At 37.8% G+C, this 72,089-nt stretch overlaps 1 protein-coding gene across 1 annotated transcript; it reads left to right on the top strand.

Annotated features, from left to right (window-relative positions):
- Positions 1–5,714: 5,714 nt before the first annotated feature.
- LOC139690538 (urea transporter 1-like) lies at positions 5,715–46,009 on the top strand. The gene is made up of 10 exons (XM_071588002.1): positions 5,715–5,894; positions 21,957–22,088; positions 23,349–23,468; positions 26,465–26,622; positions 28,237–28,594; positions 34,419–34,566; positions 37,958–38,169; positions 41,486–41,650; positions 42,253–42,372; positions 43,803–46,009. The coding sequence occupies exons 1-9, from the start codon at positions 5,847–5,849 to the stop codon at positions 42,334–42,336; spliced, it is 1,425 nt and encodes a 474-aa protein (XP_071444103.1). The 5' UTR covers positions 5,715–5,846; the 3' UTR covers positions 42,337–42,372; positions 43,803–46,009.
- Positions 46,010–72,089: the final 26,080 nt, after the last annotated feature.

Below are 72,089 nucleotides of genomic sequence, written 5' to 3' on the forward strand. Positions count from 1 at the left end.
GATGATAAATATTGAAATATTTCGAGATTTGGAAGGTAGAAAGAATAAGATGTAGAGACAATTTATGCTCCTAGTGAGAATCACCTTTGTTTTTCGATTACCCACTATAGTCGCCCACCTGTGAGGTTTTCAATCCGCGAAGCATCATAATATTTTGGGTGAAGTGTTTTGCCAGAATTATAACAGACTCTTGTAGCATTAAGTGTGGTGAATTTCATATGTAACCAATTCACCCAGCTATACTCGTAATGGCTCCAGCACTTTCCAATTGGCACGGAAAAATTAATTGCACCTTTGGCATACTTCTTATGAATTCCAATTTATTTCGATATAAAGCTCATAAAATTGCCCAATCTAATGATATCTTCGCTACGCACGACAACAGAATCAAGCTGGAGGAGGCGTGTCGAATAGAAAATAGCACGTAAATAAAACACGTCACGGCCTAATATACTGTAGAACTCAAGATAGACGATGAAAGAAATACAAAGGGAAATTATTGAACTATAGTATCGGTGTCGATCAAATTCACCGGTATTATCCCGAAGAATAAAAAATGAGGTGACTGATTGGCGAAGAAAAAATTTCTGACAAATGGAATTGCATCGTACACGTCTTTTCTCGATCGGTCGATATTACGGGAATGACCCGCGTTATTGGGCTCTTAGCCATAAGGAGCCGGGTTTTAAATCGCAACAACAAAGTAGCACCGTATAAATAGGTAGAAACAAACTCTTGTGTAGCACTTTGTTGAAATGACCCGTCTTTTATGAAGTATTTTCTCCGTTCAGATGAATTCATGATTCATTCTCACTCCTCTCTGTACGTACCCGCACGCCTCTCATATGGTACGGGTCTTATTCATTATAGTGTCCAAAAAAAAACAAAGAATATTCAGCCCATTCTGGGAAACACACTATGCTGGACTTTGTTTCCTGTTCAAATTAGGAAGCGTGCAATAAATTCTAACTCGCAGCTCTACTTCACTAGGTGATATCTAACGATTCATATAAATCGTGATCTTACGACGACCATGCAAACGGTATAGCCAGGAAAACTACGCTTCGATGAGCAACGCATGGGATATAATTTATCACTGATTATATAGCACTCTTAGCAGAATCCAAAGGAAATCAAAGACCGCTACGCTAACATTGAGCGATGAATAACCGTGAAAAATAAGGGTCGATAGATATATTGTTCTGTTCTAAACACTTTACCGGCGATCGTATTCTTTGCCCTCTGCATTTGCGCTGTCAATTCATAACATCGTCGTCATCCTTTCCAGAGTCATTCAAGAGTTTAGGTAAAAAGGAAAAGATTTATCGAAAAAGAAGTTAAGAGACCATTTCCTCCTAGAGAAGATCATCATCCAATTATTACTGCCATGAATCATATGTGCTTCGATTCCGACTCCTTCCCACAACGTATACCTACACATATGCACACCGCCTGTTAACAAATTTCCTTTTGTGTTCATCTACGTGATACGTTGGACCTATTTGAACTGTCCATAAATGTTGCCTCTTCTCTGCCTGTTTCGATTCTTCCCTTCGTTTAGGCACGCGTCCGACACTTCAATTTTTTTCGGGTGCCACGATTCAACGGAAATAAGATTCGACAGACCATTTTCCTCGTTCATGAGTATCCGGCTCTTCTTCCTTGCGTCATTTCCAATATTTGATAGGGTCTCGTACTGAGAGCATGGCGCACCCACTTAAGTCGACTTGAATACTAAATATATATCGTGTAGTGCCGTTATAATACTTAAGAGATGTTTTTCCTATCGGAATAACGTTATTGCACCGAATAATGAAAGCTCAACCATTGAAAGAGGCCCCTATAACATCCCAAGAATCCACCGCGAAAAAACTGATTTTCAAGGCAAACTACTTCCAGGCCTTACTGCATGTAATGGTAGGTCGAAAAGTCACGATTTCGCTATTTCCAGAGGCAATGCAATTCAAAAAGTTAAAGCCTCCTTGTCTTCCTCAGGGACACCTTTAAGCCTTGACCACTTATTAACTCTTAGGTATAGTAGTTGAAATTAGGGCGACTGTTCTAATTGATCGTGTGTTTTGCATCCAGAGAATGTAAATTAGTCTGTGCTTACATAATTGCCCACATATGCACATCCGTGTAAATTTATCGTATATTAATAGAAAATGAATGCTTACAGCTATGAACGGAGATGCTTGAATTTATTTTATAATATTCGATTGGGTTCATTCATGAAAGCGACTCAAATGACAACGTTGAAATCTTCAATTACCTGGTTCACGATAAAAATGGGAACTCCCATAAGGAATTTGACGCCACTCTTATTTATTCTATTTAAAATTTGGGGGCGCAAAAAGCCAATGGTTTATTTTACGAGGAAGGCGCGGAACATCGAGACTTGATAATGTGATTGTTAAAGCAGAAATTATGCGTCATCTAACGGTCCATTTTACCCAATGGGTATTATAAAAGTATTTGGACCAAGGCGGTTTCCCTTATAGGACGTGTGAATTAGGGTAATAAACCTCGACCGAAGTAGATGTCGTAAAAACACCATTCGTACCTAGTCTCTCGTAAAGCCATGCCCAATAATCGAAAATGTGTATCCTAGTGAGAAAGACTATAGTAACTGATTCGAGGACATTTTTGAAATAAGTAACGTTAAGACATATCTTAATACGAGTCTTAATCTCGTGTGTTTCCATCCGATGAACTGGTTACCATTCATTCATATAAACTGCAATCCCTTCACATTTTCCCGTCTCATTCACAATAACTGGTGTGTTAGATGAATGTAGCGGCGTTTTTACTCTGGCATTTGTAACATCTCTTTATTCTTTGCAAACCGGTCGAAAAATAATGAAAGCGCGACGTCTTTGAAAGCTATACTGAAAGTTATGGAGTACGGGTGGAGCCTCGTCCATTCTATCGTCCATTAGTCTAAGAATTGAATATTTTATGGCGTGTGAAATCATCTGTAGCATAGCGTGAGGGAGGAGATGAGGGAAGAATTAAGTTGCTGAGGAGGCGTCATCCAAACTCGCTCTCTTACTCTTCGCATCGGTACATTTTGTACTAACTGTTACGTAGTTCTTCAACCAAAAGATTAAGGTCGGGGTGACTGGATGTCATTGGACGTCTTGGAAGAACTTGAGAAGGAAAATATTTTTAGGAAAACATCTGCGAAGCATTTAAGTTTCAAAAGGAAATAATGGTTACCAAGGCGGAAAAAATAAATGCTTACTTGTTCCTTTAGAAGGTTCATCACGGCTGACAGCAGCGTGTGAGCACAACTTGGGAAGTTGCTAAATAAAGGGATGGAATTTAAACGGCCGAATATTTATTATATCATATATTATTTACATATCATATCGAATGAAGTTTAGAAATAGCCTCTCGTGTGGCTTCGTTCAATTCAATTCATCTTTTCCCAGTTTTATTCCTCTTACCATTGCTGAGTATCAGAAAGAAGAAAAAACGTGTATTATAAGTAAGTTAGGCGGCAGTTCAATTCAATTTCCCGATTAAATTCAGAAACCAAATTAAAAACCAATAAACCAAAATTGGGAGCGAAGTAATGGCGGTGAACTGGGGCGAAGTTGATTTTCCAGATACCCTTCACAGTGTGAGTGAAGAGAGAAACTTACAGAGTGGAACCACTTGTTACAATCATTCTCTTAGTAGTAGTTGTAGTAGTGGTTTTTATGGAAGGCGACCGACAGCTAAGGTTATTTGCGCCATTAGGGTTGGTTGGGAAGGAAGGGTGGAGAGAAACCCGGCGTCGGCATTAGCCTATCTTAGCCTATTCTTATCGAAAAGCGCAAAGGGGTCCGCAGTTTCACGTCCCATCCGACGGACGTCGTACTCACTCAAAGCGCTCTCCACAAAGCACCTCAAGTAGGGATCGGGATACCACTGAAAAATATTTGTTAACTCCAGGATATGAACCCGGGCCCTCTCGGTGGGAAGCCAGAACGTTAGCCATCGCACCATTCCGGAATGGTGCGATGGCTAAGGTCATTTGTTTGCTTTCTGTTCGCTTACCTTTCGATGGGTATGTAAAAACTTTGGATCGAAGTCATATTCGTATTTCGTACCGTATACCTCAACGTATACCTTCGTTATTTCTAAGCATCTCTAAGCCAGCAATGCTTAGTTTCCATGAAGAGGAAGCTCTACGAAATATGACAAGGGACAAATCGAGGAGTAAGTGGTTGTAGAATCTTCAAAAAATAATTCCTTCGAAACTTGATATTAAACCACAGAAATTTACCGCAGTAAAGGGAAGGTATCTTCGACCCATGCCAGTTTGAACTCTTAATGGGAAGGCCCAAGTCAACTTTAATGCATAAAGGTATTTTGCCACAGGCGTAGTTCAATATTTGGCCTTACGCTAAGATTGTAGCGTAATGCGCAGTTGTTATCTGTTGTCGATGAAAATGCAGAATTTTCCTAATACTTGAAGGTTTAACGTGTTCCATAAATAAGACAGGAAGAAACTAGTTTTGATGGTATGTGTCGAAAAGTGATGGTAGACAATAATACTAGGAATTATGAAGGAATTAAGAGATTTGCGGGAAGAGGATAGCTTCAAGGGCTTTTGCTCAGCAGCCTTGGTATTAATAACTTTAGATAATGATGTTCAGAGTAAACACAAGTTATGAAAACCCTCCGATTTTGTAATTCTGCAAAAAATGTTGTTACCTTGTCTGGGGTTTAGTTTTCGCATGTTTCGAGCTCGCCAAGATTAGGAGATTTCAACGACGGGCGTTCTGGGCGTAAGACTACATTGTTGAGGACTATTATCTCTTCCCTTCTCTTTCGCTTTTATCTAATCTCTCGAAAAATTCCGAATAAAAAACTTGACCCATTTGACAAGTGAGGAATTAAGATTAAATCTTCCTTCGAAAAAGTAATGATCTGTCATTCACGAGGTGGTCGGCCACTGGCTAGATCGATTAAAATATACACATTTTGCAAGAATTCCCTGTGGAAGAATATTCTCTTTGGAGATGATTAAATGCTGATTTTACCACAGTTTGCGAAGACGAAACTGATCGCTTTCGAACATTTGCTTACATTTAGGAATCGATCGAAGATGAGGAGGCGGGAAAAGAGACAAATCTCCAAAAGATGACAAGCTTATGTCGAAGAGCAAATGTTTTAAAGGGGTGCGTAACACGCATAGCGTCTGGGCGAAGGTTCGCTTCAGTGACCGAGGGTGTCCTCGACGAGTCGTTTGTAATACATTTTTTTTCGGGGGGAGATGTTTGCATCTTCCCCGAAGAAGGAAGGCTCCCTTGGGGGAGGAGAAGATGGTTGCTCTCGAGGATCGACTGCCCACATCGCAAAAGGTGGACGAGTGCAGAGAGGAAATAAGCGGCCAAAGGTGGCCATAGTGTTGAGCATGGGGAGGCCTACAGGAATGGAAAGAAAAAAAAAAGAATTCCGCGGGAGGGAGGCAAGGAAGGGAGGGACGAATCGGAAGGAGGGGGAGAGCGTGTTGCGTGGGGATGGGGGGACGGAACGGGTGAGGGAGCGAAGATTGGTGGGAGGAGAGGGAGGGAAGGAAGGCAGTGCTGTTCGCTAGCGCTCGGGCTTGCTTCGCCAGAGCGGTGAACTCGACGGGCACAGTGGGAAATAAGAGCGAGCGAGGGAGGAGGAGAGAGAAGGGAGAGAAAGCTGCTCTATCGAGCCCGACGTCGTCCGTGTACAGTGCGTGTGTTTGAGACGAGAGGGAATCTTCTTTACCAAAGACGATCTAAGTTCGGTGTTTTTAGACGACGGTTTCCACGCACCGTAAGGTCGTCCGCTTCCCCTTACCCCTGCGCCTGTGATTACAAATAATGGCGCTTAAGACAGGTGACGTGGATGCCCGGGAAGACTACAAAAAGGTGAGTTAGACCCAAGTTTCGTGCGTAAAGGGTTCCGGAACGGGAATTCTCTAGTTTTGTTTGGGCGCGCGCAAGCGACGCCACCTGTTGGCGTCCCCGGTGCTCTTCTCTGGCGTCCTATGTGCATCGTTTGGATAGTGATCTCTCCCTCTTCCCTAGAATTTACCTGTATACCTTTTTGGGAATTACATACACAAAGGGAAAGTTTAATGTGATGTATGTTTAACCCAGCAGTGAAACAAACCGAGGTGATTCCTAGTTGACGGCGAATCGAAGATGGCATTGCTCTTTTGGCCGCTTAATCCGCTGTTTATACACCGTGGTAAAGTTATTTTGACCGATTTCGTGGAGTCCTTCACTACTAGACTTCTTAGTCATTCTATTGGCGATTCATCAACTGGGTGAATGGATACATTTTTGTCCATATTCCGTTGCGTAATCTTGAATTAGGGAAAAAAAGAAAATGAGCGAGGGATTGGAACTTTTCAGCACTTTTTTAGAGTCGTTGTGGAATTAAATAATACGCCTTTTTATGTTGCAAGTTGTAATATGGCATATGGAGAACGACGGTCGGTTAGCCTCCAAAACGCTCGGGAATTTTTCAGATCTATAATACCCCACCTTTGCATACTAAGACAATCAATGACAATCCACAAGCATAGTTTAAACAGCTGTCAAATTATAGGAATCCGTTCTGTATTCGACACCTGGCTAGAATATTCAAGGCGACCATCACTTCGCTCGAGTGCCTCATTGGTCACGTATACTTTCGGCGATGATGATTGGACTGATGCATATGTAACTGGCAGAGCTGTCCTTGCCCTCATTTTCCTTAGGAGATCGGCTGCATCCATATCCGTCTTTGTGGCCTTACGTTGCAGACTCTTTTGAGTCTAACAATTCGAGATACGCATAGTTGCACGCACTGTGCGCTTCAGGGGAGGGCAGTTAGTTCATTTCCAGGACAATTTTTCTCACCCACTCCCGCGGTTAACTTCCAGACGAGCGATAGTTAAAAGCCCCGAGAGGGCTCTTCTTACTTTCAGAGACTGTGGAAGAAAATTACTGCTTTAAACGATAGGTTGTGCGTAGAGTTTAGATTAGGTTTTGTTTTATCGATTGCACAGACCCATATACTTTTAATTTCCCTCGGGCAGGTGAGGGGTATTATTTCGGCGAGCGTGGGTCATAACGCGAATAGGCGTTACCTTAACAGTGAAGCATGTGGACCTTCGGGATTTTCGATGACGCTATCTTTCTCCGGGAAAAGTTGCAAAAAATTTTCCCTGGACCACTCCGTGTTTCCGCTCGTGCATTGGTATAATGGTCGACTTGGGTCACGGTCTGCAGACTCACGCAACCTCGCCGCTGAAATGCATTAACAGTAGGCATCTTAGTAACGAATGCAGTCTCGTGTGAATGGGAATGTGACCTCTCGCTCTGTCCTCTGTGGTGACAATAAATACTTAAGTTTCCCTCTGCCTAGATTAACAAGATGCATACGCACAGCTTGAGCAGGACCCTAGAAATAATAATCTTTCCCACCTTAACCTTGTTCAGGTATTATAATCAAGCATTTTCTTTGAAGCCATTCAATCGACTTGGTTATGTTGCCATTGCTTGCTGGGTCTACTTGATTTTGAGCTGATATATTTGAATATTAATATAAATGGTTAATTTGTATCACGAATGAAATATTTTTCATGCATGTCTGAAAACGACTTCATATCGTATATGCATTTAAAACTTGGTTTTACAGTTAAATTAAAGGCTAGCTGGAAAGATAATTCTGTTAAGGTCGCTGCGAATATTGTAGAAATATTTTATTAATTAAAGTTTGACATTTATGCACTAACTTAAAAATCGTACTCCTTAATCAAGGTCATCAATGTTGCATGCTGCATCGAAATTGTTTCAGGGGTGAACTGGTGGAATTATTTTTTTTCTAGTTAAAACGAACTTGGTCATTTTCCTCGCCATTTTTATAAACAGTGCTCAGGTTTACCGATGCGGTTACATCACACACACACTTTGTTTCATTTGTTAGAGCAATCACAAAGTCGTTTTCGTGAAAAAGATAGTCATGCTCTTAATTTTTTTTGCAAGGGAATTATTAAATCCTGCTGCCTTTGCTCATTCCCGGTCACTGCCTTGTCACCTCTTCTCATTCAGAATTGAACAATTTGAACAGGGACAAACAAAAATACACACATATGTATGTGTACATAGATAAAAATCCGTAAACTTTGCGGAAAGCCATGAAAAAACAATGACCGTCTCCTGTCCTCGATAATGTGCGTTTGTGAATTAAATTGAGTGAGTCAACATTTATTATCATTGTACTGGTTTATCTTGAACGGCCACAAGTGTTTCCTTAAGAAAAAAATGAATTCCACGAACTCGCCGTCACTCCGAATATCTTGGGAATGTAGCGATAAAGAGCGAGCGAGCAGTTTATGATGGGCGTGATCTGGTAGTAACGCCGAGGAAATTGACGGGAATTGTTTCGGTCCCGAGGGACAAAAGAGCAGAGCAGTCTCCGTCCATTGCTCGAAAGTTGCTAATGACTCAGTGAGCGCTGGCTCGGCTGTCTCCTCACTCCTTCCATCGCATATTACCGTAAGAGCCTTCGTATACGTACATACCGCAGGTTACATCATTGGACCGAAGCCGCCGCCGCCCACTCGCCTTCGTCGGGCGAACCGCTTTTGTCCCCTGAATGCGACGCGTGCATTGTTTCTTGAGGGAGACGTTTGTTTTGTTGCGGAAGTAAACCACTTGTTGAATCTTCGTAACGTTTCAACAATAAGCCGCTGGCGAAAACCTTCTGACGGAACGGATTATCGAAAGGGCTAACGAATAATCTTAAATCTGTTCCACTCCACCGTTTGGGAAAGAACTCCAGACTACCATGAAATAGTGAATGGTAAAATGAAATAAGATATTCATATTTTTAAGGAAATCCTTGTAGAAGAATAATTAGTCTTCCCCGCGCTGTTCAAATTTTACAATGACTTTTCATAACTTACAAATAATGACATTTCGGACCACTGACCCGCTTTGCTAGTTCATCTCGACCATCGGCTCTGTCCCGAAGAGGAAATTGTTCGTTTAAGTGGTTTCCCTGTACATTATTGACCTGTTTGAAGCGCCATAATATCCGGCATGAAAGTGAATGGAAACTATGAATAGTTAGAATATATTTCGTGGTCATTGTTGCTTGGGTTGTTAAATTTTGTGTAGTTCAACGCAGGAAACTATTGGGTGCGAGAAAGACGGTGAGATGGGGTGGCACGCAAGGCATCCTTCTGGCGTACTTGCGGTGTTTTGCCCTCAACCCACCCTACCCCTCCCTCTTCCTCCTTCCCGAGTTCATGTATGGGAGCTTCTCCTTCCTTCTTCCTGTTCCCTTGCTGGGAGATCCCTGATGTACGGTACTCCTTGCTTGTCCATACTCTTCTCTTGCTTGTCCCTTACTCGACATCCACGTGACATCGTGGTCGCGAAGTTATTAGCGTGGCGGATTAATTCCTGCCTTCATGCGTATATTTTGTTAAAAAAATAAATATTCAATGTGAAATATAGATAGATAGAAATAAAGAGAAACTGAAAGAAGGGGATCGGGATGGTGCGGTGGCTAACGTACAGGCTTCCCACCGAGAGGGCCCGGGTTCAAATTCCGGAGGTGGCCGATATTTTTCAGTGGTATACGGGTCCCTACTTGAGGTGCTTTGTGGAGAGTCCTTTGAGGGAGTACGACGTCCGTCGGATGGGACGTTAAACTGCGGACCCCTTGGGGCCTTTCGACTAGAGTAGGCTAATGCCGACGCCGGGTTTCTCTCCACCCTTCCTTTCCAACCATACCTGATGGCGCAATTAACCTTAGCTGTCGATCGCCTCCCATAAAACTACTACCAATTGAAAGAATATAAATAAATTATAATGGCCGTTATAATTGTCGATTACCTTACATTTTTTTCGATTTCGGATAATTTGATCTAAGCAATTTTTTTCTATGGGATATTATGGTAGTCTTAGAAAAGATAGTCTTCGTACCTATCGTCTTCGTCGTACCCATCGAACGTGTGATTCCCATTGTTAAAAAGGGGGCCGAATTATATTTAAAAAGTTGAAGTTTGCGTGTTTCGGGAATATGATACGGGAATCAGGAATTCCCGGTGAGACCGATACTCCTTTTAGTTGCGAGATTACTGTTTACCTGGTAAAAAGTGAGGCCGACATCGGGTATACCAGTTGCACGTGAAGCAAATACGCCTGTCCTACTTGTGATATTCCAGTGTTTAAAAATTGCCTCATCATCTAAACACTCGGGAAAAAAATCGGGAAGAATGATGGCGTGTATGCGTGCGGAAAATACGGAAAAATTCGGGAACGGGAATAAAATGAAATGAATAGCCGCCCCAAAATCCTAAGATAAGGGCGAAGTGGGCAACCTCCTTCCAACCTCCCTAACTTGGGTGCGGCCGGTATCATCCAGAGATGGCAACTGCTTGGGGCGTGAAGTCAGAAGAAGCGCCAAAATTTTGTCTTGACTAGGGGTTGTGGTAAGTGAAGGGAAGCTTGCCTAGGGCGCGGAAATTTCATTCCCGCTTCGCTGTTGGTGGTGAAGACGCACGAAGGCTCTTCGTCGCCGGATATCCTCGGGCAGGCCACGGATGCTGTGAATTTAGATCAAGCACTCTTCTATCAGCACAAAGAAATCGCACCTGGTCAGAGGTCCCAGTCTTCCACAAGGAGAGCGGTGCGCACCAAGAACAGCCAGTGGAAAAAATAATACGATATATATTCGGGCAGTTACGTAACTTGATGCTTCCCTTCTCATGACCCAAGAGACTCATTAATCCATGCGCGGAATCTGAAAACTGCATTAAATGTTTTTAAAAACTTTAATAGCCTATATAAAAGATAATCAACCATTATAGTGCAATGTAAAAAATAAATAAGGCCCTGGCACGCTTCGACTCGGCTACATCACAACTTCATCACTCGACCATCGCAAAAGGGTTTAAATAACCTGATTGCTAAAATATACTTTACACTTTCAGGCTTCATTTCGTGGAATTGTGTGATGCCCATATTAAAGGAGTTTGTAATTTTCCCCAGACTTAATTCCACAGACTTACTCCACGGTCTGATTGCTAAACGTTATCCGTCAAGGCAGTGTTCCAACGTGCTTGCTTCGTTGATGGCATTATCTATTTTCCACAATAAAAAAACGCCTTGGTTTCTCATACATATCTCGGGTGATAACTTGAATGCCATAGGAAGAAGACCCCGTCAGTCATTTGGGCTGAAAAAAATTTCTAGAACTGTCGAGGAATTTCTGTGCAATGCGGAGGCACCCTCTGGTCCAGACTCACTCTCTTGATTCTCTCGGATGACGTAGGATCCAGGCCGGGCGATAGCCGAAGCATCAAGGAGAGAATAATGACCCTCTCCCCCCATGCAAATCCATTCTTAATATATGTTGGCCCATTGAATGGACCCCCAAATGCCGACCCTTCGCGCGGAGGAGGTTACCGACTGAGGCAATATCGTCGAGATGGGCGCAACACCCGTCCCCCCAAGGATAATCAAATTTGCTTACTAGGCCGGGCAATCACATCTCGGCAATCTGTTGCCTCCGTCGACCCCCCTGACTCTTATACTCCCACACCTTGCCTTGTGCCAGACAAGCTCTCACGAGCCTGGTTATTTAAATGCCTATTACAATCTAAGTAGCTAAACTCAGTACTTCATGAGAGTAATTCTGAAGTTTTGTTTGCCAAATTATCTTGTATAAAAATTACTTAATACACACGTATATTGAATTTATATTTTAGATTTCAGCTGATGGGGTGAGTGCTTATGGATTTCGTAGGCTTTGCGTCGGAGGTTGCTGCGTTGTACCTAATGGAAATCATGTAGCTGCTCGTCCTAACAGTTTACTCAGCTTGTGATTTTTTTCGATTAGATCTTTATATCGATCTCGATAAGTCTTACTGAATTAACTAAGAAATGTATTACCCACCTTAGCTGAATCTCAAATGTGCAAAACATCTCAGTGTAAAAGTCGTCTGAATTAAATTTAATGTAATTATGCAATTTTTTAACGACATTATTGAAACCAATGTACGATTTAAGTTATAAATAAAAAATATTTCGAGCGGCGAGTACCTACGTACTTACTTACTACTTATTTTTTAATAATCAATGAACTTTTTTGAGTGAAATTTATATTTGCGTGTTTTGGTGCTAAAAAAAGGGGGATACCTTTTGGAAAAATTATCACATATGACGTACCTTATCGTCTTCACTCGCATAAATGTAATGGTATGAGAACCTAACATGTACGATGAAAATGAATGCTTAACGGGCCCAGTTGTACATGTCACGTAGAACGAGTCAAGTTTTCAAGTCTTTCGAAAATACAAACCATTAGGAAGTGGGAAAATATAGATGATGTAACATGTAAACGGAAAGATTTTTCTTTCATTCATGTGTGCATTTCACGCTGTACCTAGCGATTAGGATCGAAATTTAGGCCAATGCTAATTGGTTCCCTCGATCCATGGCCACCACGAGGGCGGGTGCTCCTTGCATGATTGTACGCCCTCTTACGGGGCACGGGATGATGATTTTTTTCTAGAGATCCATTCTTCATCTGCCCCACTTCTGTTTCCATATTTAAATTAGACCAAAATCACTTTCATGTATTGAGTTTTTGCGTGAAGGAGGATCGCATAAACATAGATTCTGAAGGTAATAAAACATAGTGCATGCTAGTGGTTGTGTTTTGTAACATTCATATTTATGTTTGTCAATATAATTTATACGAATATATCTCCTCCGAAAGATGGACCTTCATTTGGACATACCGCACTTTTATGCTTTGCGTCAACCTTGTAAATAGAATTTAGGGACGTCTTGCTGCTACAAAGTTAATATAGGATTGCTTAGTTTTAGTAGTAGATTTCTCAAGGCTGATGGATAAAGACGACCGTCGGTCGGGCCGTACTCGCTACTTACTCATATTAATGCTCCTGCTCCCGGATATTCTGGAGAGGCTGATGGGCTCATTTCGCAATTTTGCCAATCTCTGTAATCTCAGTAGTAAAACCACTTAAACTTATGTTCAGTTTCGATTAAAACTTGGCGTTTGATGAAGTGAACTGAATCAAGAAGATTGCGATCGAACTCTGCAGTAATGAAAAGGAAGATAACCACGTATATGATTTAGAAAGATGGTATCGATCGTATCAGTCATAATTTGTCATCGGGGTTCATTTTATTGCGGCATACAAGCCTTTTGAACCCTTTTAAACTTCCCTGAATCGTCTCAGTTCGTCGAGGGAAACCTTTCTGACAATTTCACGAGCAGCGCGAGCGGAGGATCAATGAGTTACGTGAAGAATGAGCAATGCTCTAGTCACGTTGAATGCCAACCTTTCGAGGCAAGAGTTAGAGTAGGAATTGGGAGTGGCTGCTGGTCTATCTCTGTTCGCTGCAGAGGGAGAGGATGCAGCCATGCATTAAGGGAGGACATCGATGTCAATCGATGGATCACGACAAATTACGGGAGCGCTCAATGCATCCCTACTGAAAATGAGGCAGAGCTGAGAGAGGAGTTTTGCCTCGCCGCATGAATCCGCTTACTTTTCCGACTCTCGAAACCGAGGCCGCCGTCGACGGGGAATGAGAATTCGTCCATCGTCACGCGTATCAGCTTTTTTTTAGTGCCGCAGATAATGCTTTACAACCCATAAAACGGCATAAAAGCACGTTTCCCTAGCGTTGGTGATCGTTGGTGGGCGGACCCTTTGGTAATCGCTGAGGTTTTCGCCAAAGACGAATCACCCTCCGTTCTCACAGGCCCTATTCAAAGATGGATGGAGATAGGTAGTAGGAGGTAGATGTCCTTATTTTGCGCTACGGAGGAACCAACGACTGGGTGTCCCTTTCTTCGCGAAGACATTATAGGATGGCGGAGAATTGTTATGTGCTGCACAGGGAAAATCCTCGTGTCCTTGCTAGACTTAGTACGTAGACTAGTACGGTAGAGGATCTCGACTTTACCATGTACCATTTTGAGCCTCGCTGTCCCATTTGAATTGAATATTGAACAAGTTTCGATACGTAGATATTGCAAATTTAGGGTTTTCCGGGTATCATTTTCATGACTGGAGAAGGCCACGAGTATAAAGACCTAAACACGGCGATACATACCGGAAAACCCCGATTTTCTAGACCAACTCTGCGAAAGCCTCCCACAGAAAACTGATATTGCGAAATTCACGAGAGAAATCAGGATATCGCGCAGTGCGCCGCAGGTAGTATCGCATCCCGGTAAGAACCCTGCGGTTTGACGGTATTATGTTATTTTTACAGCTTTTCGATTCGGGCCCCCATTTCAACTTCCAGAACCTCGATATTTTGTGAGCATATCGAGAGTCGATTCCGGCGATGGAATATGGCTGAGCCCACGTTAACATCTTTGCATCGTGTTTCTCTGGTGAATCGCCATCGTTGTGGCTAACTGCATTGACGTATGTTATGTCTATCGCACGGCCGTGTCCTCTCCCTCGTTTCTCCCTCCTAAGCACCTCTGCGCAAATCGCTTTCGTCCTGACGCGCGCGCGCTCAATTCCCACTGGCAACGAGGTTAATAGAATCGCTGGAGGGTGCGGGGGGATGCGAACAGGGACTCCCCGAGCTGGTGGCCTCGTCTCCGGAGATAGCCATCGCACCCAGCGCTGTTGGCCGTACAAGGCGGCGGTCGTTCGGAAGCAGCGGGTCGTCGTCACGGGTGGTGAGACTTAGAAAAGATTCACATTCGTTTGTGCGCCCGTGCAGTTCGAACACGGGGTGGCAAGTTGTCCATGACTGTATGCGATTGTATGTATGTTTTCCCTTTGCCCGCGATGATCGGGGGCGGCTCCGGGAAGTCTTTCGCGATCTTTGATTGGCATTCGATGCGCGAGTTTGAAAAATGACGTGCTTCGAATCCCGGTTCTCTCCTCTTTCCGGTGTGATTTAATGCGCATTCCACATGCCCTAGTTGCGCTCTTATTCTCGTTCAATCGGTTTCACGAGCGAAATACCCCACATTTATCCGAGAAATGAAAGGAAACCGCTGTGCCTCATGACTCAAGTCTCTCAATAATGGATGCCATTGTGTCAGCAGGATGAATCCTAATGAAAAGAGTCTTTCACAAACGGCTCCCGGATTAGTATTTTTCCGAGCTGAATGGGACTACTAATGTATTTTAAGGCGTATCATCGAACTAACATTGCTTCAGCATTCCACTGTTAAATCAGTTTATTTCATAAAAACGTTGGCTCTAAAACTAAACTGCTGGATGAAGAGTGATTGAGTATTGATTCATGGATTGAAAAATGCCCAAGGTGCAGCACATTGGTCAATGTAAATGTGGTGAGTTTTTCATGAAGACTCCCTTACTTTACTCGTTACATAAATTTTTGAATACATTTAATTTTATGAGTTAATGAAGTTCCATTAAATACCCCTGAAACTTTATTTGCCACTGTAGCATTTGCCCACATCCACCTCGTCATTCGAATGAAATCGAGGGTGGTGAAGTCTTTAAAGTTCCTCTTTATAGGATTGATGTATCAATTTATTTAGTGTTTTACAAGTTTTACTGTCAGCGTCCTCACTTGGACTTGTCTCGGTTTGATAATTTGATTGACAAACGCACGGCAAGAACGACATCATAGTATTATCAGCCGCCCATATTTTGCGACCGGCTCAATGGATCGGAGCATAATTTATTCCATAAGTATAGACGTTAGTCAGTAAAACAGTATTTATTTTAAAAGATTGATTTTACCTTTTTTTATTTGCTACTCAACAATTTTTAAGTTTTTTCAACATTCGATCATCATATATATATGGTATTTTACTAAATTTTTACGTGTAAAAACCACGAGTGCTCTGAATGGTAGTTTATATGTAATATAAATGTAAATGCGAAAACATAGAGTTCATTTGATATATGAAAACCCAGCAGAGAAAGCAACCAAATGTACATGTATTTTTGTTTATAAATAAATTCCTAAATATATATATATATATATCCATATAAATGCTTTCGTGACAAATATATAGCATAGGGGAATAATATGTTAAAAATTATATTGCATTATTTTAGAGTAATTTTATGAAATATTGACAAAAATGTTACATATGATACAAATACATATGCGAATAACTCCGACGTAAGAGGAGTCATCAGGATAATAATTTAATCTAAAATGTAGGATTATTGTGAAAGGGTTAAGTGATCGAAAAGTATCTAAAACGGTTTTTCTGTGAACTTACACTTTTTACATATTCAGGAAGGAAAATACGAATTTTAAATGGGATATCGTGGAAAGATTTATTTGACGTGGCAATCCGATTACGTAAAACAATAAATATCAAAATTACGCGGTCCCTGTTACATGAGCTGTGGAAATAAACTTATTGCTGAGGTACTGAGGTGCACGAGTCTATAGTAGTTCTTATATTAACGTGCACACTTGTGGCCCTTCTTTTATCAATTAAAAACAATTTTGATCTGTCACAATAGAGTGTTACGGACTCGCTGAGTGAATTGTTGAAGGCAAAACGGAGTCCAGAATTTTGCAGTCTTTCCAGTTTAAAAAATATCTGCTTATTTATTCCACGAATGGTGTGTGAATTCCACGAAATAATGGTCGAAGCATTGAATAATGAGGATGTTCACGTCGCAAAATAGATGGTATCAACCTTCTAAATAAAGCTGATACAAGGCCAAGTGAAGTTTGTTGCAGATTTAGTGGGCCATTCCAGATCAAAGTTTAATTAATTGTCACTCCCAAGGTAATTACCACTAGAGAATAGACAAATTTCCAAGCCTTAGGCCATAATTGTAGGTAAGTTATTCAATTCGAGATCATGAATATTTTGGGGAATGCCTATAAAAATTGATTTGGTCTGTTTTGCATTAGCAGCGGAAAGAAAGTTGACTTACAGACGACCATGGATTGGGAATTAATTCGATGAAATTAGGCTGCAGCGGAAAATCCTGGCTTCCCAGTGAATGTAATCAACCCATTAAAAAATGCTTTGCGATGTCACGGATTCCTGGAAGCCTCAGTTTTATTACTTCACCCAGGAGGCCTGGGGTAGATTCCAGTGAGTGGAAGGAAATTTCAGCGGCATTCCGGTCCTCAACTCACTCCGTGCCATCCGAAATAAGATTATTTTTTTATTACCGTTTAAGTCACTCCTTCCGGCTTAGCGTCGGACGCTGGACCCGTTTAGTGAGATTTGTTTACTCTTAAATAGTGTTGAAAGTGGGGCAGATGCGTCCTAAGTTTTGGCGAAATCTATGGGGTCAGCGAGAACGAGATTGTTTTCAATAATTTCTTACTTTAGTTTCCTTCCAGTCGTAAGTTGAACCTTTTGTTAACCGATAGGTTTGGCATAGCCTGTAAGGTAACTCAAATTTGATATTTAAGCATAAGATCGCGGGTTCACGATACGCTAGATTAAGGATTCAACTCGAACAGATTCGTTTTCTTACGAACGATAACGGGGAAATGAATATATCAGTAAGGTGGTTTTATGCTCTGACCACCATTGGTAATTTGGTCTGCGCCAATAATATCGCATCTTTGTTATTTCTTAAATAAGCAAAGAAAGCGGAATTATTCTCGTTCACACATGACTGAAAAGTCTATTGATCGCAGGAAGAAGTGTGATGTCATCGACGTCATCTCATTTCCCTCTCGTCAGGACAATGATAATTTTCGCCCTTCAGCGAATCCCATTCACTTCGGCGTTGCACAATATATAATCTGACTCATACGCCCGAAACCAAGTTTACTGGCGGAGGCGGCTGACCGTTCGTGTTTGTTAGGAGGTTTCTTTTGATGAGTCCGGATGTCGTGGACATCCAGACTAGGGCCGTTGTAGCGGAATATTACTTAGTAGTAGATATAAGGGAGGCGACCGATAGCTGAGATATTTTGCGTATAGCGGAATAGATTTATTTAGTGGTCGTGATCCTCCATCGCGTGTCGATGGACTGCTTGTCACTTGAAATCAATGGATAGGAATTCATTGAAAGATATTACCGGGGTAATGAACGTTTATGTTTAAATTTGTGTGAAGGTGTGCATTCAAAAGCTTGATCAATTTTTAAACGCTATTAAAAATCAATTATGATACAATTTTTTGTGACACTTGATAATAAGGTCACTTTGCTTCGTATTTCCCACAATATCAACAATAGACGGAGTGATTTTGTTAGTTGTGATTAGATTAACTTGAAATTCAATAGATTATTACCAAATTTCACATTCATCCGATTGTATGAATGTGAAAGAATTAAGATACTTACTGATTACGATTTTTTTATTCGATAGGGTTAGATTTCATTTAGTTCCAATGAAGTTACTAATTCGGTGACATATTGGCTGTTGGAAATCGACGGTTGGCACCCTTCTATCGCTGAATTAGTCACAACCCAGATTCAGCATTGTGCGATTATTTCGATTTAAATCATACGATAAGGGTTAATGAAACAAATAGGAGGAGGGGAGGCGAGTTCGAGACATTTGTCCATTCTTTTCTTCGAATTGCTCCTCGATAGTAATGCCTCTCAAATGTGCGAAGTATTACGATTATTTGGGGAAAAATCTTTTTAGGGTATTTCGTGAGGTAGTGTAACAAATAGCATCTGATAGCTTGGATAGTTGAAAAAAATTATGATGAATTTTTATCTAATAATTTAGTTTTTATCCAATAATATCTTGTATACCCAATGATGAAGAAACATTTGCAACAAAGACCTAGTTAATGACAGGTACCTTCTATGAAGACAGAAAGAAAATATTAAAAAAAAACGTTGGCCCAGAATAAAAAAATGAGACAAATGAGTGCGCTAAGCGTGGCGATGAAAAGGAAATGGTTGTTGGAAGAAATTAAAGTACAGGAAAAGTGAATGGTGGAGATTGAGACACGTACAGTGATACAGGGTATAATGTCGAGGAAGGAAAGAAGAAATAAGAGGAAAGAAAAAATAGGATTTGATCTTTTTTTAAATTAGTTCGTTTGGATAAAATTAAGGTCTCGCATATTTCATTTTCGATTTTTAATAGACTACACCTGCAAGGAGTATGCTTTAAGCTTTATTTTGATGCATCATGGCAGATTGTCGATGAGTTAGTTTTCCCTGTAGAGTCTTATTTACAGGGTCTGTCACAAAAATATGTGGAACAAGAAATTGTCTTCCTCGATTCAAATGGCGTTATTCACAGAGAGTTTGTGCCTTAGGGACAGGCGTTAAACAGTAAGTTTTACGTGGAAGTTCACGAATGGCTGTGGAAAAGAGTGCAGCGCATCAGGAAGAAGTTCTTCGGCATCTAAATGCTGCACCACGACAACGCGCCGTCCCACACAGCCTTCCTCGTGACCGAGGTGGCAACAATGCCCTAGCCTCAATGTTGGACTGGCGGGCTTTTTCATTCTCAAGAATAAAATGGAGATTGAAACGCAACCGTTTTGGAATGCTGGATAACGTCAAAGAGGCCGTGGCGAGGTGCCTGAATGAGGTTCCCGTCGACGCCATCCATGAAGCATACCGCAACTGGTAGAAGCGCTGGCATCTGGGTGTCGATGCAAAAGGCTGTTATTTTTAAGATTTTCAGTAATTTGTACGTTGATCTACAATAAAAATTTGGCCCGGATTGGCGCTGCCTATTTTTGGGACAGACTTTGTATGTAATGGCGGCTATGTGGACCAAGTGACAATCTTCACATAGCTTGGTAGGTAGATAAGTACATACACTTGGAAAATCCAGCAAAAACATCGGCTGCGATACAGGAGGCTATTCATTAAGAAAGATAAGACAGTATGGAGTTTTCAACTGCAACTAATATCTTTGCAGTCCCAAGGAGTTTTTTTTTAAATGTGGGAAGGTATTCATGCTATAGAAAGCTTACGGAGTCTTTGGGAGACAATCAATTCGAAAAAACGCAAATAAACTTAAACACCCCTGTTGCCTGGGAAAACAGCACTGTCAGAAATATTAAAGATTTCATAGGGATCCACCCACATGCTGGTAACAGAATAATTGGGCATGAGATTCGAATATCTCTCATACGTATTGAAAATAACGGGGCAAATATGACTATGGCAAAAGGAAGATGCATTAAACTTGGTATGAGATAAAATTAAAGTAGTTGAAGACGGGGCCGATGACTCTCGGTGTAAATTTTATATTTTCTGGAAGTAAAAATTACTCTGGCTACGTTGTACTCGTACTTTTGCGCGGTGGGTTCCTTAAACTCGCGATTTTCGCGAAAATTAAAGTATCTTCCTCATACTCCCTATATTCCCAACCAAGCCTCCTCGGACTTTTTCCTGTTCCTCAATGTGAAGAATCACCTTCATGAAAAGTGTTTTTCTACATCAGTGGGTGAACGGAACGTGTTTCAAATTGCAGCGGCTGCCGCTGATGCAGGGCTGGAATCACGTCAATGAAGCTTGATATATAAAATGACAAATTTTTACGACACATTTTTTGAATAAAAATTCTATGATTACTGTTTGCTGAAGGTCCCATTTGTATTTGATGAGACTGGCTTAGCCAAATATTATTAAATCATGATAACTGGTGAAAGCAATTGAGTGGACTGGAGAAAGGTAATAGGCACGATGGTTCCCATTTCTCCTTTTCCATTAAACAGCAGCAAAATGAATGATTTTGGGAGGTGTTAGTCCAGAGAGTAGAGCATTGGTCTACTGAATGGAGGACCCTGGTTCGATTCCCGAGCACGTCTATGGGTAACTTTAGCCTCATTCAAGCTGTGTGATTTTTCGGGCATCAGATCTTCCTACAGAGCCACAGGCAGGGCAAACTGGCTTCCCTACCCTGAAGCATGAATTTCACATGCCATCGGCCTTAATACTATTTGAGCTACCCTCTGCCCTCATATATCAAACTTACCTTTGGGCTGATAACTGTGGTTCGTTATATAATATGAATGGCTGATATTAGCATATAGTGATGAAAACTTATTTTCTATCATTCTAAGATGAACTACATGGGTGAAGAAAAATAAATGATAAATAGCACTGCCATATTTTTTAATCTCATTATTTTTATTATCTCTCATCGTGGGTCAAAGGCATAGAGCAAAGCTTTATGATTTATGGAATTATAGGGTAATATCATACTGGCAATTTTTTAGCAGTACCTATTAATATATCACTTAACCTAAACTGGCAACGTAACCCACTAAACATGGCATCTGTTAGCATATGTCATCCTTCCAGCTATGTATGACTAACTGCAGTTCAGGATCAGGCTTATTAGTCTTTGGGATAAAGAGCTATGCAGGTGTATGTGGTACTGACCTTAATAATTAGCTCTTTAAGCATGCCAAATTCTCTTCATTTTATCTGATTGAATCAATAAAAAGGTTATGATTATAGTGTGGTGTTATGGTCCATTGCATGATCCTATTATTAGGAAACGAGGAAAAAGAAATGCATATAATAAGAGTGATATAAGGAGGAGTGGATATTTACGCAGTAATATCAAGCAAGCAATTTGAAAGTTGGTAATTATTGATGAGTCCGCTTACACTCCCAGTGACAAACATGGTTCCTCAAGTTTCTAATGTCTGGAAAAATTTTCTGTTTTGATTACTAGTTGTTTCTGTTCAAGTGAATTCCAGAACTACTCAAAGGATTACTCAGGACCTTGAGTTCTCCATTTGCTTTACTCTCCCATTTAGACTTCTTATATCACTTCAACACATGCACACACAAACAATAATCATTGATCTCATGTGTACTACATAGAGGTCTCTACATAACTAAGTAACTTATTGTAAAGTTTACCATTTTATTTCTTGTTGGATTGATTATGATCTTAAAACTATGTATAGTTTATATTATTATATTGTATTTTTTCAGTTTGATTTTAATTAATTTTGTAGTGATTTAGTTAGGCACATATATAAATGTGTATTAATACCAACTTCCTTTCTTTCATTCTTTGTAGGAAGCTTCTGCTAAACATTGGGCATCATATTCTGGTGACTGTCCGTGTATCAACAGAATTCTTGCATCTAGAAGTTCAAGACTATGGACTGTTTTCAAATTCCTCAATGCCTTGTTTAGAGCTTTTGGACAGGTGAGCATAGATTTTTGGATTTAGAGTAGTAAAGAAACACCTTATAGTTTTATGGGCTCTTAATTATTTTATTTGGGTGTTGTTAGTAATGGTACTTTGAAATACTGTATGAAACAATATTTGGGCCTCACCAACAAAATAAATTGTCATAATTCATTCTGTTTTCTTAATTTATAATCTGTAGAGTGATCCTAGAGTGAAAATGTTTTAAGATATTTCATATGTATGCAGTATGTTTCAGAATTTGATTAATCTTTTTGTGAAGAAATCATATTACTTGCCATCATAGTGGAGTTGGAAGTAGAAATCTCTTCGCATAAATGCGAGGTAGAACTTTAGAATCCCTAAATTAAGAGGAACCCAAAGTACTTACTTTTTAATTGTCTAGTAATACTGATAATCGATGGTTTCAGATGATGCATAAGCAATGAAACTAGTAGTACCCAAATAAAGAACAGTGGAAAATACATTGTGTTCTTCATTCTATGAATACTGATACTGTTTTTATATTAAGTGTATTGTTATGTTTTGTGGTAAGTAGTTTCATAAATGTTTGGACTGATACAGATTTGCTTTTTATTTGCTTTCTGGGCTGTTTATTTTCTTTTTAGTTCCCAAAAGGGGCATCTCAGCCTGAGTTTTCATTATTGATTTAGGCCAATGTCACTGGTGTATTATGTATTATTTAGTTTTCTTCATGGATTTAAGACTATCTGTTATAAAATAGTAACCCAAAAGATTCTTCTTAAATGTTTCTGCGCACTAGAAATTGGAAGAGTTGTACTATAGAGAATATATTAAAGATTGATTTTTAAGGTAGGTTTTAACACTGTGTAAACATAAACTCTCTGATATATTATCTTCACCTGATTGCATTTAAATGATCAACAATGTGACATTGGTTATAGAGCCCAATTCCTTTCATTTAAATTTTAACTGTCCCTAATTGAAATAAACCCTATGCCATGCAAGCAAGTCTGTTACAAATAGAACTTAAAAATAAGATTCAAATTTGGTGTTTTGAATCATGCCTTTCAGCTGCATAATTAAAAGTCCCAGCTATGGAAAACCTATTTCTTTAAATATTTTCAGATTACTTAGAAAGCGTTGAGTCTCATGCAAGCAAACTGCTTGATACCTTGAAAAATTATAATTATCCATTTTAACATGCAACCATCATTCCTGAAAACTTAGTTTAATCCAGCACAAAGATGTAATTGAGATATGAAATTGCTCATATTATCTGTAAATTTTTCCTAGGTTATCTTTTGCAACAATCCAATCAGTGGTATATTTGTCCTGATAGCAGTTCTTGTTGCTGAACCTTATGCAGCTCTAGGAGGCATTCTCAGCGCAACAACTGCAATCATCACAGCTCTGGTAAGAGAAAAACTTAGGTACATTGAACCACTTGATGTACATTTCATTACTTACTTCGGGTGTAATTCTCAGTACCAAGATCAGGACTATTATCATAAGGAAAAATTGCACTCTAATAGCCTAAGTAATTGTATAATATTATTATTCACCCTTCCTTAGTTGCTAGCTTTGAATGAAATCTCAACCCACAAGTTTATTCAAATTTTGACACATTCAGAAATTTGGTCTAGAGATATAAATATTATTGCTTTCCTTCTTGATCTACATCTCAATGATAGTGGATTAAATATATAGGTATTATTATGAATGAGCTTTATGACAGAGCTGAGACTCTTGTGAATTTGGGAAAAGTTTTTCTGCCCGTAAGTTAAACTTCTCATATTGGCATAGGCTTCATCTTGGAAATTACTATAGGTATAATTTGACTAATTACCATGGAGTGAATTTTGTTTTAAATACATATTTTATAGTGTTTAAAAATGGTCCTATGAATTTAGAAAAAACTTCAACGATAAGGATATTTTGGTGGACTATCTGCTCACTCCACCACCAAATTCATGATTCACTGCTTGGTAAACAACCCATTGGCTGTTCTCTGAGAAAAGGGTGGAATATATAAAAAAAATTATTTTAATCTTTTCATCAGATAAGTTCAATTCTTAGAGTAAAAATCTCTAAAAAAATAAAATATCAATGTAATGCTAGCGTACTCCATCATTTTACTGATTTTTAAATGTTCATTTTGTCTAAATTATTTTCCAGTGTTTGGCACATTAGAATTGAACTGAACAATCATAAGATAATGATAAAATTGTTATTCTAATGCAAATTTTATTTGAATTACTAAGGTCATCTTTAAAAGGAACAAGTGTTATTAATGTTTGACCATGCTGGTGGTGACTGTGTATGTATTAAGAATTAATGTAAAAATTCATCCTTGTATACACTTGAATGAACACAAAACTCTGGTCTATACCCTTATCCATTAATTGAACAAGGCTTATAGAATTATGGGATGAATTAGTTTGAAAAATGTCTTTCATGATAAATATTTTTGAGGGTGAGTACAAAGCACAAAATATACAATTGATGTCCTTAATATACACCACACATCCAATTTATGAATGCATATGTAATGGATAAACATGGCATATCTATCTACAGACATCCATGGATATATAATGGATATCATTAGACATCCATCGGTAAAACAGTGTTGAAATACAATTTGTTATGCTCTGGTTTAATTACAGTCCCACTTCAATGGTGTTCTTTTAAATGGGAATGTCTATCACCCCAGTCCTACATCAGGTGTGGGACTGGGGTGATAGTGAGCCCTTCCTCAGGGAACTGTAGGGGCTTCAAACTTTTGCTGAAGGTAGTTCTGATGGCCTCTCTTTTTAATTCCTCCTTCTTCCTGTACTTTATAGTTGTACAGCCCCAGCCTTGTAGCAATCACACCAGGAATCCAGGAATTCTCAGTGGTTTCGAAGTTCCTGTAAAAAAGAGAATCTCCCAATGGAAAAAAAAATATTTTTGTACTTTAGCATGCTCGTTTATAGTTTCAGAATTGACTGAAGTGCAGGGCTTATTTGGAACTCAGAATGCAGAAATTGTTTTCTGGGATTGGGCTTCTTGGATTAAATTCAAACCATTTTGTGAAATTTTTGAAATTTACTCTCTTTAGCTCTGTATGGTATGTTTTGGATAGGGAAATGTTTTGATTCTGATCAAAGCTCTTTGCCTCTTTGTTCATTCAATTAATTAGTAGTTTAGACCAGGGAAATCCAGATGCATTAATGAAAACAAAGGATGTTAGGCATTTCTTAGAGTCCCTAAAACCAGCTGGTACTCTCTTGTCTGCAGTAACATACTTTTCCTTTGAATACAGCCCGCTAAATAATATCATATCATCTGTATCATAAACGTTATTTGAAACATGTGATTGTAAACTTGAAACTTAAGTTTAATTAGCTCAATGTGAGGCACTATACAAAATTACCTATGAATCCCAACAGAGCTTCAATTCATATTTTGAAAATGCCATGGAATTTTTAGAAATTACTTCTACCACATAGCTAAATATTCACTGGCAACCATTGGTCATATTTCCTCATGGAACAATTTTTCTTGATCAATGATTACTATTACTACCTATATGGTATGGAGAAAACTCTCATATCTTCACTGTCTTATCTACTCCAACAACACTAAATCAACTATTTTTCACAAATATAAAGTTATCCTGCTAGTGAATCATTTTCAGCATACCTAAATTTTGAGTAAGTCTTACTTTTTTTCAGATATTAGATCATTGACATCCCATTATAAGGCTTTAATTAGATTTGTTGCTGAATATCATTTTTCGAATTGTATAAGAAACTGTTTTTTTGCCTTATGCTGTGCAAATTATTTTTCTTTTTTGCATGCAATATCTTAGAGACTTTTTGGGCATATCAGAATATTGAAGGGCACACCTTTTATTATACTTCTAATGCAAACAGAGAAAAAACTAGAGCAAAGATGCAGGAATTACTGGAAGTCACAATTTCAAAACAAACATTTTCTGTGCAATGTAACTAGTGGTAAATGAATATACTGCCTCCATACTAAGTTTAATGATGATCAAATTTACTATGAAACTTTCATGTTTTGGGTCATTCTGGATTTGGGAACTCTGGTTGTAGGATCTCATTCCTATATTTTTGATTTTGAGGTTATGTTGTGTGTAGCAGGCTGTAATAAAAGTCAATAACGCTGGTCATTGTGCATTTCAATATAACATTAAATGAATCAGGTTTGCATTATCATATAATGAAAAAAATGTAATATAAGCTATTATAAAATAAGTATTAAGGAGGGCATTGCTTTTTTCACATTAAGCATCACTATTCTAATCATAAAATTGTACTCGTACAATTTTGTTTCATTCAAATATTATTATGATTCTTCTGTGAAATTTTGATGAATTGCCTTCCTTCTGTGTCATTTAATAGCTTTTGGAGCAGCCAAAAGAAGAAGTAGCTTCTGGGAGAACAGCATGCAACTCTGCTCTCTTAGGATTTGTTACAGTGGCTTTGGCACAAGCTCCAGGTTTTGCCATTTACTTAGAGGCAAAGCTCTGGGTGTCCATTATTTTTGCATCTGTGTTTTGGTAAGTCTATTTGTGTCTGAATTTGATGTTAGTAATATTTTATTTGTTGCAGATATATTCTGAAATCAAGTACCCTAGGCTAGTTATTATTGTCTCAGTTGTTGTATTTGTTTTATTTCCAAACTGTTTTTACTTTGCCGTGACCAAATTCTATCTCATATTTGAGTCACTTTGAATTGGGAATTGTTTTAAAGAGAGTAATGGAGCATTCTTTGAAATATTCATTATTAAATGGTTTAAAATTCTCACAAAAGATTTAGAAGAACTTAATGCGAGTGGTGATCCTTGTCAGTGTTCTTCCTCTGTGAGGGGGAGGGCATTTATCCATGAGCAGAGCAAGTAAAAGTAAATACAAGTGAGTTCTTGTGATGGACTCGGTTGTTGAATATATTTTCTGGAAAACAACTGAAACTTGTTTTTGGTTTGTTAGTTTTAATGCTTGGAGATTCTTGCACAACAAGATTATATGCTTGTGTTCCTCAAGGTGGGCCACCAATGTGTTCGCAAAGTTCCTTGCAAATGACTTAATGTTTTAGTGTATGCGGTTAGCTGTTCAGGAATTAGTTGTTCTGCGAACCACTCCGCCTGCTTCTAGATACCTTCATTGAGATTTTTTGTGAAATGAAGTTTCAAAATACCCTTATGGAGAACCACTGAAAGGTAGTGTAATTTTTGCCAGGCATGGTGTTGTCTCATTAGCAACATGTACTAAGAGTGTTTTTGTGTGCTTGAATTGCTTTTGACCAATCTGAATTGATTCCTAATTTGAGATTCACATTCCTGCAAATTACAAAGTGGGGATTGGCGAACGTTTATTGTATTGCTATAATTATTATAAACAAAGAAGTCATGATTCATGTCAAATACTTTTGTGACTGGAGTTCTCCTTTCTAGTTTTCACTGTGATAAGGCTGTGGTAGAATGGTACCTTACAATAAATCCTCTTGCCCATGCAATAATTTTTATCGATTAATTAGAATTACTGGTGTTGCTGTATATATTATTTAGTGTCGTCTAAATTCAGATGGAAAGAATGTATCAATGCTAATGAGCAATATTGTTTTTTTACACTTACAAGAAGCCTAATAAAGTTACAGATTCAATCAAGTTCTTCATGAGACCTTCAGTAATCAATGCAGGTTGAATTAGCAGTTTTCAGGACAATCAGCTATGATCAAATATGTGAGAAAAGATTAGTGTGAACACCATTCATATGGAAATGAAATGATATAACACAAAAGATTGATAGCTATCAGTTACCTCATATTAAAGCTACTACTACTCCTCACCTGAAATAATGACATTCTAAATACAGTGTCTTGTGTATTGATCTTTCATCTTTTTTCCGAAACTTGTTAAACTTTATTAAAACATAATATAATAAATAGGAAATGAATATCAAATGCAGTACTTAGTTGCTCTTGTCTCTCGATGAAGTCTCTGGAAAAAAGATTTTCCGGAGACAAATAACTTTAATTACTCAGCTGGATGTGTATCAGTTCCTATAGGTTAGGGCAAGTTATGAAGTAAGACTTCTATGTACATATATCAAGAATACTTTATGGATTACTTATCTTTGTCCTTTGTTAATTAATATATGTTCTTCTTCCTCAGTGTATATGTTACCATAGCACTCTCCAGCCTTCTGTACTCCCTGCCACGTCTTCGTCTTCCATGCCTCCAGGCACCATTTGTCATCACACAGACACTCCTTCTCTTCTGTCTCCTCCATTCTGCTTACCCAGATGTCCATCACCCTCATATTGTGGAACCTGAGGAGCCAGGAGAGTTGGTAAACTTGACCACTACCATCCCTGAAAGTGTGACTCTCTCTGAAAATTTCTCATCTCTATCCGATATGTTTGAGCAGTTGAATGAGCTTCAAGGAAATGACACAGGAGAGCTGAATCCTGCAATCGAAGGCATTGGCTATGAAGGACATCACATAGCAGGAGGACTCAACTGGGGAGAGGTGAGTAAAAGTGCAATAGTTTGGTTAGAGATGAACCCTAAGCTTATATTTTGCTTAAATACTTACAAGTTGGCTTACATGCATTAGTGTTTCTGGCATCCATATAATAGTGAGATTTCAAACTGGAAAACTTATATCAGCGACTAATGACTTCACTTTAAAAAATTCCCACAGCAAAAGGGAAAAAATCAACTCACAAGGAAGAAAGTTTTTCCTTAATTATTAATTTAATTATTCAATCATAAATTACTATGGAATGCTCATTATATGATGCCACTTGTCCATTGGTTTTTTTCTCTGTTGGTCCTAGAAAGAGATGTTTCTTCTCCCATCCACTCCAATTCTCTTCTAATCCACCTTAATGCTGGCAGCTCATGACTATTAATCCAAATCTACCAGAAAAGCTTTTACTGAAGCAGCCAAATAATATACGCAAATTATAAGGGTACATTTATTCTATGATGAATCATCTAAATTATTACTCTGTAAATATGAACTAAGTAAGACTCTGTTTATGCTGCTTAGCCAACTCTTAAGTAAACTTTAACTTCCCCCAGCATGATTGAAAAAAATAGTATTGATGCCTCGTTTGGCTATAAAAATTAGGTGGAAAACATTGATCTGAATGTTTTGGAGTAGAAAAATTGGTCTCGTGAATGCATGTCACAATATATGAGTGTTAGACACTTAGAACAATGCATACCAGAATGTTCTAAGTGTCTACCACTGTCTGCAAAACCTGCTTGAGTCATCTCATTCATACCACACCGACAGCCTTTAAACTTGATATTCAGTCCAGAAAACAGAAAAAGGTTCAACAAAGTTGAATCGAAAACATATGGTGAGAGGAAGATAGGAGTAATTTGGTTTCTGGTCAAAAGATTCCTGGTGAAGAAGGAAATGCGAGATGGTGCATTGTGGCAATATATTAGTTGATTCCTTTGGTGCCATGACAGTCTTCACACCTGCAATGATGCCTTTTCATTCAGCTGCTGAAAGATGCCACGGTAATACAGTGGAACCTCTGTTAACGAGCACTTGGCAAGTAATTTGTATAATGAGAAAAAATATTGTGTCCTGAAGTGACTCGCTTAATGAGTGATTGTTTGCATAAAAAGTGATGGGTAGAAGGGAAATCTGGAAATGGTTGTGCATCTGCTACTTCATAGGCACACACTTCCATTCTCAAACAGTTATGTAATCATTGCCTTGGTCTCTGTTGCACTTTTCATGAGATTGCGTGAAAATTTAATGTACACTTACTCTTCTTTTCTTTGATCTATCTAGTAATAACCACATATCACACATGAAACTGTAAATAAAAGAATGAAAGGTTAAAATATGTGTATTGCACCTACATGAAATTTTGTACATTAATCCTGAAGATAAGCTAGAATTATTACATTGTGTAAATATAACGAGTGTGCAGATAGCAACATCAATCTCAATTATTTGAATTCCACATTATGCATCATTTCCCTTGCTAGCTGACCCAGATTTTTAGGAAACTTGTGCATGTCTTAATTGAAATAACGAAAAATATGTTTTCAATAAAACTCAAAGCCATGATGATGGTCCTGTGTCTTTTAAACATAATTGATGAAATTGTGATTCATCAGTTGTGGATGCGTGGCAAAAAATTGTGATGCACCAGTATCCACCTTGGCAACAAGGGCCCAGAATGACAACACCATGGAAAAGTGTTCATTAGCTAAGCATGTTACCCACCTCCAAATAGAAATATCAAAACCTAAGTCCTTCTGACTAGGTAGTGACATTCATTTATTTGGCCAATATGTGAGATGTCTATGAATTAAGATATCTAAGATAGACGCAGTTGTCGAATGTGGTGGCTACAATGAAAATTGGATTACAAAAAATGAAGTCGATGTGTAAAGCATTAGTGATTTTAGCGTGGCATCTTTCTATTACTGATCCATAGCAAAAAATGGCGGTACCTCGATTAATGTCTTGATAGGTATGCCCTTCGAAGAAATTGCCTTGGACAAATTCTGTATGGAATTGTACTTTGAAATATTTGTGATCATGTTAAAGGACCTGAATCTTATCATCGATTCTGTGTATCACTCCCCTAATGGTGTATTTGAATATTTCTGTTATCAACTGGAACTAGTACTATCCCTTTCCTTGACTCGGAAAGCCAATATCATAATTTGTGGAGATCTTAACATTGATATAATTCTAAAAACTAGCGATTGTCAGATTCTTGAAAATCTTTTTCTTTCTTATAATTTATACTTGGCATGTAAACAGCCCACTCAATTTTTTGCCTGCCTAGATAATGCAATTACCTATTGTGGTCCTGAACTGTATAATGTGTTATTGACTATCTCCCATCTCACCATCAAGGTAAAAGCTTCTCTTTTAAGACTCAAATAACTCCAAAGATATTCTCAAATAGAGGTCAAACCATAATCATTATCATAATGATAACAAGAGAAGGTTTAGAGTTTCAAACTGCTTCCATCTTGTATTAATTGGCATGGTATTGGCACAGACTCTATTGAGAAAACTTGTTTTTCAAGATTTTTAGGTAATTGTCCAGACATTTTTGAACATAGCTTTCCTAAAAAAATACTAAACTGTATGTCCACTAAAACTAAAAATAATCCCAGGTATCCTGGGGAGTTATTAGCTCTTAGAAATGATATATTTAGTTACTACCATTCTTACAAAACCAGTGGAAGCCGGCATGACAAAAAGGCTTATTTGAAATACAAAAGAGATTATTATAACTCAATTAGGTGTGCAAAAAATAAAGCTTATAAGGATTTTATATTCAATGCAAAAAATAAACAAAAGGCAGCATGGGGAGTAATCAATCAAGAAGTTGGCCATGGTAATGCGAAAGAAAATCTTCCCTTTACCCCAGATGCTGTAAATAATTTTTTCTTAAAAACTGTTGAAGACAATTTGTTCTCTAAAAGCGTTGAAGCTGCCAATATTGGCAATATGCTGCAAAATCTGCCTCCAAGTAATTTAAATTTTAAATGGAATTTTGTTACTCCATTCTTTATAATATTGACTGTTAAAAATTAAAAAAATGCAACAATAAGGATATTTATGGTCTGTCTAATTCCTTAATAAAGGACATTGTGTTCATTGCGGAACCATTAGCTATGTTACTCAACTTATTTTTTGAAACAGGAGATTTTCCAACAGCTTTAATATATTCCAAAATAGTACCTGTCTGTAAGAAAGTTGATGAAGATGATTTAACTAACTACAGCCCAATTTCCATTGTCCCCATTTTTGGTAAAATTTTTGAAGCTATAATGAAAGATCAAAAATGTGATTTTTTTTAATCAAATAATCTGTTTTCCAAATCACAGTATGGTTTTTGATCTGGAAATTCTACAATTTTGACTGTAAAGTGCATAGTTAATTATGCCATTAATGCATTTGAAGAGAAGGAATGTCTTCAAATGCAATAATGACATAATTCACCTCAGTCTTAAGACTTCAGTCTCTGTGACACTATGTGATCTTAGTAAGGCTTTTGAATGAGTTAATCATTCAATATTACTATCAAAGCTAGAATATTATGGTGGTTCGGGTGTTGCACTGAAAAGAATGAAGTCATATTTGGATGATCACCACCAATTGGTTGAACTTGATGCCTGTCGATCTACAGCTCTCAAAGTAAAATGTGGTGTCCCACAGGGCTCTGTGCTTGGCCTAGTACTTTTCATCATCATGATTAATGATTTGCCCTGTAATATGAAATCTACATCTGTTTTATATGCTGATGACACTACTTTTGTGCAAAAATGTCAACATCTAGAAGACTCAAAGATACAATCTAGTGTTACTCAAAGACAGGCTAAGGAATGGTTTGATATTTAATTATTTAACAAGAATAACCCTTTTACTCAAAGAAAGGCAAAAAACATATATTAGTTCCAAAATTATAAAAAACATTTACAAACAGGTACAAATTACATAAAGTTACATAAACGTTATTGAGAATTAAATTGAAGCATTTATACATATCCATAATGAAAACACCCGGGAAAGTATTTGGTATTCATCTTGCAAGAAAAACTCTACCCTCCACAAAAACACACATTCTTGTTGGTGGGGCAGTAATAAATGTGAAATAAATATTGGATATAGTACAATTGGGTGAAGTATCTGAACATTGAAGCAGAAACTAGAACTTTCATCAATTTTGGTTAATGTTTAAACATGCAGAGCTGTTGGTTGGCCAACTTAATATGTACAGGGCTCTTCCCTCAATGTGAGGAGATGAAAGCTCATCGCCAGATCTGGGTCAATCATAACATTTACAATTTAGGTGCAAGCGTTTATACTCTCCTTGACCTTTTGGCTTGGTCAATAGGTTTGGCCAAATGAAAGAGAAGTCTCAAGCTCACTATGTTGTTGAATGTTAGCTCCTTGGTGAGAGTGAACAGTGGAGGTAGAGTTTGGGGGCCTCTTGAATTAGGGGAAGTTAAAGGTGGAGGTTTTAATAACCCATAGAGGAAGAGGAAACCAAATGTTTACAATTAAAATTGCTCACTCCTCTCTTAAGGACTTTTCAATACCTAACTTAACTGCTTCACAAAGTATTCAGTTATAATAAAAGCCAGTGAGTGATTTCCACATTTTTCGGGCTGCGTCCGCGTATGTCGTTTAAAAGTACAACAGTTTCGCCAGCTATCCTGCTGGCGTCCTCAGGTCAAGGATGAAAAGAAGCTTGTTGTCCCGTCTTATATAGGAAAAATCCGGCGCCAATACCGGGAAATTTCTTGGCCAATCAGGGAACGTCCTCATATTTGCGCGGGATTATTCGTTTCCACGCACTGTGGAGTGGATATCCATCCTCTCTGTTAAAATTTTTTGGCCTTTTAACGATTTCAATGGCCTCTCTGATTATTCTCTGGAAGTATTTTCCTTCTTTCGCTATTATTTTAGCGTCGTCGAAGAGAATAGAGTGTCCAAAGAAGGAAAATACTTCCAGAGAATAATCAGAGAGGCCATTGAAATCGTTAAAAGGCCAAAAAATTTTAACAGAGAGGATGGATATCCACTCCACAGTGCGTGGAAACGAATAATCCCGCGCAAATATGAGGACGTTCCCTGATTGGCCAAGAAATTTCCCGGTATTGGCGCCGGATTTTTCCTATATAAGACGGGACAACAAGCTTCTTTTCATCCTTGACCTGAGGACGCCAGCAGGATAGCTGGCGAAACTGTTGTACTTTTAAACGACATACGCGGACGCAGCCCGAAAAATGTGGAAATCACCTACTCATCGCCGCGGAAACCTTCGAACGAACAAAAGCCAGTGAGTTTTCACTGGAGTCCCTAGTACTTGGCACCTAAATTGAAGGGGAAGGTGAGTATTGCAATGGATATTGTTGGAAGATTTTAGTCTATTTTTCTATTGTTCTGTGTATGAGTGATAAAATTCCCATGCCAGCTGAGCTACAGGGAGGACATGTTATTCATATTCCAATAAGAAAAAATAAAACTGCACCTAATTTGGACATCCCATGCTTGTAGTGGTCATGTTTTGGTTTATGAGGTGCTCCAAAGACGAAAGAAAAGAATTTTCCTCTAAAATTCAGCTAATGAATACTAGAAGAAAAAATTCAATTACCCAAACCTGTATTTATAGAAACATCTTTTCCACCCCAGATTTCATAAATTCCTGAAAGTCAAAAATTCCCGCACCTTAAGGATCCTGTTTATTCATGCATTTCCTATCTTTTGCAATATTGTCATGAATTTGGAGTGAAAGTTAGCCTTATGTTCTTTAGATTTCTTTGTGACAGATGTGTTATTCATTTATCTTCAGGTGCTGGCTGGAGTTATTCTGTCAACCTCAAAAGTACTCTCTATGCACAGCGTTCCAAGTGCAGTTCTTCTCTATTTGTCTATTCTCATCTTCTCTCCTTTGAGTGCCTCATTTGCTCTCATTGGTGCCATTATATCAACAATCGCAGGTCAGTTCACTTTTACATTAATGCAATTTAATGTTTGATGAATATATGGTACTACATTTCTTTATACTGGATCCTAAATCCCTTGACAGAAATCTTGATATCTTTAGTATATTTATTTTGATAGGTCTGTTATTCTTGAACTAGATGACTTGGCATACAGAGTAATGAATTTTATGTCAATGATGAAATGGTTTTATGACTGGCTTCTTTTGTCATTGTTTAACTCGTGGCCATAATTTTAGATATGATTTTTATGTACTTAATTTTAACCCTTGCATCCAAAATTTCAAAGTACTCTCTTATTTGCCCTGTTATGATAATCATATAACCAAAAGTAGATTACATTGGCTGCTTAGTGGTTACTATATCTAGTGCACTGTTACCAAATTTATAGCTTCACACCAATGCAGCCTACTGCTGCAGAGCTTATGTATTTCTACTAATGGTAAAAAGGCTTGTAATTTTATTCATTTCATTTTAAAACTATATGTACCACAATACTTTCAATTATTCTTTTATTCTCTTGACCTTATCACCGCCTTACCTAGCTAAAATTTTCACTGAAATATACATTTCCTATTTTGATGTTTCTACTATACATGTATAATTACTGTATTATATATCTGTTTAAAACCAATAGGAAATTAAAATAGTGTATTTTTTCTTTATTTCAATTGCATCATTTTTTTGTACTTAGTCAAACATGATGTGAGTGTATAGTTGCTGACAGATCGTGATTGTTAATTGAACATCTACTCAAGAGTAATCATTTCCTCCTATTATGTGCAGTCACTTTAGGGCTAGCCTATAGTGGTAGTTTCCTCTTCCATCCATCTACTTACAAATCCCTTGGCTCACCTTTTCAAAAGAAATCTTGTATACACTCCAATCAACTTTTAACAATATTGAACATGGTAAATGTAGGGTAGGTAGCTTGAACTGAAAGTACTTTCCTTTGTGTTGAGTATTGCACTCATCTATTAAGACATGTGGTAATTGAGTGCCTTTTTCTTGTCAAGTAAGTTGAAAAGCCAATGAGTTATTTTTTTTACCAGCCATTTAGGTATTGAACTTTGTTCAATTACCATCAAAATTTTCAACTTAAAAACCTTTACAAAGCCCAACTTTGTGCTGTTATTACTTATATGGCTACAATGAAAAGGTTAAAAATTGTAAGATTTAAATTTACAATTGACTCTTGAGTTGAGTTAACTGCTTATAACTCCACCTCTGCGACTTTCTTGCTTCATCACAATTCACCAACAGCAGTCCTCTACTATCTTCCCAACTCCATAATAGATGTTTCATTGTTGTGAAAATGCAGATGCTTAGCTTTGCATCTTGCTTGTTTGCATTGTTTCTCCAATGCCTTTCAAGAGAATTGGTTTGCTATAGAATCTGATTTTTGAGCTCTTCCTTGATGTGACATTTAGAGACTTTGACAATGTTTAATAGTACATCCCCACAAACATGATGAGAGACTCAAGTAGCAGGTGTAGATACTACATCCCTTAATAATAAATGCAGTTTTACCAGCCACAGCTGACATGAGTGAATTAGTTTAATGATTGTTAGTAAAGGCATCACTTTAGAAAAACTAATTTCTGCCTTCCCCTGCATTTTACTCAATTATTTCAATTGCTCTAATGCCTATATATAAATGCGTTACCATTGATCATTTCTATAACGGTGAAATTATTGTCTTGCTAATCTTGATGTCACTATGTTATCAGAAAATTGGATGCGAGTAATATTAATTTTTAGTATTTCCTTACATTGAGGCATTTTTTCAATCAATTCTAGAGTCCCTATTTTAGTTTAAACTTTGTTTATGTATGACAGCACATACATTTTCACATCCAGATTCAAGAGTCAATAATTTGGACACACCGAAAGTTTGTAGAAGGTTTCTAAGGTTAAATGTGTTTCAGTTATCCAAAGAAATACCTCAAAATTAAAGCTTAAACATGAATCTCCATAATGTCTCAACAATAATGTGAAAAATGTATACCTTACATAATGGGGAGTTGAAATGAGGCATATATTTCATACCGTATTTATGTACTGAAAGCTCATTTGTAAAATGTTTAGGAACTATTTTTTCAGCAATGGCAGTGGACCATGTACATAAGTGATGCCAATCTAACTTTTTGGTCCTTGTGATTAGACGAATTTTTGATCATCTTCCATTATTATGAATCAGGATGTATGTCATTAGTTCCTTTTAGAAATAATGTTGAACAGCTCTTTTGAGGAAATCAACAGTCAAGTCAAGTTATGGAGGTTCATTTACAGGTTCTTTTGGAGTTCTATTGGTATGAGATACAGCAGCCCTGTATGCAGCTATGAATGGATCCCATAGTGGTGGTTTAGCAAATTTAAAGTTTGTGTTCCAATCTGAGAGCATATTTAGTTAATACGTGTGCATATCAATCTGCAGTACCACAGTAAAAGTATTCATGTCTATAAAATTATAGTTTTTTATTAAATTGCAAAGAATAATCAGCAGAAAATTTGAAATTCTCAAGAAAAAATTCTAAGTGCCTGCATTCATATTGTATGCTCACACCATAGGTCAGTGGTGGGGGTCTTGTATTATCTGTATTTCATTCAAAACAGATATTCCTATACTCGGTATCTCAATTGCAAACAGCTCATCCACAGAGACTGACCACTTACAAAAGGATCCAATGAGCTGCCATCTGCCATATCAGCTTTATCAATGGACATGAAGCAAATATATGCTGACATTTAATATAGTTGTACCATTTATCAAAATGAATATATTATATTATTATTATGTAATAAGTATAATGGAACCTCTGTTATCCAGGCTGCTTCTTGACTTGTTTTACATTTTAATTGTGTGAGTGTTGCTAAAGTTATATTTCATGAAAATCTCTTGCGAGTCTCTGAAAAGGATTAGTTTTCATTGTCGTCATTAAGACCAGAGATAGAGAGAGGGATTTTTTGCAGTTTGGCAGCCATGACCAACAGCTATGGTTAGGTGGATACCCTGCTGTTGGATAATAGGCATGGAGGTGGTGGAGGGATCTGAATAGGGCAACCTTCTGCATGTCATCTGCAAGTGTATCATTTCTAGCTCTACAAGCTGGGATTTACTTAAAAATAGTAATAGTTTATAATTATTAGAGAAATCCATGCACTGTGTATTACTTTATGGCAATGACTATTATTTATTATTGAATCAAACGTATATTTGAATAAAAATTTAAATATTCCCCATGCATTCTCAGATGCTGTATGACTTCTAAAGGGTTAGTTTTTGCATTTTGGTATGCTTGGAATATTTAACTCTTGTGGAATATTCAGTACATTCCATGAAAAATACCAAATAATTTGTGGTACACATGTATATACTTGATTTTAGGTGTCATGTTCTCGGAGGGTCCAGAATCCTATGCTGCAGTTTATGAAGGATCATGGGGTTGCCAGGGTCTGTTATGTGCTATGGTGATTGGAGGAATCTATTATGTTCTCACTTGGCAGTCTGCTGTAGCAGCTTCTGCCTGCTCATTTTTTGCAGCTGTTGTTCGTCATTTCATCGGAGACCCTGAGTTTATTCCACCGAGACATGACTTGGTAAGTATGAAATCATATTAGGTCACCTATTCTCCCATTAGGAATCAAATATTTTTCGAATTAATTAGGGATCTGATTTGCTTTTGATAGTGAAAAACTGTATTTTGACCAATTAGCACGAGAATGACATCTGAGTTAGTTATAATCCAATTTTGATATTAGACCTGGTATGATGTTGTTTTATAGTAGCATTTATCATGTTTTATATGAGTAAAACATTCATTATTTTTTATGGCTTCTAATATGATACACATTCTTTGAACTTTATTCTTCATATCAGTTGTAACAGTTTTAGATATTTATTGATGGGAATAACCCTTTTACAAAAAGAAAGGCAAAAAATAGATTAGTTACACATTTATAAAAACCATTTACAGATGGACCCACATTACATATAGACTCATACTTGTTTTTGAGAACTAAAATACAATTGAGAATTTAAGAAGAATTTTGATTTGCGAAGCATGAAAGACATTTTCAGATGGTTTACAGGTACACCTAGTTAGATTAATTAATGCAGACAAAATATCAATATTAAATAATATTCCTAATTGAAAAATGGAAAGATCATAAGAAATATAATATTTGTTACAGGCCAGATGATGGTACAAAATGATTAATGTCAGTAGTAGTTATTAAGTAGACCTTATGGCATTGGTTAAGAAAATTGACTCAATTTGCATCAGGAACAACTTATTGACATGCACAGATATTCACTCAGCAGTAATTAGCATTCTAAATTTCTTCTGATAAAATATTTTTAAGGGATCCTGATGGGATAGAAAATAGGTCAATATAGTCACAACTATTGGCATCTCTCATAATCTGGCTTATAGGCGAGTGGTAAGTGTAGTTTTGTGAATGATATCTAATTTCAAAGAGTGCTTCATGCCTTGTGTTATGTGGAGGCACTCTGAAAGATGTTGCACTTAGGAGTTCTAAGGATTCAATCTTGTTATGCAGTAATTTATAAAGAAAAGTTAGGTCATTAATTTTTCTATGTTGTAAGGAGGGAAGATTTAGTAGAGATAACATTTCATGATAACTATAAGAGTCGTAGTGAAAATTGATTTTGAATGAAATTTTATGCACAAATTTTCTTGGAACAAGTTTGATTGTATGAATATGGAGTTTGTAGTTAGGTGACCACATAGTAGAGCAGTATTCACAGAGTGACCTAACTAAAGAGGTGAACAAAATTTGAAATGGCTCAATATGATTAAAGATATTATAGAATCGGAAAATAAATGCAAGCAGTTGGTATACTTCAGATTGAACATATTAACATTATAATGTTGATGGAATGTTAACTGTGTGTCAAATATAACTCCTAGGTCTTTTATATTTGTTTATCTGGTCATAGAATAATTGCATAGTGTATATTTATAATGCAGTGGACTTCATTTTTGGCTGAATGTTACAGAATAGTATTTTTTTAAATTGAATTTTAGATAGTTATGCTCACACCAGGTTTCAAGCCTATATAGGCAGTTTTGCAGAATTAGGTGATCAGTAATTGATTGAACTGTTAAAAAAAATTTGTAAGTCAGCAGCATATAAAAGAAAAGGAATTGGGTCTAATGCCATTGTAATATCCATGTTAATAAATAATTTAAATAATAGTATACCTACATAGGATCCTTGGGGAATGCTTGATGATGGCTAGAAACATTTACTTGTAGATACATTAGTTTTTACTTCAACTTCTCTGTTGGTTAAATAACTTTTGATTTTACTACCTGCACACTACTATACTAGATAAAGTTTAAATTATGGTTTATGACTCATTCAAAATGTAACAACATAATATAATAATAATGCATCTAATTTTGGAGAAGGGGTGGGGAAATGGGTTGATTGAGGGATTATTCATAGTTCTTAGGGTAATGAGAACCCCTGTGTAATGAGTATGACTTATCAATGCAGCAATTTCATAGTATAAAAATCATTTGCCTTGACCAGGATTCGAACCCAGATTCATTGATGTCCGAATGAGTGCTTTAGCCAGTTAAGCTGTTGAGGCGTCCTCTTAAACTCCGAAATTTTTTAAGAGGACGCCTCCATAGCTTAATTGGCCAAAGCACTTGGTCGGATATTGACCGATCTGGGTTCGAATCCAGTTCAAGGCGAATGATTTTTACACTATGAAACTGTTGCATTGAATTGCATATTAGCAGATTACTCTGTTAAAAGTTACTGTTGCAGCATCTCCCACAGTTTCTTGGAGTATGACATAAGTTGAGCATGGCAAAGCAAAAACTAGCACCTAAGGCTTTGATTATAGAAACAATATATGTGTAAGGTAAATCAGTTATAGTAAAATGTAAAAATTGATGCATTATGATGTGGATATTTCATGGAAAAGTCGTGCTGTTTTTTAATTTTTACTTTGCCTATTGATATATCTTAGGTGCAAATTTTCTTCACAACTCTCTTGTTTTACTGATGAACTTCAAATGCAGACAACGTAGGCCAACAAAGATTATCTCTATACTTACCTGATCTGATAAAAGTCACAACCCTGCAGATACTTATCATTTGTTTGAATATTTCCCAAGGATTTCATTCATGGAAGAAGAATGGATTAGAAGAATGTCACAATACTGAACTTGGTTTAAACATGATAAAAATTGTTATGGGACTAGTTTATCTTTAAATAAGTTCATTGTCAATGCAATATATGATTGCCTAGATTTATTTGTTAAAAATATTCTTTACATACTTTCTTTTTTAGATTTGTGTCCGACCATAAAGATAACTTATTTAATGTTCACACGTATTCATTTTTGCCGAGTAACCATTTTGTTAATTTATAGGAAATGTTTGACTCATCATGTATCAATCCATGTCATTTCAAAAATATGGAAACTATCATTATGTATCTGATTTGGGCCTTTAATAATTTATATCCATATTCCATGGTGGTGAAAATGCCATTTATCTTTACATTAAGGCAGTAAATAACTAATAATCATTTTCCTGATACACCATTGTCTTCCTTGTCTCGTGAGATTGTATGGATTTAATTGGAAATTTTTTTTATGTAACTTGATCTATAAAATTATAACAATTCAATAAACTTTCAGGTGGAGCTTGGCTTTGAAAAACTTAAAAGAATTGGTTAAGAATTTTTTTGAGTGAGGTGTTTGCAGTAGTATGTGCATACACTACTACTTAATACCTTTGTAATGCTTTAATCCAATAAAAAATGTTGAACCACAGTCACAAATAATAGATAGCAATGAGTTAGCCACGTATAAGTTAATATACCATACATGTTTGAGGGATTTATGTTATATTTTTTATTCTATTACAGCCAAGTCGCCTTCCATTGCTTACACTGCCATTTGTACTCAGTGCACTGCTCTTTCTTTGCCTGACATCGGTGGGTGATGGATTCCTCCACCCAAGTCATCTGTCTTCTCCAGAACAGCAATATGTAGACTACAGAGAAACCTATGGAAAATGTATCAAGGGAAAGGTATTGAGAAAAAAATCCACTATGAAATTTGTATTTATATTATGCCGAGCCTTCTCTTCTCTGCTCTGGTATTGGTATTGGTTAGTGCCTACTTATCTACAGAAAAGACATAATGACTGTTAAAAATCACTTCTGTCAATTCAAAATAATAGAAAAATGGGATCTGAAAATTTGTTATTCTAGTCACTTTTGTGGTAGAGCAAAGTATTCTGGAAGCTTCATATTTCTCTTAATATATAGCAAAAAATGCATTAATTCAAATTTTGCTGATCTGGCATTTAATGAGAGTAAACCATGAGAAAGGACAAAAAAGAAGGCAATATGTACGTTTAGTCAAATTTAGTGACCATATCTTTCCATAACATATCTTCACACCTGAAGATATTATGCTGTAACAAAACCTATGTCATAATCAAAAAAATTCTATGTGGAAAAGCAAAGTGTATTCTTTTACCATACAGGGTTTCTATTATGTTACATCTGAAACTGTGTCATTGATTATTGAGGTGTAAGGTCATCTAATTATATTAAAAGGCACATTGGGTAATCATATTTAATCCCACATTTTATCATTCATTATTTTGTTATTTTTGTGTGTGTAGAAGGGAAGATGGAGCAGTATTGATTCTTCACAGCACAGCTCACATGAAGTCAAATGCCCATTGGCAGAACCTGAAGAAGTGTGAAGTCGAAGGCTAACAGTTTTGATCTGAATTTTGCAGGTAACTATACCATTTGATAAAGCAAAACAGTATTGTAACTCTATTTGGCAACCCAATATGAAATGAATTGGCATGACATACCTAATCTACAAGAAATTTCTAATATTATATACTATAGGCTAAAACTAGTAAATGCATTGTAAATATTCTTTAATTAGATACTTTCATAGAGATGTAGTTGCAATCAGCGAAGTAATAATTAGAATACATGTATTTTTATGGCTGCATTAAAATATATTAGACTATGAGAAAGGTAATGTCTTGCATTACTGCACATTCCTATTCCTCAGGTATGTCCTGCAGCCTTATTGATCATATCTTACTGAAAATGAAACATATTTGATTTTTCAAGACCTCCATTCTGTAGTTGAAATATATATTAATGAATGACAGCAATTTATATGAGGTCTGTTAGAAAAGTCTGACCTTATTTTTTTCGCAAAAACCTGATAGATTTGAATTATGCATGCTTGCATGAGTCGACTTTGAACCTTAGTGCATATGTGTGAATGATTTCCTGCCTGTCGATAGTGTCTGTTGCTGGCAAGCAGCATTTGAGTGAGGTAGTGGGTAGTGTTCTTGTTGGTTTTTCATTGCAAAGACAGTGGCGGAGCAACTGGAGCAATGCTACTGATCAAATTTTGTCAGAAACTGGGCAACCAGTGATTATGATGTTCCTGAAGTTGAGGTCACTGTTTGTGGAGTCCAGCATGTCCTGTGAGAGCACATGAAGTTGCTTTTGCTTCACCATTAGCACCTTTGGCATGCGTTTTGCACTCACTCTATTCATGGCCAAATCATTGGTCACAATGGAATGTGACTAAAAAGTGTTGATGCCCACTTCTTCCAAAATTTCTCATACAGTCGCATGATGGTCCCGCATCGCCACAGCGTTCACTTTGGCAATGACCTGGTCATTTCGGCACGTAGATGGCCAAACAGAGCGTGGCTCGCTCTCCACCAATGTGCCCTCTTTTAACTGGTTCCACCACTCATTATTATGTGTGAAGCCCATAGCATCGTCATTAAAAGCATCTGCATCTTCTGAATAATTTTCAGCTGGCTGTTGCCCAGTTTCTGGCAAAATGTGATGTAGTAGCACTCCTCTAGCCATTCTGTCATTTTCCTTGCAATGAAAAACTAACGAGGGCACTACACATCCCCTAACTCAAATGCTGCTTGCCAGCAACAGACACAATCAACAGGCGGAAAAAAATTTTTGTATGTGCATGAAGATTCAAGATTCAGCTCATGCAAATGAGCTTGATTTAAATCCATCAGGTTTTAGCAAAAAAAAAGGTCTGATACTTTTCTAACAGTCCTCATACAGTTGTTATGCAAATAATAAGATACCTTGGTTTACAACCAATCTTGAAATATTAAGAGATACAGGTAAGAAATTCTGTAATGCAAATCTTCTTTTTTTACAGATTCTCGTGAAGAATGCAAATTTGATTCTGGAGTATAGGCTTCTTAAAAAGAACATCATGGCCAAATGAGAAGATGTCTTTGTGTATGACAGAGCATTAGGAAGCGTTTTATGAAATACCAAAATTGTTTGAATGTGCATTTATGTTAATTATTAAGTGGCTATAAAAGACAATAATGAGAATTTGAATTTTACTCTAGTTTCTGAAATAATGGAAAGCTGGTAGTTGTTGCACTGAAATTACTTTGGTCGTGAAATCAAAATGAATTAACATAAGTTCTTGTGCTTGTGTCAGTGTGTCGAAGTTTGAAAACGTCATAGGTCATGCAAAATATTGAGAACTTGCTTAAAGTAATCAAATTGGCATTGATTGCAAAGCACTAAAAATATTTTTATTAGTACCAACTTAGATAATTGAGCAATAATTAGCCATTAGAGATGTTTTGCTTTAAAAATCCCAAATAATATCACACTGAAGTTAGCACAAAAAGTGAGTTCTCTTCTGGTGATGAGAAAGAAAATATTGTTGGAAATTGAAGCACATTTGCATAGTCAGGAGTATTCAGATGGAAGGCAAATTATTAATTTGGATCTCTGCGTTGGAGATACTAAAACAGTAAATATAATATTTTGTAGAGAATTTTTGATTGTGTGAAATGGCTTGCTGCGCTGCTCAAGCTGGAATTATTGCATTTAAATACCAAGAAGAAAAAGTGTCACTGTAACGACGTTTTGAACTGGTTGAAATTTGATATTTGCTATTAATGACCTTCCCTTGAATTCTATTCATTCATTTTTATTTGTTAATTTTAAGGACTCTTAAAGCATCATGATCATGTTAACTATTTTGTGCTTGAGTCGCCTCATGAAAAGGGTTTTTAATTAAAGGTGCCCCAGCTGACATGGTGCTAATAACAGTTTTACATTTATAATGGTCATTGAAGAAAGGAAAGGAAAATTTTGTGAGAACCTCCCTAGCTGCCAAATGGAACAGAGGATAAATTTCTTTCTGCATTAAAATACACTGGATATTAACTATAATCCTCAAATGTTTTCCTGATGGAAAAGTAATGGTGTGTCTTAGTTAAGTTTTCATTTCACTGCTAATGTAAACTATAATTAAAATACCAAGTAGGAAAATAAATATATTGGCTGCTAGCTTCCATCCTGAATGAATTAATCTTGTTAAAATATTTCATTGTAAAACCAAGTCATCATTTTTATTTATTTTTAAAATTTTAATGTAAGTTAGCTATAAATTTAGAGAAAAATAGTTGGCGCTATTGAGGCCATGGGTAAACCCGTTAAATGTTATTAATGGTCACACGTTTGACACAATGATAACTTTTGAAATATATGCAGAGGACTATTTGGGGTCATAACATAGTACATAATAATTCAACCTAGTAAAAATGTAACCTTCTGCTTAGCTGGACCTATGGCCAAGAATCAGAGGGCAAACTTCATTCCCATTTCCTCTCATAAGTTCCATATCCCTTTGTTGAAACTAACCAAATACTCTGAGAGATATAATTTTACGTTAGCATTTTATTAAGAGATTACTCATCTGAAATTCCAATCATTAGATCATCGAAACAACTTTTTTGACAGCAATTTAGTGGGTTGCCTCGAAGTTACTACAAAACAGCCATCATCTGAACAAATCTTAGAGGATGTTTTTGATCTCAGGATGACGTTTTATGATGAATATTGCTTGCATCCCTGTTTTAAAAAGATACACTATCCAATAAGTGCATCATAGTTGAGAGATTAAATGTATAAGATGGATAGCATATTCTTAGTAAAGTGTTCTGGGCAACTAGAGAAAAGTATAACTTGTCAAGCACAAATTATTTTTTTAATCAGCCTGAAAATCAGCATGTAAGGATTATGAGAGTATGGGCTTGTGTGAGTAGATGCAGTGCATGCATCACAATGTCATTTATTTATTTTGGAATAACCAATACAAATATAAGTTACTTGATTTTTCCAAGACATTTTCTATTTTGATAAATTTGATATTTCTTTGGTAATTTCAATATTGAACAGAATCTAATTAAGTTTTGTTAAATTAACTATATATTTGTTTTAAATTATTTTCATGCTTTGCATGAAGAGATGGACCACCATCCATAGTGGTGTATCTCATGGTAAACCTATCATAGAATCCTTACAATCCTGTTGTAATCCAAATAAGTATCCTTAACGATATGCCAATTTAATGAAATATTTTGTATAATCATTTTAAAACTTTGTTTATATATTTGTTATTATTTTCATAGTAATTGAAATAAACATCTAGTATAGAAGTTAAAATTCTTCATATTGCAGTTTGAATATAATTTTTGTGTTCATCATGGAATTCTAAGACTTGTGAATAATATCTCTCGCATTAATAGGTCAAGACACAAAGCATAGCATTCTTACTGGGTCACTGTTTTAGAGAGAACATTTTCAATCCTCTCCTTCACAACAAAATATCATTAATTTAACATCTCTACAATAATATATTTGAACCTTTTGAGTATCAAAACCCTATTTAAATAACCTAAATCCAATTTAATGAATGGCCCTTTAAAGCAAATGTCAGAATCAAAAACTCAAGTTACAGTCCTGGCAGAAAAACAAATATACTTCCTAATGGAATTAAATTTGTGTAAAATCAGTTTCAGTCTGTGAAAATTTTGAACATACATATTTCCTGATCCTTTGGTTCATTTTGGTGTCTTGCTTAAAGCAAGCACTCCATACCTGCTTTTGAGGAGTGAAAAAGACCTAGGACATTAGCATTGTTTGAAATTCAGGTGGGGAGAAGAGGATTTTTTCATTCTGGTGGAGACTCACAATTTTACCCTTCTTTGTAATTTATTCCTCTAATTGGAAACTTTTTTCAACCTTACTTTCAGCTTCCCTTTGCTTTCCCCTTATTCCACCTCCATTCATCTCTCAGAAAATATCATATTGGGAGGATCACAATTTTAGTAAGTAGAGGAACCAGCTTCTTTGTATTTGCATGGAAATTCAATGAGCTCACTCCTTACTCATATTTTATCCATTGATCATAATGAAAATAATCCATATGCACGAAGAAGGAAATGGGTTGAATTTTGAGTTGAAGTGGGTTTGGATGTGCGTCCATTATACAAAGCAATAATTTTATCTTTTAGTGAGTGTTATGTAGAGTTGGAGATGATTTGAGTACCTAACATTGGGTAAAAATGTAACTGGTATTATTTCTGGTATATATAGTGCTGTGGATGGAGTTGCCATGTTAATTTGTCTTTGTTTATAGCTTGACTTAAAGAAAGCAAATGAACCCTGAACTCCAGCCAAAGTTGAGATATTGAATGAAATGAAGCATGGAGTTAGTGATAAAATATATTACTCCCAACTTGGGGATTATAAAATCAACTCTTTCAACAATGCAGGAGATTTGGAAATCATGTGGCTATGTCAGTAGGTGGTGTTGCGCAAAAATCAACATTCCTATTTGGAGTCACTAATCAAGATACTGAATTGAAATTAGTGGAGTGGTTAAATCATATTCAAACTGCAGAACTTAGCTCAAGTGGGACCAATGTTTTAGAAAAAGTAATGCCAATCACATCCAGTTTTGGCATCAATAACTTTCAGTTCTCTTTTTGGCTATGGTGATATCATCAACATCATGGAAAATCTCCCCAAGTAATTTGTACAGAAGGAAATGCAGTAGATGAAGTAAATTCAAAGGGGCTGGTCAGCTGTGGAAATACTCCCCTCATGATATTTTCAATTGTAATAAAAGTCTTTTGAACTTTCATTTTTCTTAGTTTTAAAAAAGTTATCTTCATATTAATGATTCGGGGTGTAATATCATTTTAATATGAGGTTGAGATGGAAAATAATGTTGCCCTTTGGTCCTATAGTGGTGAGGGAGCAATTAAAAAACAATGTGAAGAATCTTCTTCAGAAGTTTTCAAAGAGGGGGAATCCCTTGATTCACCCACCCTTGCATGATTCCTGACTGTCCTAAAGTGTACTGGAGCATAATCAAACATTTTTTAATACATTTGTGGAAAATTTGGATTAGTTTTTTTGAATGTCTCAACAGTTTGCATCCAAAGTTTAATGGAAGAATATTTATGATTATTAAAATCCTTAAGACATGATTTTTTTGTGTTGAATGTGTTTTCTGTGCGAGGAAATAGATATGTATTGAATGATCATGTATTGGATGATTGTATGTAGGCATTGATAACAAATTATAAATATATAGTTAAATGAATTAAATTAGCAACATTTTAAATGATATTGAAAGTAAAAACAGAGTATTGTGCTATCATATAAATGTGGAAAAAAGTATGGAACTGACCAAAAGGATAGAAACCATAAGTTTGGTTGCAAAGTCTTCAACACAAACTTTTGAACATTAAGCCCTTTTCTGGGCCCTTGAGCTATGTGTTAATTATGATTTATTATATTTGAAGTTGATATGTTTTCAATGGAACATGCTTATTCATGGAAGACTAATTTGAAGTTTTATCTTATATTATCCTGACATTTCAAAATAAAGTTAAATGATAAATGGACATTTAATGCATGGTCAATGGTAAATGGTTTCATTGTGGTAAATGAAATTCACTCTATTCATCATTTAAAAAAGATAATTAAGTTATAACATTGGAAACAAATATTTTGCACAGTATATCTAAACCAAGTTTAGCGGAAAGAAATATATTAATATTCCAAGAGTGTCAAGTATTATTAATATCATTTATGATCTGATGCTTGTTCATGACAGCAGATATGTTCAACGTAATCAGTTTATATAAACAATGATACCTATTAGTTATGTTTATTTATTTTTACTAGAATGTGCATGAAGCAAAGCATGTTAATGCTTTATGCAAATTCTGATTCTTATTATTCCATTCCTAAATTCTAATCTCATCGCCTCTGATTTATGGTGATGGCAAAACCTTTAGTTCTCAAGAGGCTGTTTTTATAATGTAGTAGTTGAAGAAGAGTATATGAACTCTCTAAGATTCTTTTGGGGGAAGAATCCTGTTACCAAGGAAGCAATTGTATATAGAATGAACTGTAAAACTTGTGACCAATTTTTATATTTTAAAGACAATATCTGTTCAAATTTTTCTAATGAATGTTGTTACTCTTGCAGTGTTAACTTTGGATTCACAGGGGGGATGTTAAAGTATTTTTATTACAGTGATTTAAATTTGTTGGGGTTATTGTAATACTTAAGTGAATGTTTCCGAGGACCTTAAGCTCAGTCTCTCTGGTACTTTGATCAGAAATAATGAAAGGCATATCTTAAAATTTCATATATGTTATTCCAAGTGGTACATTAAAAAAAGTATGACACAGTTGAAATAAAATGTAAAACAATCACTAACTGATGCTGAAAATATTCACATATCGTAGTGTACAAAACAGAAATGACTTGCTATCAATTTTAGGTGCTAGTGGACCTCTGTAGCTGCTCTAGTTTTGAAAGTAGTTTAAGCTGTAGTACAGATATACTATATTATTTATTAAGTAGTTTATCGTGTGAGATTCACAATATTTCTGTTACTCTTAAATTATTTTCACTACTAATTTTCCATATTTTAAAATGACTTCTTGCATGTGTGTTATGTTAACAGATGTTACTTATATTTGTCGATTAACATTAGAAAAGAGAAAGTTGCTGTACAGAAAAGACCATTCCTACCCCCATTTTAATGTAGGTAATCAATTTTTACCTCTTAATTTTCTCAGGAGATTTTTGTCCAATAACAAAGTCTTCTTTTTTCAAGGTGTTAAGTATCCTTCAAAAAGCCTTTCCATTCACCTTGCTTGGTTCTTTAAAATCCTTTTTACTTCTATGGTTACTCCGATTGGCTTGTGCAAGCAAGGAACTGGTAGAGATTAGGATGGTAAGCTATATGTGGTAGTTCTGGACTTTTCCCATAAATTTAACTCACAGAAATTTCTCTGTACAGATACTATTGAGGATTTACTATTTTTTTATCAGCATTTAAGGTAATCGGAAGGTTCAAGAGAGGGAAATAGTCCTGATTCACTTTCTTTTCTGCCCTCACTCTAGAAGTGTTCAGAATTTAAATTGCATAAACAAGTAGATGCTGTAGATTTACGTTCAAATGCTGAATGTTATGGGTTTTGTGTCAGTTCTTTAAAAATAGATAGGAAGGAAATTGACATAAGCTAAATATATCATTATCTCAATTGGCTAAGACCTAAGACTCTGTGGAATCCATGGGCATTATGCATTTAATCAACTATCAATTTGTGTATAGCTCCAACATTTCAAAATTGAAAACCAAACTATATTATTGGCAATGAAGCCTAAGCCTTTTATAATCTGTCAGTGTATTCCTCAAGGTGTAGTCTAGTACTTGAATAAAATACAGACGTATATATGTGTATGTATAAAACTAATGTGAAATTCCATTAATGTAAATAATGATGTACAACAAGTTAGCACCAGTGAACAAAAACACAAACTCACTTGTGCTAATTTGATATACATTATTATTCATATCCATGTGACTTTCACATAACTTTTTACAAATATATATATATATATATATATATATATATATATTATATATATATATATTATTACTATTATTGGTTAATCTACTGGTAAAGGTAGGTTTTTGGATGGACACAACTTCTAAATAATATTTTGGGACTCAACACAAAATCCACCAATCTAGTTTACATCAGGTCCCTCTTCATCTCTGATTACTTCCCTCCTCTCTTCATCCCGTCCTACATCCCTATCCTGTTTCTGCCCTTTCCCCGTTTGCCAAATATTCTCCCCTCTATTACAGTGCTTAACATCCCACTACCGATCAATACGCCCTTCATCCATTTTTCCTACCACCATAGGATTTCTCGCAACAAACCCCTCTCTTTGTCTACCATACCAAGTACTTCCTCAATTGATTTCTTCTTGGTCCATTTCACCTTCTCCATTCTTCTCCACACCCACATTTCAAAAGCCTCCAGTCCACGTCTATCCTCCTGCTTCAATGACCACGTTTCCACGCCGTACATAGCTACGCTCCATATCAAAGTTTTTACGAGTCTTTTCTTAATATCCTTACTAAACGCCCCTCTTATCAACTCCTTTCTCCTTGTGAAAGCCTCTTTGCCTAGTGCAATTCTTCTCTTTACGTGCCTACTACTTTGACCGTGTTGGTCCAAAACACTTCCGAGATACATAAACTGTTCTACCTGCTCTAGTTTTTGCCCTTCTATTTTAATGTTTAGCTTTGCCTATTTCTTTCTGGAAAATCGCATGACCTATGTTTTATTAATATTGATTCTCATCCCATACCTGTCGCACTGAATTTCCAATTCACTCAGCAATGTTTGCAACCCCTTGGCTGACTGACAAACTAAAGTTTGGTCATATATATATATATATATATGCATATAAATAAATGAATATATATATATATATATATATATATATATATATATATATATATAAAATCAGACGGATCTGAAGAAGGCCTCGGAGGAGACCAGAAGCTTCAACTTTTTAAAATGTGAGTATTCTTTTACCTGTTATTTATTTTATTTTTTTGTTGTATAGCACCATCCAAATGTTATATTACTCTCATGAGTGCTCTGAGATCATCTTGTGTTTCTGACAGTTTTGATGCTATATATGTCATATGTAATCATGTGATGATAAATAATGATTGATTATGAATTGATATTAGGGCTTGAAATAGGTGAAGTAGAAGTTGAGTGGGTGGATGGGTTTGGTTAAGAACAGGTAAAATATTAATATGTTTGGAACATTTTTTAGACAGACCAGTAACATAGGGATAGAGTAACCCATATTGTAAGAATTGAGGCATTGAAAATGTGGGCATGGAGAAGACTGGATGGAATGAAATGAAATCGGGGAGGAATGGAGAGGTTTTGCAGGGCTATATGAGAGAGGATAGAGGGCAGATGAAGATGATAATAAAAAGGGAAAAGGACTGTGCGGGCCATTTTATAAGACATCAGGGGATACTTGAGGTAGCAGCGGAGGGAGTGGCAAAAAGAATAACTAGGGGGAGGAAGGGGAAGAAGAATGGTATTGGGTTGGCACTGAAAGGATGGGAAGGATTCAGTGTGTGAAAAATACTACATAAGATAGAAGACTAAGAAGGATTCAAGGGACTGGTGGGAGGGCACTACAGAGATTTCATGATACCTAAAACCTCATAAAATAAAAACAATGATTGTCTTTACGAATGTGTTGAGTCATTTTTTGAAGTTTACACAATATCTCCCTTAGTCAACATTAATATTGAGAGACTTGCTTGACTGGCAAAAACGATACTTAGTAGAATTGGAAGCAAGATTCTAATATTGGAAACTAATGCTACTAATCATGAAAATGGAATTATCTTGCATTTACTGTAAGCAAATCAAATTTTGACTGCAGTCAGAGATGCCATTTATAATGTGTACTTAATATCTCAGAGGCTATCTTATCTTCCAAAAAACTTCTTCCTTGGAATGAATAAAATCCTTGAAAACTACTAATTATAAGGAACTGCCTGTAAATAACTAAGAAGTAATGAAGTGTAAAAAAATGATAGATAATTTAAGATTTAGGTTTTTTATAATATTACGTGACTTAATGAAAAATTAAAATAATTTTGAAATATATTATACCCTCCCTTCCCGTATCTCGTGCTTTAACCTAGAATACTCATCAAGTATGCAGCTTATTTTTCAAGTTAACCGTGAAACACCTTTTAACATTGTTTAATATTTTCTTTAGATCAATTAAATTTATTAGAGTCAAATGCAGTCTTACTTTAAAAGTGGAAAGTAATGAATATAAGAAGATTATCGTATTAATTAGTTTTCAAACAAGAAATAGGAGTGATATAACTGGTTTCGAATGACGCCTAATAAGTTCCCATTTTAAGATATTCACATTTCAGACCAAAGAGAGTGATGGACTGAGGCGTGTGAGCGTGGAGGAAAGGAATTTATCGCAGGGCATTTCGCTTCAGGACCGTTCAGACGGGATAGTCTGCGGGGTCTCTAACGCCTCGCCGCCAGGGTGAATGAGGCCAAGTGCACGTATGTGCATATCCACCGACTGCGTCGAGAATCACGAAAAAGAGAGCATTCTCATCACGAGTAGTGTGCACCAGGAATTTCCTCCTTGAAATTGCGGTACAAATCGGGTTACCCGACGAACTCGAGCTGGAGAAAATTGAAATTGGCGCCGCTGTTCTCATCACTTCCGTCCCTGAAATAGTTCCTCCCTCGGAATGCTCTCCACGAAATAATGGAAAACCTTTGACCTTGTTTCCGGTTGACCACATTTTTGTAACGAAGAGTATCCTGTTATATGGCCAGAGAAACAGAAAAGGGATATGCCTGGGTAGTATTGGATATTCCTTGAATATCCAATACTAACCTGGGAATATCAAGGAATGTCCAATGCTACTCCGGCATATGCTGAATATTTCACTTATACACCGTGGCCGTTGTTACCCGTTGGCGCAATCCACGTTCCCTAATCTCTTGGGGTTTGTGGAATGTAGGGGATGGTGTGGGCTTAAAGAAGTGTAACCATGATGTCTGTTTCCATTTTGTTTCGGAAGATGGGTCATCGTCTGAGTATCTAGTTTGCGAAAAGAGTATTTACGGTCGACGAATGAGAGGTCATGAAATTTAAGTGACCCGCATACCGGGCATCTCAGAGTCTGTAGGGATAGATTAAAATATATTTGAACTCTTTTTGATTGTTTTGTGACTTGCGAATGGGTCTTTGCCCGTCAATGTACCGTCATTTTTTCGATATACAGCAAAGAGTGGGAGGGGTATCAGAGGGAGCAGGAATTTTTCTCGGAAGTGGATGTAGTTGTTCACACAGAAGTTTCTGCTAATAAAAATAATACCGAAAAGGAGAAAAAGCCTTCCCATGGTCAAACGCGGTGATCATTATTGCCCAGATGGATGAAGAAAGTAATTGGATCTGAATGCAATTACGCTGAAGAAAATGCTCTTGGGCGTGATTGCATGTAACTGTTACATTCCAAATATCTAATCGATTTAAAGTAGGTTACCATTGAAACTGCATACACGAGTTTCCTCTCTCTTCGATTTATATTAAATTATTATGACGAGAATATTTTCAAGATTTTCAATCATGCTTGATTAAGTTTTGATTTATTTTATTTAATCATAATTTATTCCCCATTATTTTTGCTTAAGTTATTTTAGTTTTCCAAGTTTCATGGAAGATATCGAATTGGGATTTATGCACAATTGCTCTACTGCTACGTACACAAGCTCTATTTATAAACCAAGCAAGGCTAATTAATCACACGATTTCATTCTCTAATTGATTAGGTGAAGTTTCAATTCTGCGAATATTTATCGGAAAGTTTTAGCAGAGATAATTACCCCAAATCCCATTTATTGATGTAATATATAGCCTGTAAATCAGGCTAAGCTAATAGTTTTGCATAATCTTAACGCAGTATGTGTATATCCGTAGGTCCAGATTTTCATGCATCGAAATCCATCTGTGTAATTTATGGTACGAAGTGGCAATCCTGTGATTAGAGTCCGCCAACTATTCTCATGAATATTCATTCATTAATATTCTTTACTAGGAATCTGAAACCTTCAATTCTTGTATAGGCTTCCAATCCAGTTTCAGTTGTCCCATGCCTTGCAATAGATTTCCCCATTACTCCTCTATTTGGATTTAGTTTTTGCCCATTTGTGTTCTTCGTTGACTTTTTCCATCTTAACTCCCTTGTTTTATTTACCTAAAAATTTATTGTTTCACAAATACTAAATGATTTAAACTACGATGGTGGAATGAGCGCCGCACAAATAGATTGGTACTTTTGTTGTGGTCATCGAAATGGAACGTTGATGTTATGTAATCTGGAAAGGGTTTACACCCATGGTGAGCTTTTCGAGATACCATTGGGTCACTAGTGAACAAAAGCCGCTATTTGAAGAATATGCCGGGAAAACAAAGAAAAAACCAAAGGCATAAGTTAAAAATAATTAAATTTATATCCTAGGATGCTGCGTTGAGTGATGCCGGAACATTCTGGAGGCGGAAACAGTCAGAGGAAAGGAATGCTTTTAGTCTCAACCGTGGAGTCTAGTGAAAACTTGGCGATCATCAATGTTGTTTATTCATCGATCTACAGTTGCTCGCAGCGGTAGACACCTTCCACTAAACGCTTCGGAGAAGTAAATAACCGGATGTCTTCCTTCTAATGGACGAAAGGGCGCGCACGGGGCTGACAGTTGAGAGGCGAGAGGAGGACCGATGTCATGAATGACCAGATTTGATTGTTTCGCGTGACATTACTCGGAACGTTTTACGCGCGTAACTCGAACTAAATATATATCAACCTATCTCAAGTGTCTCAGTCCAAAACTAACTTATGCGGTAGAATACAAATAGAATAGGTTTACCAGAAGCCGTTCGTTAATTTACCGAACCCAAGAGCGAAAAATGTCCTAGAAAAAAACTTAACAATAATGAATATATGTGATTTTCATCAAGTTTTATTTTTTACCATCTCTGTTTAAAAAATGTGAACGAGGCGTGCCCAAAATTCAAACGCGTTTCAATGCTATTAACCCAAATCGCTTTTTTCAAGCGTTCACGCAAAGGAGCGTACGAGTATTTCCATTGCACGTGTTCACGTATTAATACTGCCCCGTGTATTTTATTACAATATTCCGGATTACGTCATTTTCTAAAGACGGACTTGGGAAATACCTGGGAGCTCGGATACCTGAAGTTATGAAGTATTTGATGGGCTACTTGTCACAATATTTACATCCTTATCCAGGGCATATTGGAGAAGGAAATCATCTCGTGACTTGGCGCTTCCGGAAGAACGGACTGGTCTATTTCGGAGCACCCTGCGCTTTGATTGCTCCCAGAATCGATCTGCAAACAATGCACGGGCGTGGGAAGATTGTGGAGGGGCGTTGTGCAATTTCACAAGATGATGAAAGCCCTGAATATTCGAGACGGGAGGGTGTGCAAAGGGCGCTGAAGACATCACGTCATCGTCGGACTCGCAGGTCGTGTTTATCCGTCCGTTTCTATGACGCCCGAGGAGAAAGAGGGAAGGGAAGAGGGTTACGTCGCTCGCTTATGCCGTTGTGCAAGCTATTTTATGGCACGTTTCCCCATGGCGGATGTACATTGAATGGTCTATTTGGAGCCCTTGTTGCCTTATTCTTGCGGCGATTAATTTTTTGGAGAAAAATATTAACAATGAGCCCATTCGCCCGATTTTTGTCCCTTACGCCGGATTTTCTCTAGAGCCTGTTGCTACTTCTTCTTTGTATATCCAGTTAATGCTTCTACGTTCCATTTCCTAAATCACCTTCCATGCTTCATCTTTTTGAATTGAATTTGCCATTTCATAATTACTTCATTGTGATCCGAGTTCAATCTGTGCCAAACCATAATATAATCTAACTGATACCGTCCTGAATCTCCCGGAATGTTCTGTGTGTGTCTATACTCTTTGTGGTGTCTAAAACAATTGTTGCTGTCTAAAACAATCAAACCAATTTCCTGAATAACTCAGATGCCTTCTCCCCGCGGTCATTCCTCGTTCCTCAACCGTAGTCCACACATTTCAATACCATCTCTTCCTTCGCCTACCGACGCGTTCCGATCCCCCACCTCAATCAAATCTTTCCTCCGGGAACATCCACGATGATATTCCTTAACTGATCGTAAATATCCTATCGACTTTCTCCTCCCTGTGATTGCGTTGAGGCTGGTATGCCTGAACAATGTTCGTCGGATCCGCTTTACTTTTACCAGTAATATTCTATCCGTTGCTTGCTCTCTGTTAATTACGCTTCTTTCTACCTTTTTTCAGTACCATAACCACCTCTCGCCAACTCTCTTCCCCGCCATTGCATATTAATCAATAACTATCTCTCCAGTAATCCCCACTATCCTTCCATCTCACCTCGCATAGACCATAAAGTATCTTTATTTCCTCTTTCCATCTCTCGCTGAATATTATCTAATTTTCCTATCCTCATCATTGTCCTATCATTCTAAATCCTATTCCAACTAATTTGGTCTTCTTCTTCCGCGTCTTCTATCCTGTAGCTGTCGGTTTTCCTTATCAAGGATTTCGTGAGATGAGGACCGCCTAGCTTCCCCGCTGCCGGGCCAGGAACACGGCCGGGATGGCAGAACGTAGTTGCCACGACTTATTTTCATTATAGCGTCCATCGTATTAATCTTGAGATAAATAATTGAGGTTTTTCCCCATTACCTTCCTCCATAGCGTTTTTAATATGGCACCATCACATACTTTGAAAAAAATGTCGACTTCATGGCTGTAGGATGGTGGTTACATATCATGCAAATGGGACGATATGTCTCTTTTTACGTACACGTACGTAGACTGTCAGTCACCATTGATTTGAATGCCCTGTTGTATTTTACCATTATAATTGTTGTATTCCGCGTTAGTTAGAGAGTAATTGGAATTATTTTCAAAGAAATTACCACGCTGGATTTACTTGGAAGCGGATAGGTGATAATGATATCAAGAGATGGAGGAATAGAGGCTGATTCGATAGAGGGAGGTAAGAAACCTTAATCGCGGCTTTCATGGTGCGCACGTGAAAAACACGCATTCATAAACGATCGATGTAGAGGGATAGTCCCGTTTTCTGCAGGTAACCGTGGAGTCACGAAGACCTGGGCTACCTATTACCTATCTGAAGTCGCTTCCTTCGGGATCCAATCTCAACGGCGGCGTCTCCGGCTCCTCCCCGAGTTTCTCTCGATAACGTGCGAGACGGAACGTGAGCCACACTATCAAGATGGGATTTTGTTACACGCCCCGAGGATTCTTCCACGCTCCTGAAATCGAGAGGGAACAAGCGACAAGTGCTATTCGGCACTGTTGCCCCCACTCTCTCCCCCAGATGACTTTTTTGTTGTCCCACCCACGCACGAAAAATGCCGCGTCATTCCCTTTCCCCCGTCTCTTCAAAGTCCCTGTCCCCCCCCTGCAACTCGCAGAATATTTCAATTCAGGTCCACGTGGATCTCATTTCAAAAGGCCGAGAGGCGGATTTTTTCGCATATATTTTTTATTTCGTCGCGACGGGGAATGTTTTCACATCATATCTGTGTGCATTTTTTTGCTTCGAAATGGATTTTCTGTTCGGAAAAAAAAGAAGAAAGGAGTGAGAGAGAGAGAGAGAGAGAGTGGGAGAAAGAGAGAGAAGACAACAAAACGCGTAGCGTGGGAGGCAAACGGGAGGTGGCTTGACGATAACGGTGGGATCGTGTACTATTTTTTTCGGCGAAACGTATACGAAATGGTATACACAAAAGGACGTTTGGGGCGGATGACGTCGAATCTACGTACGTGAAAAGGGTTGACGGAAGGCACAGGATCCTTGGTGTAGCGAAGGGAGTCAAAGAGGAGAGTGCGTCAGCAGAGCGGAAGGGGGATGAAATGGGACTGATGCGAGTTGATTGTTCCTTGGGGAGAAGGGCGACTTCAAAATATAAAAAAATGACCCGCGTGAATGGAATCGCTGACGGAATATTAAAAATAAACATTACGAGCCAAAAAAACATGCAATGGCAAGAAGAAAAGGCTACGATGAACAGGGCACAAGCGGGATGCGCCGTATTGCCCTGGTCCTCGTCGAGGAAGGGGTAAATTATGTAGTTCAAAGATAAACATTCGGATTTCTGAGAAAGCCTCACAACCAGAAGGAAATATTACAGATACAGTGTACGAATACGAACGATTAAACTTGCCTCCGGTCAGGGCGAGATTAAAATAGTGGGGATTAGAATCCAGTGGATTACAAGAGTGAATCAAACGATTCGGAAAATAAGTGGAGAGGAATATTTACGTATTTCGTCACACGGACTCCAAAAGTCTTCCAATGGTAACATTTCCGTTGGGATGAATTTTTTTTAGCAACCCGAAAACCTTTTTACATAAAAAGTTTCACGCCAATGAAGGAAGAATACTAGATATCATCGAGTGTGTATTTTCAAATATCTTAAAATAATTTTTTGTCGATAATAATATTGCATATTTATTCTTTTTATTACGCATAGAAGCCCTAAATGAAAGCGGTATTTTATTTAAGGGAGGGTTGAACCCCACGTTTTGAAAATGGGAGAAGAGGTAAGAGAAGGAGAATTAATAAGGGAACAATGTTAGGGGAACAATATTTTATATTAAAAACACATTTGAAGATAGCCCTTTTCAAGTAGAGCGGGCGGAATGGAGTGGTTTACGTGAACGATTCGTCAGTGAATAATACATTTTCGAAGTATTAAAAATGAAAGTATTTTTCTGCGGATTACAGAAATTTAATATTCGATTGCGAATTATACCATAGGAAACTGCCAGCCTAGCAATAGGTTTCTACTTTTCCTTCATCTCTAAAATATTTTTCCTCGTCAAAATCTGTCACAACGACTTTTGATTTCTCATCGACTTATTTGAAAGATCAGCAGTTTTTGTTATGGGATTAATTCTACGAGTTCAGCTTTCACATTAGAAGTATTAACGTGATACTATTCATTGAAACTGAATATAGACAGAATAACTGCATTATATCAGGCGTACAAAACTCACGGGGACTCGTAAGAGCGAGCACTAATAAGTTGTGATGCGGCTTATGGCGCCGTGTTCTATGTTTCGAAAAGTAACGAATTGCGCTGGCAACATCTAAAGACGGTTTCCCAACATCCCTCGTAGCGGTCGGGTATGCAGGATATATAATGCTTCATAATACTACGCATACACAGCTATATTCGCAATCGCCAGTTATCGAGTCCAGAATTGGTTTGTAGTACGAACCTCATGGATGCACACAATGTGGTCTCAGAGCGGGTCCCCTATCAGAGAGCAGAATCAGCGAGTCCACGGTCAGAGAGAGAGAGAGAGCACTTCGACAATGGTGGAGAGGGGAAACGTCGTAGACGTGGCCTATATCCTTACCCGTCGGACTCAGTACGCTTCGAGAGGCATTCATTGTTCAGTAGGTGTCGCAGTTGACCAGGAGTGTGGTTTTATATAGTCCCATCATCTTTCTTCCGCGTGGCGGAAATCATGCGACCGAATCGTTTGGGAGATAAGAAAAGCGAAGAACGCGTTCCAGGACTTGAATTTTGTGTCCCCTTCCTCCCACCTGGATGGCTTTCTCGGGCATTCCCTCCTTCCCCTCCACCGCCCTCCACCGAGACGGTCTTTTCCTTCCCGCGCACGGAGGCATCCTGAGGGAGCTCATTAAGTCGGGACGGCCCTGACGTAAATTGGTCAATGATATATCGAGGGGTATCGGAAAAACAAGAGAAGAAGACCAGATTCACAAAGGTGTCACGGAAAAAGTATCGAATTCCTTTATGGATATCGATTTGTATTATACACACAGTTCAGGGGCAGTAGGAGAAGAGTAAGGGGAGAGTGGGAGGGAGAGAGGGGACGGAGGAAAGAGAAAAGAGGGGAGTTAGTCGATGACGCGTTCGTCACGGAATAGGGGCCGTCCTTAAATTGCTGAAGGTCACTTTCGGATGTTTAACCTCTTCCCAAAACTTAAGGGCACGAAATACTATATATGATACCCATCTCATTCAATGATATAACTATCGGCGCTAAGATTGGTACATCAAACACTTTTTTTTAAACATAAGAAAAAAGCTCATTTAGAATCGATGAAAGCGTAATTCATTAGGGTTATTCTACGATCACTACACACTGATCACAATTGAGTATTTGCGTTGAAAAAAGTACACTCCTATGACAGTTTCGTTATTTTATTTAGTGGTATCAGAATGCATATCGTGGAACGAAACAAATATTTCGGATGCCTCTCAGGAACATGTTGAACAAATGCTTTACAATTATGTAACGATATTTTCGTCGATGAACATTTGTACGTAATGATGTTTTATTTGCTGATCAGGGATAATTAAAAGTCTATCTTCATAGACAGTGGCTTAAATAGTGCATCAAAAAATATTATATTAGATTCCTCATGAAATCTCCCACCCCCCTCCGCTCGTAAGGAAACGACGAAATGGCACACCCATTCTCTCTTCCCTACAAGCTTTACATAATTTCAGGAAAATCCAATTTAAATGGTCAAGTCCTCCCTTCCTCTCCTCATCCCCGTCCATTCCTCCACCCGGGCATGACCCATCCCGATCTCCTCCCCATGACATCTCCCTTTCCCCCCCTCTCCACCCCACCCCACACCGCCCGCCCCCACCCGCTCCGCTCGTGTTACTGTCTCTTGGAGATACGCTAGAACGCTTGCAATAGTGTTCGTACGGGGGAGCTATCGGAAGTCGCTCGATTCGGGACATGAATTCCTGCACGTCCGCTCGCAATTCCCGGGGGTCGTCCCGCGCCCCTCTCCCCATCCCTGCATCCGTAGATCGCTAGACCTCTGTCCCCCTCCTCCTCCTCCCTTGACCCCTACAAACCTCTGGAACGGCACCGCAGAGGGATTGTGAATGGGACGGCCCGCCACTACGCCACAAGGGCGATCCGAGCCATCCGCGGAATGGAGTGGAGGGGATGGCGACGAGGCGTGCGTGTGGGTGTCGGAGGGTTTACTGCTTGAGGTGGGGGTGTAGGTGGGGAGTGTTTTCAACGGTCTGGTCGGAGAGGGTGAGTCAGGGGGAACGAGATAGGGAGGACAGTCGGGGGGGGGGGATGAAGGAGGCGAGGCTAGAAGAGAGAAAAAATAAATCGCAGCATTGGACCCTTCCCGTGTTCCCCGAGATGGTTAATGAATTATCTTTGAGGGAGTGTGATTGGTCTTTTGTGGTCCACCTCCGCGCATTACATCGTAATGATCCCATTTCCCCCCAAAAAATCCTTCATGCCTCTTTTCCATGCGCTAACGATGGTTGTGCGGCATAAAAATTGGCTGCATCGTTAATTTTTCGACGTCTAAGAGTGTGAAAAAACTTCTAGTTCAGGGAGAAGTAACAACATCGATGTTACTTGCCGCCATCAATTTCACGGAGTTCTCTTTCTTTCCCTTAAAGCCTTTTCGATGTAATTTGTCAATTTGAGAGAGAGTGGATCTCCAGCTTCTGACTTCGCTAAATGATGTTTAGTCATTGAATATTTGTATTAATATGTAGAAATTCATCTTGGTCTTCCACCGGGTGCAAGGGTGATGTAAGGCATCTCAAGTAGGGATCGGGATACCATTGAAAAAATCTACCGCCTCCAGGATTCAAACCCGGACCCTCTGGGTGGGAAGCCAGTAAATTAGTTAAAGCACCATTTTGCTATTTATTACCATAGAAATTTATATTCGTTCCTGTCCATTCATATTGAATCTTCTATTTTCTATTTCAAACATCTAAAATAACAAGTTTAAAGATACCCACAAATAAAAACTCATGGACTTATGATTCAAAGTTTTCTAAGGTTCAACCCTTTCGGTGATTAGGTCCTCAGAGGATGGGGTAGGGTAAGGGGAGAAGAGATTTGGGAGCTCTCAGTTCTTTAGCTCAATTACACTCCGAGTTTTTTTCCTTCCTGCGCTCATTTCCTTAGGTTCTTCTCTCTGAAAGAATTAGTGGCTTTAAAGAAAACCAACTTGATTCAATGAGGTTTGTTTGTAGGGTATCAATGAGAAGTCATATGGGAAGAGAAAGCGCAAAGGAAGAAGTTCCAGGGGCATGAAATTGAAAAGGGCCAAGGAAAACGAAAGACTTTCATTCCTCCTGTGGTCTGCAATTCCGCTCTCCCTGTCTGGAATGTGGTTTTGGTTGAGCTGTATGTTCACGCGCTTCCCTACCTCCTCCACTGTTCTTTGCCCTCACATATCACCCACCCTCTCTCTACTTGCCCTCCCTCTACCTTTGTCCCACTAGATAAAGTGTGCGGATTCCGAGTTGGCGTGGTGACTTATTTGGTAATGGTACCATAGAACCTAGGTGAAGGGATGGCAAAAAAATTGAATACGGGCCAAAATTATGGATAAGGTGCCTGGCGTGCCAGCGTACAATTCAATGAGTCTGGGTTCCAATCCCGGCAGTGGTGTATTATTTTAGCAGTAACTCGTTATTATTCACCGGTAAATGATTGAGAGTGTGCCGAGCAGAACTCTTTTCATCAGAGGGGATAAATTTATCTAAATTTAAGCACTCTGAAAGTCTTTCGTCAAGTTCGCGTTAAGGTCGACACCAGATTTCTCCAAACTCTATATTCACTCCATAATGTCCTACCTACGCCTATCCCACGCATTTTAATATTCACCTATTTCAATTAATGTGAATTGATTTCATTATTCGAATGCTGAGACTACCATTGCTACTAATAAGTGTTGCGTTAGAATCCATCTAGGAGAGAATTTGTTTTTAAAAGCTTACCCTTGATTTAAGCGATTTCCGCGGCCGAATAGGATTTTAAGCCATGTACACATTGGATACGAAGATTGTATTTGTGTTGAGTTAATTATTCATAAATGCCACAAGATAGAGATATTATTATAGCCCCGAAATGCCATTATTTTACTTGAAATTCATGGAAATATTTGAGTTTTCGAGCATTCGACTTAAAAGAATGATATTGAATAACTATTTAATGATGACAGTGAAAGTACCAAATGATTTTTCCTAAGATATAATTAATCCAATGATAAATATAGTTGTTGTGCTGATGGAGATGAGTAAGATGAGTTGTCGATTAGTTCCGTCTTGTCCTCGTACTTCTCTCTTAACTACAGTACGAATTCTTGTGCATGTATGTTTCATCAATTCATATTCATGATATCCAAGTGGACTGTGGCATATCTATGAAAATTTCTTTAGTATAAAAATCAACAGCTACAAAAATGACCCGTTTTAAAATGGTACCCTCAGATAAAATTGCACCTGATAAAAATCTGAATAGTACTCGTAGAGCCTGAGGTAGTGAGCAAGGATAATTGAATGACTTCTCTCTCTTCATTCGAAAGGAGAGAGTGTATTGCTTGAATGTGATTGGGCATCGATAGATGTGTAAAGCTACATGTGAACCAATTTTATTTCCACCGTTAGGAGCATTTTTCTGTGACCCTGTCCAAGTTGACTTGAACTTGTTCATACAGCAAAAGGTCCCTCCCCAACACCTTTGCTCCCATTGTGCTTTCGCCGCTTTCTTTCGCATTCTTCAAGTCTCGTACCCCGTCCCTCACTCCCCCATTCACGCTTTTAGTCCCACTCTCCATTTTCCTACTCCCCAACCTCCACTCTTATCAAACTCTCGCATTCGCCCTCGCCTCAGTTTCAGCATTGCCAGTGCCCTCGTCGGAGGCACTGCTTCCGCCATTCTCAGTTCACTCGTGAGGTCAGTCAGTGCATAAAAACGACTCCGAAGGCGAGGATTTGGCCAGCGGTCAGGCTGGAACAGGAGCCATCATCACCACTTTGGGGCACCACATTTCAGGTGAAGGAAGACTTTTGCAATTTTATTTCGATAAGTTTTTGGATACGTTAAGCTTGAAGCAAAGATATTTTTGTCCAATAAATTCTAATGAAAGACTTCCCATGCAAGATATTTTTCATATTAAGCCTCTCGTATGGAGTTGTACGAACTGGATTCGGCAGTAAAAATATTAATTATGAATCACGAAATTCTGGATTCTCTAAAGAATCTTTTTTAGGTACATATCTTTCCGCGGAAAAAGTTTCTCCAAGTTTTTCTCAAAAATGGTACGTGATTTTTGCAAAAATGTTAACCGATTCATGCAAGATTACAGAGTTCGGCGGTTATCAATGTAAAAAGTACAAAGCCATTTAGCATTGTGTTGAAATTGATTTTACATTGATCTTGGTGGAAAGGCTAGGTCAGCCTTTTCCGCGATTACTATGTCTCTAGGGAAAATTATACTTAAGATTTGTCTACACCAGTCCTATAGAATCCAGTATGTCTACATGTTTTACAATGTATTGTACGCATGAAATACAATTCAGTTCGCTCTCTCCAGTGTTAAAAACGTTTGATTTTTGTCAATTTCTTTCATTCCTACTGGTGAGTTTCCTCGGCAGTTTCTTAAAATGAAGACTGGGACTGCACGTGCAGGGACTGTCAAAGAATATGGGTCGTTTGATGTTATTTTTACTGAATTTTGTATTTTAAGCTGTTTAAGCAATGAAGTTGTGACAATTTTTGATTTCTTACAGAAACATCTAAAGCAAATGACGAGCCATGGCGAAATTTGGCGTTGAGCAATTTCTTCGGAAGAGCTCATTCCTCTCCTCGGCGATCGAACATAGTTGCCAAATACGTCGAGTAATGAGCTTGGGGATATCATCTTGATATTTGCTTCCCGTTGGACGAATCAAAGCCTTCGTCTTAGAATGATGCGACGGCTTTGACGACAGAGGAAGGTGACTTTGACTGGCTTTGCGAGAGATGCTGTGAACGTAGATTTCATCCAACATTTGCAATGTTCATGAAAGAGGTAAATATTTCTGCAATTTTAACATAGCATCGCTTCTCAGCAATTTTTGAAATGAATTCCTCGTGAATGTGCTCAATATCGACACTGCAGTTAATGTACTGGTTTTGCAATGCCAAGATTTTTCATCAGTATTCAGATTTTATCAGATTTCCATTTTAAGTCTAATTGCACTCGTCAGGTGGAATGACAGGGGTGAATCCCTATATAATTATCATTTAAGACTGGCCGTATCCATTTCTATCTCCAAAAAAAGTGACGCCACAAGAAAAATTTATCCTCAACTTTTAATTGATTTGACTTCATTCGTATGCTTTTTATCTAGCACCTTTGCTCTCCCTAAGCATAAATCTACATGAATACCCTGCGAGCCACCAAAAAGGTGTGTGGAAGGGGGTGCAGTATCAGGAGGAAAGGGTAATGGAGGAGGGGGTTAGGGTTTTTCAAATGGATGGGGAAAGGTGGGGAGAACCTGCAAAAAATATATAAATATACTAGTATAACCATGCGCAGTAGCTACCTTGTAGGTTAATACTTATTATGTCGAGCCGGCTCCTGGGGGATTTCGATTACAAGCATTCTTGTCTCTTATTGTTCTTGGAAAAAATGACCATTAAAACTTGTTAGTCTTGCAGTCTACCTCTCTAATCTTACATTCGTGATCACTCCGCCCGTAATACGTTGGGGTTCGAATAATGTCCTTGATGTCATCGGAAAAGGACCCATCTTTAAATGTTTTCAATAAGTTTAATCTATATTGTAAACGCCGCTGTGTAAGGGAATCCCAGCCTAAATTTTCTAGCAAAGTAGTTTCGCTACTGCGTTAGTCATAACAATTTTTGACAAATCTAGCCCCCTCTGCTGAACTCGATCTAATTCCGAAATCAAATTTATCTCTTGGGAATCCCGTATGCTGGCAGCATACTCTAGGAGGGGCCTGACAAGGGCAAGAAAACATCGTTCCTTCACTTTTTCGTCACATTTAACCAGCACTCTTTTTTTCAAATCCCAATTTTTTAATAGCACGACCGCATATTTCTCGTATGTACTTTCCCCAGGACAGATCGTGAGTAATTGTTACACCCAAGTATTTAAAGGAATCTACCCTCGCGATTTCTGTTTGTTTCACTTTGTAACTAAATAAAAGGGAATTACTCATTTCCCAAAAATTTATTACTACGCATTTTTTCAAATTTTATTCCTATTGCCATGCATCGTACCAAGTCTGAATTGCATTTAGGTCGTTAGCTAACTCGACTCTGTCTTCGAATGTCCCCGTAAATCATCGCATCGTCAGCAAAAAGACGGAGCCTGCTATTAACTACGGTACTGAGGTCATTTATATAAATAAGAAACAAGAGGGGGCCTATGACACTTCCCTGTGGTACACTCGACGTGACCTTGACAGTATCGGATGATACACCGTCCAGGACGACTATTTGAACGCGATTTTTTAAAAATTGTCTAATCCAGCATATTGCTATAGCTCCTGTGTATTCCATAAGTTTCCAACTTCGCGAGTAACTTGCAATGAGAGACTTAATCAAAAGCTTTTTAAAATCCAAGGATATCGCATCAACTGGAATATTACTTTCACCGGAATGCATTATATCATGAACAACGAGTGCGAGTTGAGTTTCGCAGGATCTACCTTTATAGAACCCGTGTTGGTGATTAGTCAATAAATCTTGGCTATCGAGGTACTTGATTATGGAACTAACAATGATGTGCTCAAGAATCTTACAGGAGATAGAGGTGAGCGATATTGGCTTATAATTACTGGGGTCCTCCCGGTCTCCTTTTTTAAATATGGGTGTTACAGAAGCAATCTTCCAGCCGCTTGGCACGCTTTCTTCTGCTAATGATTTCTTAAATATTATATCAAACATATTTTGCAGTAAGGCTTTCTCTCGAGCTCTTATAGAATAAATAGGGCTGTGGTTATATGTAAAGCCCACGTTCCTCATTTTAGAGGGTTAATTAGATTATTTTTAATGAATGTTGGGAAACTAAAATAGACAATACGAAACATCCAGCGGCGCCACGTAAAAATTCCTCTACTTCCTTCCCTCTCATGCTGAAAATTAAATCCGCTGATAGTGTGCGCATAAAATATTATGCCACTTGTCTGCGAGTATATTTACGGGGATAATTATCAGAAATTAAACAATAACAGGTTTTCTCAAGTAATTTCGTAAATTTTGATAAAATTTACCACTTACTACTATGATGAATAACTGATTGTAAAACTTTTCCACTAGATATATTTTAAATTATCAAGTGGATTAGTGCTACCATCAGTTATTCATTATATTCGACTTCCACCACATCACGCGACTCAAATTGTACTTACTGCAATCATATTGTTTATCATACTGTTATCACGGTTTATTTCTTGTAATGTATCAGTTTGATATTTTTTGGAATTTAATTTTTTCGATTTTAACGTACTGGCTTCCCATCCTGAGGGCGCGGGTTCAAATCCCGGCGGTGTTGAATATTTTTCAGAGGTATCTCGATCCCTACTTGAGGTGCTTTGTGGAGGGCACTTTGAGTGAGTACGCCGTCCGTCGGATGGGACGTTAAGCCGCGGACCCCTTGGCGCCTTTCGTAAAGAGTAGGCTAATGCCGACGCCGGGTTTCTCTCCACCCTTCATCCTTTCCTGTCCTTCCCCTATGGCGCAAATGACCTTAGCTGTCGGTCGCCTCCCCTCAAAACTACTACTACTCGATTTTAACTATTTGGATGTACAAAGGTAACTAGCAATTAAATTTATTTGATTTAATCAACCTAATGTTCTGTTAAAATTTATTTAAATTTACATGATTTTCAAGAAACATGATTGACTTCAATTTTCGATAAGATGATGTCCACAATAACATGGTGTAAGGGTTTTAATACTTTTAATTGGCAAAGGAAAACTTTAGATTTTCGAATACTTATCACAGTAATTTCATCACTTCTGTATGCAGGCGCAAAATATTTTTCGGCTCCCTGGGAAAATAAAAAGGACCCATTAATTGAAGACTGTGATTACAAAAGACGGGTGGAATCAACGACATCCGTCAATTCGGGTTGTTTCGAACTCGGCGAGAGTGAGAACGTTGGTTTTGGGTCTTTTTCCAATTGAAATGTATTATTAAATATATAACTATATCTAGTTAAAATTTCAATCTTTCCATTAGTTTCCCTGAAGGGTTCTGTCAGTTTAAACCTGGTCAAACTAGTTTTTAAGACTCGGCCTGTTCTTTAACGTACCCAAAGCCACCCTACGGAAATACATTCCCGCGTCTTTTCGAACCCGGACCTCTACTATCCCATGAAGTTTCAAACCCTGTAATCGGATCGTACAGTGACGAATATTCCACAGTTCTGGAATAAAATTACCAGCAGCAAGTGTCTGGTTAGGTTTTCGTTAGACCCTGGTACTACTGAGACCTGACTTACATGGTACAAATCTTTAAATGTGTGAAAAAAAAATTGGAGTAATTTTCTCAGAATACTTTAACTTCCTGTTGTTAAGTAAGCATCCATTCAAAATACCTACCCCTTTTCCTCCCTCATTAACCCTCTATCCCTTAAATTCTCCATATTCCTCAAACTCTCCATTACCTCTGTTCTGCTAAATCCGCTTGGTTATGACTCCTTCGATTTTTTACAAAAGGGAGATCTTTCGCTAGCTTGCCTAGAACTTTTAATGCAACTAATGAGATACGCGAAACCTATTATTCTCATTGGCGATATTTTTGTAGATGTTAAAAATGGTGTTCGTGAGTTAACTTTTTGAAACAATAAAATGTAATAGGGGCAGTACTAATACTGCATTTAATAACATTATATGATTTTCTAATACCAGTAATGAATGTGGAATGCTATGTACTTATGTAAAAGTGAAGAAATTTTGCAGTATAAAGAGGTACTATCTAATGTGGCATTTTTTAACTTCGAACGAACGTCATGATTCATGGCGGAGAATGTTGATTTCGGTCATACGGTACGACAGTGAAGAAACAGACCATTTCAATATTTAACGGAAATAGAAATATACTAACTCAGCAGCAGTGGTATCACTACCAAGGTTAACATTAGTATTCGGGGAGTTACGCGTAACTGTTGGGGAAATTACGCGTTACTGTTGGGGACCTTGCGTGCTACTGTCGGGGACCTTGCGTGTTACTGTCGGGGACCTCACGCGTTACTGTTGGGGACCTCACGCGTTACTGCTGGGGACCTTACGCGTAACTGTTGGGGATCTTACACGTAACTATTGGGGACCTTACGCGTTACTATTGTGGTCCTTACGCGTTAGTATTGGGGATCCTACGCGTTAGTACTCGGTAATTACGCCTTAGTACTCGGAAACCTTACGATGACATTGAAATTGTGCTAAGTAATAGGAATACTTTTATATCAAAACACGCTCACAATCATCCAGTTGATACGATACTTTGCCCTTTTTAGAAATAATATAATTTAAAATTAAAGTGAATTTTCAAAGGTTCATCTGGGTCCAGTCAGATGGATTGATGTCACTCATGAGATTGGGAAATTCGGAAGAGATCAAGGATTGGGGTTGTGAGGCTCGTGTAATAGGGTTAACATGGAAGGGCTTTATCCCCGGGACATGGCCCCAAGATATGGTCTCGATTGCCTCGTCAGTTCATTCTTCCTGTTGCCATAGGATTAAGATTTGGTTTTACAATTGCTTGGTAAAGTAGGTTTCTTTGCAACTAGATCACTGAGAACAGTACCTATCGGTCTCTTCTGCCCAGTTGTATAACAGGAATGCATTTTACTGTGAAAAAGTAAGATATGTCTTTTTAATGCTTTTGAATGCTGCACTTTTGTGATTTTAAAAGGTGGCTCGTGTAGCTATGGGATACTACGAGGGTCATCCGGAAAGTAGTACCCGTTCGTGAAATAAAGACACAAAAGTAAATATTAACAAACATAAAAAATTTTATTTGAAAGAGGATACTTTAAACTACTTCTCAACATAATCTCCAAGCAAATTAAGGCATTTGTCATAACGTGTGACAAGTTTCTGTATTCCTGCTGCATAGTCCTTCGCCGCCAGCTCATTGAGATACGCGAGGGACCCATCTTGCACAAATTTTTGCATAATGCAGATGGTGTTTAACAATTTCATGAACAATTGTTCGAGAAACATTGGGAAAATGCTCACAGATGTCATCAATTGTGACGCGCCGATCGTTCCTCACGAATTCGTCAACTGAGCTCACCAGTTGGTCTGTAATGACAGACGGTCTCTCCGAACGCTCATCGTCGTGTGTGTTCCCCCTCCCCATGTTGAAGTTGCGACACCACCGCCGAACAGACGACTCGTCCATTACATTGTCTCCATACACCTCCTTTAATTGGCGATGAATATCACATGGGCGAACGTTTCTTGCATTGAGGAATTTAATCACTGCCCTCACTTCACAACTGGCGGCGTTCTCAATTTTTTTAAACATTGTAAACAATCACAGAAACAACACAGGCAATGCTAGCGTCACGCAACTTGGCTCAGAGAAGGCAGACAAGCCACTGAAGCTATCTGACCTCGTCCAGCGGCTACTCGCGTCGTCAGCACTTCATGCGGCACGAACGGGTACTACTTTCCGGATGACCCTCGTATTATCCTAATTTTTGTGAAATATAAGCTTAAAAAAATGATTTCACATAGGTCTCTAAATGGTAGGGATAATATTTGATCCACGGTACCATCCACAACACATTTGTTCTTAATTTGATTAGCCTTGCAATTAGATATTTTTCATATCTCTTTGAACAATCAATTCTCCATTATAATGTTACATTACCACCCACTTCGGATACTAGATAATGAAAAAGGATGTCCTCGTCCGACATCCACAGAATTTAATTTTTTCTCTAAACCAGAATTTGTTTTTGTAACCTTTACAGTACAAATTGTAGCCCCATGTTCTCTGGCATCAGGAGTGACTGCATTTGATTTTAATAATAATGACAATAGTTACCAGTTTTTGTGTTTTGAAGTTAACAATATGTAAATTCAAATGCTTAACAGTACTATTTTTCAGTAATGGCATCGGATATAAATAATATACCAAAGATGATTCTCCATGTATTCATAGCATCAATTGACAGGTTATTGGGCGCTTAAAGCCTTCAGATTTTATACATCTGCGACGTCAATGGCTTGCCTCTAGTGAATATTTGTACCCAAAAGCAAATTATAATCGAGAAAACTGAAAAATCAATGGCATACATTTATATTCATTCGCATAATTAGTTCAAAAATTAACTTGAATATATGCAACATATCTTCATTAATTTTAAGCCCGTTGGAATAACGTTAATCCAAATTAAAAAAACATGTCTGTTAAGATTCGAGATTCAAATGAAAAGAATTTGGTAAGGGTTTTGACACTTTTAATAAACAACAGAGAAAAGTACTACAAAAAAAGCCATACTGAAGGACTTTATGACGTGGTGGAGATGGCCACATTATTAGCCCCCGTTGGCTTCAAGTGTAGCTAAAAATATGAAGCAGTAAACATTAAAAGTTGAAGACTACACATAACACCTCTCAAACCATTGTCTTAGATCCGTAGCGTCGGTCACGTCGTTGAGAATTTCCGGGGTTTTTGAGCATGTAGTCATCTGTTGCAGAAAGGCGAGTGAATATTTCCTGAAAGAAAAGAAAAGTGGTCGATAGATAATTGTAAGGTAACAATGTAAATACAAGCACTAATGTCGCTGAGAAATTATTTTGTCAACTGATTGCGATACCATCTAAAA

The sequence above is a fragment of the Hetaerina americana genome, unplaced genomic scaffold (genome assembly GCF_022747635.1).
Source record: "Hetaerina americana unplaced genomic scaffold, ioHetAmer1.1.p SCAF_3, whole genome shotgun sequence".
Lineage (NCBI taxonomy): Eukaryota > Metazoa > Arthropoda > Insecta > Odonata > Calopterygidae > Hetaerina > Hetaerina americana.

What these genes read in the sequence shown, in the direction of transcription:
- LOC139690538 (XM_071588002.1), top strand. Translation starts at nt 5,847, where the DNA reads ATGGCGCTTAAGACAGGTGACGTGGATGCCCGGGAAGACTACAAAAAG. An exon ending in TTCCACCGAGACATGACTTG is followed by an intron (nt 38,170 to 41,485) that starts GTAAGTATGAAA and finishes ATTCTATTACAG; the next exon opens with CCAAGTCGCCTTCCATTGCT. An exon ending in GAAAATGTATCAAGGGAAAG is followed by an intron (nt 41,651 to 42,252) that starts GTATTGAGAAAA and finishes TTGTGTGTGTAG; the next exon opens with AAGGGAAGATGGAGCAGTAT.